The sequence below is a fragment of the Cupressus sempervirens genome, chromosome 5, assembly GCF_028749045.1.
Source record: "Cupressus sempervirens isolate cs-2001-9-10 chromosome 5, ASM2874904v1, whole genome shotgun sequence".
Classification (NCBI taxonomy): Eukaryota; Viridiplantae; Streptophyta; class Pinopsida; order Cupressales; family Cupressaceae; genus Cupressus; species Cupressus sempervirens.
Genome location: NC_143122.1, coordinates 199,834,156 through 199,906,244, shown reverse-complemented (window position 1 = coordinate 199,906,244; position 72,089 = coordinate 199,834,156). Strand labels below are relative to the sequence as shown.

At 33.2% G+C, this 72,089-nt stretch overlaps 1 protein-coding gene across 1 annotated transcript; it reads right to left on the bottom strand.

The window, feature by feature from the left end:
• Window positions 1-15,185: 15,185 nt before the first annotated feature.
• LOC149555090 (protein BPS1, chloroplastic-like) lies at window positions 15,186-60,295 on the bottom strand. The gene is made up of 4 exons (XM_089829181.1): window positions 60,038-60,295; window positions 44,237-44,314; window positions 42,355-42,412; window positions 15,186-16,204 (listed from the first exon to the last, which is right to left on the bottom strand). Exons 1-4 carry the CDS (start codon window positions 60,293-60,295, stop codon window positions 15,186-15,188), a joined length of 1,413 nt encoding a protein of 470 aa, XP_089685307.1.
• Window positions 60,296-72,089: the final 11,794 nt, after the last annotated feature.

The window sequence follows — 72,089 nt, the reverse complement described above, 5'->3', positions numbered from 1 at the left end:
ACTTACTATAAATAGTAAGTATGCCCAAAGTTTCCTCAGAACCCCTCAGAAAGACCTACAACTGAAACTGTCTAGGCCAAATGGCCTCTAAGCCCCTTTAATGTTCTAGTTAGCCTATGGGACTGTGGGGAAATAGGCTAACAACAACATCATGCTATGAATGCTAGAAAGGGGACATTAGAGTCCGCCCTTCCCAAAATTGCTTGTCCTCAAGCAATTTCAGCTCTGGATGCTACAATATCTGCTCATTTTCCCAAGTAGCATCCTCGATAGGTAGGTTCCTCCACTTCACTAGATACTCTCTGATAGTCCTCTTGCGAAGCACCCTCTCCCTGGAGTCAAGTATGGCCTCGGGAACCAAGATAAGCTTTCCCTCATCATCAAGAGGTGGCAATACTACTGAAGGCACCACATTGTGACCCAATGCCTTCTTAAGGCGTGACACATGGAACACATTATGCACTTTACTATCTGCAGGTAACTCCAACTCATAAGTTACTTCGCCCACTCTCCTAATCACTTTGAATGGTCTATAGTAGCGTGGTTTCAATTTCTCTGCTCCACTCTTCTTGAGAGAGGACTGTCTATACGGCTATAACATGAGGTACACCATATCCCCCACCTCAAAAGACCTCTCAACCCTGTGCTGATCGACATATTGCTTCTGCTGATTTTGTGCTTTTTGCAAATTTTTCTTCAAGGATCGCATAATGTCCTGACACTCCTACAAAGTATCCTTGGCCTTAGGCACCCTACTGTCCCCAAATAACAAATCCAAAAAATTAGGAGCATCATACCCGTATAGTGCCATAAAAGGGGACATTTGAATAGACATATGGAAAGAGGTATTATAGCAGTACTCCCCTAGATGTAGCCACTTCACCCAAGCCTTCTACTCTCTTGCAATGTAGTTTTGAAGGTACCCCTCAACCCATTTGTTCACTATCTTTGTCTGCCCATCAGTTTGGGGGTGGTAGCTGGTACTCGGAGTGAGCTCTGTTCCACATAACCTGAACAACTCCTGCCAAAAGTGGCTCATAAATCTGTTTTCTCTGTCATTGACTATGCCCCGTGGTATCCCATGTAGTTTGAATACCTCTCAAAAAAATAGTTCTGCTGTTCGTGCTACTGAATATGTAGACGAAATTGCAAAGAAATGTGCAAATTTTGTCAATCTGTCTACCACAACAAAGATACAATCCCGACCCTATGCCTTGGGGAGGCCTGTGATAAAATCCATGGAAATGCTATCCCACTTCTTCTCTGGTATGGGTAGGGGCTATAGTAAACCACCCGGAAAAGAATGTTCTTGTTTGTTCTGTTGACACACAGGGCATTCCCTCACAAACTGAAGCACCTCTGATTTGAGTCCTTTCCAAGTGAAGTGCTCTCTCACCTGCTGATATGTCTTAAATAATCTGGGATGTCCTGCCATTGGTGAATCATGAAATGCCCTCAAAATCTTCTGCTTCATAGTAGACCTGGGTACTAAATAAATCCTTTCCTTGTAGATGATCAGATCATTTATGACAGTGTATCGACTATCTTGAATAGCTTCCTCAATAATGCTAGATGCCCAACTATCCTTAGCATATTCTGCCAAGATCATCTCTCTCCAATCATCCATGACTATCCCGACAACAAGCAAATGAGGCCTTCTAGATAAAGCATCTGCAACAATAATTTTCTTCCCTTTGAAATAGGCTATGTCAAAATCATAGGCCTGTAATTTGCCCACCCATTTATGTTGCCTGTCATTAAGGTCCTTCTGTCCAAGGAAATGTTTCAAGCTATTATGACCTGTTTTTACTGTGAACCGACTTCCCACTAAGTACTGCCTGAACTTAGCTAGCGCGTGCATGATTGCTAGCATCTCTTTGTCGTAGAAGCTATAGGTTCTCTCCACACCTCTTAATTTTCTACTCTCATATGCAATGGGATGTTTTTCTTGCATAAGAACAACTCCTATGCCCTCGCTTGAGGCATCACACTGTAGCTCAAAGGGCCTGGTGAAATCTGGAATGGCTAAAATAGGACATGTACTCATCAACTCCTTAAACCTTTTAAAACAATCCTGAGCCCTCTCTGACCACTTGAAACTATCTTTCCGTGTCAAATCTATAAGTGGTGCTGCTATCTGTGAAAATCCCTTCACAAATCTGCGGTAGAACCCACAAAGCCTGAGAAATCCCTTGAGTTGTGAAGTGTTCCTCGGTGGCGGCCAATCCAGAATGGCCCTGATCTTGTCTGGGTCAACCCAAACACTTCCTGCACTAATAATATGCCCTAGATAGAGCAACATTGTCATCCGAAACTCACATTTACTCATCTTGGCATATAATGACCCCTTCTCTAGAATACTGAGCATTGTATCAATATGCTTCAAATGTTACTCCCAAGTACGACTGTATATCAGTATATCATCAAAAAATATCAACACAAACTTCCTCAACTGATCTCTGAACACTCTATTCATACAGGACTGGAAAGTGGCCGGGGCATTTTTCAACCCAAAGGGCATGACTAAGAACTCAAAATGTCCATAGTGGCATCTAAAAGCCTACTTCTCCACATCCACCTCTCTAACCCGTATCTGATGGTAGCCAGATCTCAAATCAATCTTGGAGAAGTAGCATGCACCATGCAATTCATCAATAAGCTCATTGATGCGCGGGATAGGGTATCGGTTCTTGATTGTCTTCTTGTTTAGCTCCCTATAATCAATGCACATCCTCATTGTACCATCCTTCTTCTTCACCAATACTACTGAAGAAGCAAAAGGACTTTTGCTTGGCCGTATGTGCCCCATGTCAATCAACTCCTTAATTTCTTTTTCTATTTCATCCTTACATCTCTTCGGATGGCGGTAAGGTGTGATGATAACTGGCTTAGCCCCTTCCTCTAATTCAATAACATGCTCGATTCCCCTATCTGGGGGTCTCCATGGAGGTATCTCACCAAACAACTTAGTATGTTTGGTTATTATTTTTCATACATTAGGTGGATACTCTTTTTTATGTTGCTCTATCATCTCAGGCATTACTCTAAACTCTGTTGCCCACTACACCTGATCATGTCTAAAGAAACTCTGCATCCGCTTGAGTGACACCACTCGAAGTCTCCCATCTGACAAACCTCTGAGCACTATCTTCTTACCATTTTCCTCAAACCTCATTTCCATTTTCTCAAGGTTAAATGTAAACTCTACCAAAGACTTCATCCAGTTCATCCCAAGCACCATATCCTGATCACCAATGTTGACCACAAAGAAATCTCCTGTCATGTCATAATCTCCCAAACGAAGCTACGAGTTGGATATTTTCTTGGTACATTCAATTTTGAAGCCATCGACAACTATCACCTTAAATCCCATATGCTCCTCTGTATGTAGCCCTTTGCGTGTCACAAACTTCTCATCAATGAAGTTATGTGTCGCCCCTGTATCAATGAGTGCCACAACTCTCTGTCCATCCAAGGTTCCCCTAACTCTGAAAGTGATGGCCTCCTGTATACTTGACAACTGAGCTATCATGCTATCATCGCGTGCTTCCTCCTGTGAAGAACTATCATCATCTCCATTTGATTCGGATGACTACTTTGAATCTCCATCTACTGACTCTTTGGCTGAAAAGTACTCCATCTGCTTAGCTTTTTCTTTCAATGGACACTTATGTGACAAATCCCAAGGCTCCTTGCAATGAAAACAAAGCTTCTTCTTCCTGAGATCATTAAGTGTCTCATTGTCCAACCTCTTACTTTCCTCCTTAGTTGGCTGAACCTCTTTATGAAAAGGTTTCCTGTCCTTATCTTTCCTTGAAGGGAAACTCTTTGCCTGGAATTTATTTTTTGAAGATGAAGAGGAATCCATGTCACGAGCTTTCTTAATAGCTTCCTGCAAAGTGGGAGGGTTGAGAGCTTTAATCCACCCTCTCAACGGATCAGCTAACCCATCCATAAATAGAACTAGTATCCTCCGTTCAGATACATCTGTTACTAACACTACAAGTTTTTGTAACTTTGAAATGTATGTTTCCAATGATCCCCACTGTTTAAGCTGAGCTAACTCCTTGAAATGGAGTTCTGGATCCTTCCTATCCAAAGGTTCAATCAGCCTCTCTGTAAACTCCACATATGAGGTAATGTGTGCATGTCCCATAGTGACCATACCATGATGCCACCACTCGTGTGCTAACCCATCCAGATGAATTGATGCGTACTTAATAGCTTCTTCCTTGGGCATAGGGTTCAATTGAAAGTATGTGTCAAGCTTTTGAACCCAAGCTCTTGCTATAGACTTTCCTAAGCCATCATAATATGGTAACTCAAGTCTCCCTACTTTCTTCCGTAGCTCATAGCTCTGGTTCTTGTCATGTCCACGTGGCATATGTTTCATCTGCACATCCATATACTCCCTAAAGCTAATTGCAACAGTAAAATCTGGCCCTCCGGCTTCCCAATCTCTCCTCAACTGGTCTTGTATATCAGTAATCTAGGGCTTTGGTATGAGCTGCTCTGGAGCTCTAGGAGGAAATGTAGGAATCATGGGCTTTGAACTCACTGTCCTAGCTCGCTGGGGTGCATGAATAAAATTGTTCCCAACTTGTTCATCTCCATTATGTGTCCCATCCTGATCATTTCCATTCTGATTGTTACCATTCTAATTATTTCCTCCACCCATGTTAACATTCAACCCCATTTGACGAGCCATCATCTGCATCATAAGATCCAATCTTTGATTCTGTTCCTGTGCCCTTTGTTCTGCTACTCACTGACCCTATACCAAGGTCTCTAATAACTGTAAGAATCTTTCCTCTCTAGGCTCTAGACCGGCATTCCCGCCTCCACCTAATCTTGTATTCCTATCATCTCGATCACCCATATTGCTGTCTTGATCAAAGAATACCTCTGTTGTGTCTGTATGACTGGATTCTATACCCCCCTGTATGGATGAACTAGACTGTTTGCTTTGCAGGTATGAACTCCTACTTTGTCTTGCTCTGGTATTGCGGAAATTATAAGGCCCCTATCGCATGCTCAAACATAAATGCTCTGATTTTAGTGTTTTGACATTTCATCAAACACTTTCCCCCCTATCCGCCAGTTCCAAATTTCCTATAAGACCTCCATAGGATGGCAGGACTTATAGCTCTGATACCACTGAAATATCCTCCCCTGATTTGAAATTTGACTTGTAGAAATTTAACTTAAGGAATATTGTCAAACACTTTGTATGCAAACTCATAAAGCTGATTTCCTCAATAAATTGCTTTCCAATGAGTATATTTAGGAACAACTATGAAGTGACATTAAAATGCATAATACACATCATAACATTTTCACAAACACTTGACACACATTCAACAGTATATGAAAAATCTAGAAACTCTTTCAATCTGCTGATAAAGGGCGATTTTTAAATGTAGATGTGCACTTATAGCTGCCTTAAAGGCTGCAACAACTATTCAGACTTGTATTCAACAATTATTATGCAAAGTATCAAAATTTGACAGAAGAAACCTGGAATTAGTTGCCGTAGTATTTTGCAGATGTAGTCGGCAGCCTTCCAAACTTCTAATCAGCTAAAAAAACAAGTAAACTTGATACCAACACTATTCACGCCGTACTATAGCAAAATATTGTTCATGCCGACTGTAGCAAAATACTATTCATACGGCACTATAGCAATAACTAACTTTAGATCTGTACCTCAAACCCTTGTAAATTTCTTTATGCGAATGCCCCAAATGAAACCCAATGTGTTTCCTGAAGTGAAAACACCCTTGATCCTCCTGACTGTGTCTTCCAACAGTGAAGAGAATGCTAGCAAAGAGGGATTCCATCCTCCAAGCCCGATAATCAGATATCCAGCAACATAACATTAATCTTCATCCAAGCATACAAAAAAAAAGCTCTTCCATTTCTTTTATAGTGTTCTCACAAGAGCTCAATCCTTCGTTTTCTTAATGTGGGATAAAACATAACTCCCTTTATGTACCTTATGTCTCCAATGTGTTATAAAAATAAAGGGAACTCTTTTAATTTAAATATTTCCCACAAACTATAGTCTATGCATTAATAAAGTTAAATATTTAAATTTAACTTTATAAAATGACTTTATCAATGCATAACAAATCTTATCAATGATAAATAAGTTTTCCTGTCGATTTTAAACAATTACCATCGACATACCACTGTGACTAAATGTCCGGCCATGTCCAAGATGACTTTACTATAAATAGTAAGTATGCCCAAAGTTTCCTCAGAACCCCTCAGAAAGACCTACAACTGAAACTGTCTAGGCCAAATGGCCTCTAAGCCCCTTTAATGTCCTAGTTAGCCTACGGGATTGTGGGGAAATAGGCTAATGACAACATCATGCTATGAATGCTAGAAAGGGGACATTACAGTATATAATTATATAGATTCTATTTTTAGTTCAAGGTATGAATAATGTGTTTTTGATTTCTTGTTCTTCAAAGGAAAATAGTTGTGCTGATTCTCCCATGCCTATATTTTCACTAATACTTTGTAATTTATTCCTTCTTGTATTAATCAAGTATTTAGTGGCATTACCACCTTTTTAAAAAAAAAATATCAATAGCAATAAGTTTTGATATATCATTCATAGCCATTTATATTTGTATTTGAGATATATCATTCATAAAAAAAATGTTTATATTATTATTTAAAATGTATCATCTTTAAAAGAAAAATATTGTTTAGGTTGGCTATCTTAATCTCTATTATCACTAATGCCTTTTAATTTCTTTCTTATTTATTAAACAATACTATTAGTGACTTAGTCATTTAAAAACACACACACACACACACACACACACACACACACACACACATCATCATCATCATCAATATTAATAAATTTTGATATATAATTTATTGCTATTTATATTTGTGTTTGAGATAGAGTATTCATTTAAAGGAACAATGATGCTTATAATACTGATGTAGCACTCCGATCTCAATTCATAGAAAACTTAATAACTCATTATAAAACTCAATATAGATTCAAAATTTGAATTTTTCATTACTAAAAACTACTTCTACATGGATCTCTAACTCCATTAAATAACAACTAACTCTCAAAAGAGAAAATAGAGAATTTCTTAAATAGGCAGATTTTGACAACTAGAAAAATATGTTATTTTTGGTAACTTCTAAAAGAACCCTGAAAGAAAATTCAAAGTTTCATATATCTACTCTTTAAACCAAAAAGGTGAATTGCCAACTAATCTCTGAAATTTAGAAAGAAAATTTGAAGTTATTACAAAGCGAAAAAAACAAAAAACACCTAAGATATTTTAAACTGAAATTTAGAGCTCAAGATGGAATTTATAGAGCTTGAAATAAATTGAAATGGCCCCAATAGAGCTAGTTGATTTGGAATCGACCTCGACTATAGATTTTGAAAAAAAAACCCAAAAAAATCTAAGAAAACCCAAACTCGAGTCAAAAGTTATGACTCTCTGAACTCCCTACGTCATTCTCCCCTTGAAAGAAACACTACTCCTACAAGTAACTAGTAGTGAAGTGGTACAACTTGGAAGGATCTAACTGTAGTACTACCCACTCAAATAGCCATGTATTTTTAGTGTCTGGTAAGCCATCCCACTATACTAAATAGCTGTTGTATTGACTGTGCCTTGTGGAAGTAGATTGTTTGTCAAGAATCTAGGCAATGGTATCCCATTTCTTATTTGGAAGGTGATGTTGCCACTCAACTTCCTGTCCATTAGCGACCTCTAGAACGTTTCCATGAAATTTATGCAAATCAGCAATATTAAATACACGAGAGATATCTAAATTGTATTTTAGTTTGTTATATGTGCTAGTAGGTAACCACTCACGACGTAATAAACCATGAATAATTCACCTTCACTGAATATTTGGTGTCTTCTAGTAGCATCTACAAGAATCATGTAGCTTTCATTGCTAAGTTGTAACTTGTGTCAGACATCTTGTTGGAGTTGTTGAAGGTTTTTAGCAAAGGCCATTCCATCATCACTAATATTTTCACCCAATGGTAGAGGCATGAGATCTAGAACACCCTAAAGGATTTCTACCATAAACAATTTGGAAAGGATATTTCCTTGTTGACTTATTAACAAAACAATTATAAGCAAATTTTACTTAGGGTAATGCCAAGTCCCACTATTCTGGCTTCTCACCAACAATGCATTGTAACAGATTCCCCAAACACCAATTGACTACCTTTGTTTGTCCATTGGTTTGAGGGTGGTAGGCACTACTAAACTATAACTTGATTACCAATTTCTTCCATAAAGTTCTCTAGAAATGACTCAAGATTCAAGGACTTGGTATCATAGTCAAAAGTAATGGTTTTGGGTAGACCATGTAAGTGAACAACTTCTGAGAAGAACAATTTGGTGATCCTAGTGGCATCATTATTCTTTTTAAAGGCAATAAAGTGAGCCATTTTGGAAAACTGATCAACAACAGTCATTACCTCACTTAGTGTGTGGAAGACCCAATACAAAATGCATACTCAATTCAGTCCATGGTTCAATGGGAACTAGCAATGACATGTATAAACCAATATTATGTGAATTTTCCTTAGCCATTTGATAGATTTTGCATCTTACCACATACTTAGTAATGTCACTCTTGATCTTCGGCCAATAAAACTTATCTATCACAAATTGTATTGTTTTGTCCTTTCCAAAGTGTCCAACCATCCCTCCACTGTGGAATTCTTGAATAATATTTTCTCATATAGAGCCACCTGATATGCATAGTTGTCTTCCCTTGAAGAGGTAACCATCCAATAGAAAATAATCACCTTTAACATATAGTGTTTTAATAGTATCAAATCCAATGAATTTAGTTGTCATTGTGGTTAGTAGAGAAGTACACTTGCTCAAGGCATCAACAACTTGATTTTGTTTACCAAAATTATGCTTCAAAGCAACGTTGTATCCCTACAAGAAAGAGACCCACTTGGCATGTCGTTTATTCAACTTCTTTCGGGTGTTGATGTATTTTAGAGCAAGGTGATCAATAAATAGCACAAAATCTTGTGGCACTAAGTAGTGTCTCTACTGGCATAATGCTTGAACAATGGCATAGAATTCCAGATCATAGGTAGAGTAATTTTTCCTTGTATCATTGAGTTTTTGACTAAAAAAGGTTATAGGTTTACCTACTTGACTAAGAACAACACCTATTCCAATAGGGGAGGCATCATACTCTACTTCAAAAACTTTGTCAAAATTTGAAAGTGCAAGTATAGGATTTGAAATTACGTTCTCCTTCAAACACTTGAAACTTTTGTTCTAAATTTGTTGTCCAGGCAAAATCCCTTCCCTTTGTGCAATCTATTATAGGTGCTACAATGCTACTAAAATTCCTAATAAAATTTTGATAGAAAGTGTCTAACCCATGGAAACTCCTTACCTCTATTATGTTTTTAGGAGTAGACCATTTGAGTATTGCTCTGACCTTCTTTGGGTCCATTTGGATACCATCTCTAGAGATGACCAATCTAAAAAAGGTTAAGCTAGTCTGTATGAATCTACACTTCTTTTAGTTTGCATAGAGTCTCTCTACTATTAGTACAAACAAGATAACTTTTAGGTTTTGTACATGTTCTTCTTTGTTCTTGCTAAAAATCAATATGTCATCAAAATAAACACCACAAATTTACCAATATAAGGTCATAGTACAACATTCATCAATCACATGAATGTGCTTGGTGCATTAAAAAGTTTGAATCACATAACTATCCATTTGTACAAATAATCCTTTGTTTTGAAAGCTATCTTCCACTCATTTGCTTCTTGAATATGAATCTGGTGATAAACACTTTGAAGATCAATCTTACTAAAGTACTCAACACCTACCAATTCATCCATCATGTGCTCAATACAAGGAATAGGAAATATGTACTTAATGGTAATCTTATTAATTGGTCTACTATTAGTGTACAACCTCCATGTACCATCTTTTTCTGGATTCAACAATGCTAGTATTGTGCATGGGCTAATGCTTTCTCTAACCAAACCCTTTTGCAGGAGTTCTGTGACCTATTTATTTAGCTCTTTATGATGGGTTGGATTCATTCAATAGGTTTCTTGATTAGGTAGGGTGGCTCTAGGGATAAGATCAATGTGGTGTTGATATCCCTCTTTGGTGGTAGACCATCTGGTAATTCATTAGGCACAATATCATAAAAATTCCTCTAATAGCTTCATTGCATCAGATAGTATTGGGTTCTCTTGGTCTTCTTTCCTTTTCACTACTAGGGCATAACAACACCCTATTACCTTCATTTCCTTGGCAACTTCTGTTGTAGATAACATGGCCTTAGTCTTCTTTTCATCCTTAAGTGGTAATCGAACCACTTTTGAGCCATCCTTCCAAAATGTGTATCTGTTCCTCTTGCCATCATGTGTGACCTTCTTGTCTTACTGCCATGGTCTCCCCAATAATATATGACAACCATCCAAAAGGATAACATCACACTATATCTCAACCTTATAAAGCTTTCCTATGGTAAGCCTTACTAAACATCTTTTATCAATAGTGACTTCATTTCCTTTCTTAAACCATGTAATACGATGGGGATGAGGGTGCTTTTTACATCGTAAACCTAGTTTCTCTATCATTTCTCTAGACCCCATATTCTCACAACTACCCCTATCAATAATAACTTGACATACCTTTCCACCTAAAGTGCACCTGGTTTTGAAGATGTTGGTTTGCAGCCATGAATTGTCAAAGTTATTTTCAAGAGTTTCATCGTTCTCTAGGATGATCATTGATCTCCTCATCATGAGATCTTCTCTTACATTTGGTGAGATTTTTTTCTTCTTTTCTTTTGTCTACATCAGGTTCACTCTAGTTTGTCCTCCTTGCATTCTTTCTAGCATGTTATAGTTTGAGCATTCAAAAGCCCTATGTCCTTCCTCTCCACATATAAAGAAAACAGAAGGCCTTCTTTGATTTTCCCATCCTCTTATGCTATGATAGCCTTGTCCTCTTTGAAACCCCTTTCCTCTTTTTGGGTTTTAAGGTTCTTGTCAGGTATCTATTGCTTTATCGAATCTCGAGGATGAGTCTCCCCAACCATAATTGGAACTTCCTCAAAAAGGGTTTGATGTGCCTCTCTGTCCTCCTCTATTCCTTTGGTTATATTGTCTATTTTTTTTTCCTCTTCAGGCTTTAGAGCCAACTGATAGACCTCTTCCATACTATTGACATGGTGCATGCTCAACTCATCTTGGATGGTGAATTTTCAACCATTTATATACCTAGCTGCCATTTTCTCATCACCTTATTGATGTTCTTTATGCATGGACAACTTATAGAATTCATTTATGTATTCTTGCACAGATGACAGGTTTTGCTTCAGATTTTGGAACCTATGAAAGAGAGTTTGAGAATAATCTATAGGCAAGAATTTTTCCCTCAATTTCTTTTCCATCTTACTCCATGTCTTGATCTTGTCCTTGTTTTTCTTCACCTGCTGCTTTTGGAGATCATCCCACCATATCATGGCATTACATTTTAATTTCATGCATGTAAACTTCATTTTCTTTTCCTCTCTCATAGGCTTCTTGTCAAAAAATTTACTCATCTCATTTAACCAATCTATCAATTATTCTACTTTAAGGCTAACAACATAGTTTGAGACTTGAATTTTGATTCTTTCCTTCTAAAGCCCTTAGGACTCTATCTTCATAGCTCACTCATGCTAACTCCTTAGCTTCATCCTCTACAATTCGCTCTGTTTGATCACTACTTCCTCTATTTGTTTCTTCCTCCAATACATTATCATTTCATGTTCTTTGATTATCAACTCTTTCAGTAAGCTCCTCAATCTGCCTTTGCAAGTCTAGAATGATTCTTTGAAATTGGGCAATGCCCTGTCTTCCTTTTCCTCTCCTAGCCATTTTGTCGCTCTGATACCAAATGATGTAGCACTTCGATCTCAATTCATAGAAAACTTAATAACTCATGATAAAACTTAATATAGATTCAAACTTTGAATTTTTCATTACTAAAAATTGCTTCTACATGGATTTCTAACTCCATTAAATAACAACTGACTCTCGAAATGGAAATTGAGAAATTTCTTAATTAGGCAGATTTTGACAACTAGAAAAATATGCCACTTTGTGGTAACTTCTAAAAAACCTATGAAAGAGTATCCGATTTTCCTATATCTACTCTTTAAACCAAAAAGACAAATTGCCAACTAATCTCCAAAAATTTAGAAAGAAAATTTGAAGTTATTACAAAGTAGAAAAAATAAATAACACTTAAGATATTTTAAAACTGAAATTCAGAGGTCAAGATGAAATTTTTGGCTCTCAAAAAATAAATCAAAACTGCCCCAACAGAGCTAGTTGAGTTGAAATCTACCTTAACTATATATTTTGAAAAAAAACCCAACAAAATCTAAGAAAACTTAGATCCCTATCAAAAGTTATGACTCTCTAAACTCACTGCATCAAATATGCTTTAAGAAGGAATTATCTTCAAAAGAAAAATGGTGGTTACATCAATTAGCTCAAGTCTGTATTTTATTATAACTTTATAATTTTCTTCCTTTTTTAATAAAATTTGTCACTAGCTTTGTCACTTTTTCAAATTAAAAATAAAAGTTATCGATATAATCTGTAGTAATTAATATTTATGTTTGAGACAGATTGTTTGTACAAAGAATAAAATTGTTTGTAATATAATTTTTAAAAGAACTATGGAAAGATATTTGATAGATTATTTTACATATAAAAAGTTATAAATTAGCTTAATAAAATAAATTATAACAAAATTGAACTTATACAATTTTATCCAATTATGAATTTTAATTATACGATCCAATGAAAGTTTTGGAAAAATCAGTCTTGATAGCTTCAACAATGCTGTTTGGTAATCAAAATATATTTATTGATTATACTGTTGTTGGGTTTGGAAAGATTTTATTTTATTTTTATTATTGAGTAAAACAATGTTAATGAACACAATTGGAGTGGAAACATTTTAAATTTTTATAAATACAAAGTCATGGGATGGTGGGTGATCAGATTTCAATTATAAATGTCTGTTAAACTCAATCATTGCAACCTAAACGAATTGGCCACTTGATGCTTAAGTGCAATGTTTCACGAGGTCGAAACCATGGCTAAGGCATATCACGAAATTTTAAATAATTGAACAGAATAGGAACGAAATGCATATAAATAAGTGATATCTAATAGAGATTCAGAGACCTAAGATTCGTTTGGTCGAGATTTCTTTTGGGTTTTCCTGCGATGTCCAATCATGATGAGCTTAATTAATCATCAGGAGAAGCAATACAGAAAAATAGCTTAGTATTGCCATGGCATACTAAAGAACGTAAACGAATGATTAGAGATACAGCTTTCAAACAATCTGGGGCTATAGTTTTGTGAATTTAAATGATGCTACTTTGTGATATACATGACTTTATCAACACCAGTAATAAGATTAAATATTTTCCTATTACAACCATATACATCATTGATGATCTTGGGGTAGGTGAGATTAGATATTTACTTAGGAAAAAAGAGGGGTAAAAATTCATTAAGACAGAAAGGATTACACCAAGGAGAGCTCAACAAGGAGCTCTATCCTGAGCAACAAGTCCATCAAATTTTTGCACCATCTCAAAGGGAAGCTGCCCCTTATCCATAATATTCTAGCCTAGAGCATGACCAGAAGTCCATTTAGCCAAACAATCAGCAGCTCTGTTCCATTCATGAAGAACATAAGTAAACCTAATAAACTCAAGAGAGATACAAAAGAGAAGAATCTGATTAACAATAGTGGCCAGCTGCCAACTAACATTCTCAAGCTCCTATGAGGAAAGTAAATTCACCACCGCTGGGAGTCAGACTCATAGATAATCTTGTGCCATGCTCGCAAACAACACTTTCCACAGCATATAAAATGGCCTGAGCCTTCATGAGATTGTTAGTGTAGTCACTCTTATGCACTGAGAAAAAGTATTTAACGTTACAAAAACTACAATGAGCCACTCCCCCAATACCTGGATTCCCCTGAAAAGAACCATCAGTGTTAGTTAATCCTAAAAGAAGATAAAAAGCAACACTATAAAATTTTGGGCTTCAATATTGTGAAATCTAATAATGCTGTATGGCGGCAGATATGCATTTATCAATACTGATACAAAGATCATATTTGAATTAATTTATATATCAAAACAAAATCTCGCATTTTTGTTGTTGCTTCCTGTAATTTCTGTTTTGGCGCACTGTTTATATCAATTTTGGACTTCAATATTGTGAAATCTAATAATGCTGTATGTGGGCAGATATGCATTTATCAATACTGATACAAAGATCATACTTGAATTAATTTATATATCAAAACAAAATCTCGCATTTTTGTTGTTGCTTCCTGTAATTTCTGTTTTGGCGCACTGTTTATATCAATTTTCTATTCTAGCTATTTATCCTTGAAGATTAATAATGCTGCTGCTTCTTTTTTCTGATGAATGTTTTCTTGACAAATTTATTTTTTAAAATGAGTCTACTTACCGCTGTATAAACAAACGTGCCAATATTAATTATTTGTAGATTAAAACGATCTCGAATATTTGAGTGAAAAATCTATAGTCGTTGAACAACGTATCTAATTATTCACATGAAGGAAATATAATTAAAAATGCAAAGTGATGATCTGATATTGACAAGCGTAGCAAAGAGCCAGCTGATTCTAACAATAGCGTGATAGGATAGTGTAATAAAGATTAATGGTATGAGCCATAATAAACTATTTAACAAAGAGGAGGTAAATTAATATGATTAAACCTGACGTCTGATGCGAAACAATAAAGTTGCAGCTAAAATTTAATCAAGTCATAATAAGTGACAGATCTTGAATGAACTTTGAAGATCCCATCCTTGAATCAAAATTTCATGCCTGGCATTTTAGGTCTTGTAGCGAAAGATTAATAATTAGCTATAAATGTATTACTGGGAAAGGGCAAACACTTGAAAATTGCAACCAATGTTGTGCATATTTGTTATTAAAGAAGATCCCCGTAATTTTGATCTGTGAAACTAAATTGATATATAAATGTATATTAGTTTGCAAAACTGCTGGATTTTTACAACCAATATGGCATCTTTAAGTATTCCATGGGAGTAAATAGGTAATCAATGGGAAGAAAGGGTGTTCAAGACAGTGACTCTCGTAGAGATAAGAAACTTGAATAGCTGGTTGATTTTTTCTTCAAACAAGGGTAGAGTTGTTTCCAACTCATGGAGCGCTACAGTTGCAGGAGAGAGATCAATAGACAGGTCCAACTTCGAGTTGGAGTTTAGAACAGTGTTGAGGGTTCCCAGTGCAATATCTGCTCCCTCTAATTCCTGCAACAACCTTGATGATGACGATGACCTCTTTCTCATTTCGACTGCCTCTCTCAGCTTGTGCTGCAATTGTCTAAAATGGGCAGGAACAGGAAGAGATGCCATCCTCATGTGAGATGTCTTGTAGGAAAGAGCAGTGACAACTGCAAAGCAGATCATTATGATGATGGCCTTGGCATGGTTGATTTTGATGGCAGATTCTTCCACTCCTGCTCTATCCTCACGATTGATCTTCTCGGCCGTTCTTCTCAAGTTCGACATGCATTTATCTAGCTGGGACTGTGTCTCATTCTTTTTCTTCAGCCAAGATGCAAGAGATGTGCGAACTCTTTGGAGAGCGTGAACAGAGGGAGGGAAACCGCGAATGGCTATCTGCACACAGGCTTGCTGCTTCCTGATTTCTGCAATGGTTTCCCTCAACACATTGCAAACCTCAAGCAGATGAAGTATGTCATCTAGATGTGCGTTTATCCACTTGCTCTCCATGTCTATCTTTATGTCCGACAGATTGGAAGAACAATTCAAAGCTACCTCCACTGCCTGTCCAAGCCAATCTGTTCCAAAAGAAGAAGAAGAAGAACAAGACTCCTCCAATCTTTCCATCTCATTGACAAGGACATCTGTGAGAATTGGATCAGCCTGCAGCCTAGAGGGCATGCTCTTTGAGCGGTTATGCCTGCACTTGTGGGAGGAGTGCAGGGCCATTGTCACTGTTGCCCCAAGAGAAGAGATACGAGAGATGGAAGCCGTTGTCTCTTCTGTATTTCTCCTAAATGATGATGCTAATGCTTGGCTGACCTCCCTGCCTGGGTATCAACATTATTTATACAACTCAGCATGACTGAGCACCGCGGGAGACAGGAAGAGAGAATCCCGGCCCCAAGCATTAATTTTCTGCAAACTATTAGCTGGTGTCTCCCATTATCACTCTTCGTCTGCTACCCTCACGCGTGCATCCTCCTCTCGATGCGATGTACGTGTAATGATATGTTGCCCTACTTTTAATTCACTTCCCTCCCATTCTCATAAATGCTTTCCACCACTAAAACACAGCCAACTCAACCATTGTAGCTTAGACACAATAATTTTTTTAAAGTATGCCTTAGCTTTTAGCAACAGCTTCACATAAACATGCATCCTTAATAATTATTGATGAATTATGTATCTATGCTAGCTTTTGTTGGTCTTATCAATCGGCTACCAAACATATTTCTCTATTGTTTTTATCAGCGAGTGTGTCGTGGGCTAGCTAACATGAAAGCACGTAAATAAAACAAATCAATAAAAAAATAATACGAAGCTCATGATTGAGGCTACTAGGGCGACAAAGATTATTTCCATTTAAGTTATATAATCATCAGCACAGCTTGAGCAAACTTTGGTCAATAGTGACTAGTACTTTCATCTTTGAAGGGTTCAGGCATTATGCTGATAGTGTTATATATTTCACATAATGTCAATGTATGTCTATTTTTCAAGTTATTTTATTTTGTATTATCACTAATCTCAATGAGAAGATTCTCCATGTTTAAAATGATGAAAACATCTTATATCTCTCACTCATATTGACATTGATGTTTGAGAGAACATAAGTTGTAAATACTCCTAAACTTATATTCATATGTGATCTACAGGTGATCAAGATAGCTGACATACATAAGAAGGTTTACCATACATATATAATGCTAAATTACAGTTGTAATCAAATCCTTGAATGTCTCCAAAACCTTTCCAATAAAACTATTGTGGGTATCCTACAATCATTGGAGTCCATGAAATGACATCCCTTTGAGGTATTCTTTCAAACAATTTGAATGTATTATTTATGCTTCCCCATTTTGCATATATGTCTACAAGAGCATTAACAATTACAATGTTTAACAAAATTCCTCTTCTTTATAATTTGATGAATTTTCATACCATGTTGTAAGGATCCCACTCTGACACACAATGGGAGAATAATGATAAATGTTGTTAATTCAATGTTTATGATTGCTAGTTTTATTTTCTTAAGAATATCTAAAGCCTTTTCAACAAATTTAGTTTGTGCATACCTTGTAATAGAAGCATTCTAGGACACAACATTTGTCAAATAGTTCATATGACTTATATATTCTGGAGATAGTCAACATAGGAGAGAACTTTGACCTACACACATAATGATCAATTGTAGTTGTAATGTGATAAAAGTTTATCATATGACTCAAGTATATACAAAAGTCCTCTTCATAATTTAATAAATTTCCATAGCTTATTGCAAAACTCCCACTTTAGTACATGAAAGGAGAATACTAAAAAGTTTTGTTAAGTGTAGGTTGACACCCGAGCTACTTTCATTTTCTTGTAAATCTTTAAAGCCTTTTCAAAAAATCTATTTTGTGCATATCTATAATCAAGGCATTCTAGGATGCCATTTTTCTTTGTTGTATTTGTTAACCAATTCATATTGCCACTATAACTTCTCCCAATATTCATCTTACCCTTTTTTTTTCTTTTATAAATGTCTATACCATATTTCAAATCCCCTATTTTTGGCATAGGAGTTAAATTTGAAAGAAAATTTTCAAAAAATAGAAAAGAAAATTAAGGCTTATATTCATATGTAATCTACATGTTCTCTAGAAATTTTTTAAGTGATCTATATGGATATAGTTAATTATTTAAATTTGACTTTAGGGTGAAAAAAAATTAATACTTGCAAGGAAATTTAGGGATCTATATGGATACAGTTAATTATTTAAATTTTACTTTAGGGTGAACAAAATTAATACTTGCAAGGAAATTCCTAAAATCCCAATCCTATTGGATTAGATTAAAAATTAAATTAAAGGTTTTAATTATTTCTTATTCTTTAAATTTTATTTACTTTTACAATGCTAAACATTTTAATTTAACAAATGAAGAAAAAATTAGAATGATAAATTTGCATTGCTATCAAATAGTTAAAAGGCTTACAGAATGGTAAGATATCATAATGCATGCTACTAAATAGAGGAGTTGCATTGAGTATCAATAAACTACTTAAGGTCCATGTAATTATGATTAGCTAGAGTATAGCTAAACTATGATGTCCCTTGAATTCTCAAGTCGTTATGATTACTATTAGTTAACTCCCATAGATAAATTATTAGGTGTAAGTATATATGAGTAGTTATTTAAAGGAATATATTTATTAGGAGCATAATGCTCATCATTTGGGTGAATGATTTGAGATAGTTAAGAACTATACTTGACATTGCACATTTTCAATTCCTTTTCCAACTATTTATGTATGTCTCATGAAAACATTGATATATATCCCAAATGTCGATAAAGTTTACCTCAAATTTTGTGCTCTAGCTAATTGTTTATAATTATAATCTCTTCCTCATCAAAATTTGTCCAAATACTATATTTTATTTGGAAAGACATATTCAACATAAAAATGATTAAAATTAATGTTACATATGTTAAATAATATCATTATATTGTTGATAAAAACAAATTGAGTATAGTAAAATATTTGGTAGGGTGATAGTTTTGGAGTTTTTTTAACAATTTTAAAATAAAAAAGAATTGATATATATTCCACGTCAATGTTCATAAAATATATATACTTTCATTTAATACAAGTTCTTGTATTTTCTTTTTTAATAATTTATTAAAAATATTTTATATTTAGATACACATATCTCATAGATATAAATTGATATATTAGTCTATTAGAGACCTTTACCAACATTTTCTACCTGATAATATGTTTAAAATTTTGAAAAGATTTTGTGAATCCATGTTCTATATAAGAAGTTGAAATGTTCATATTAAGTTCATTAGTAGGTTATGTGTTGGGTCATGGTCAACCAAATGATGCCTTTAAATGGCAATGAAAAATAAACAAATCAGGGTTATGTCAACTTGATGTACAATTTTCAACTTGTTATGAACTTTCTATTAAAATTTTTATAGAAAATAATCTCTAGGAAATTGAATTTATTTTCTAGAGTACTATGCCTTATTTGATTTTTTATTTTTTATTTAAAACTTTATGTTTTATTTAAAATTTGAAGAGGATAGAAGAAGAAATATGAATACAAAGAGGAATATATAACGAGAGGAAGAATAAGAGAAGGGGAAACTCAAATAGATAAATGACATAGATGGAGGGAGTGGGATAGGATATATGTATGTATGTATGCACACACACACACATATATCAATATATATCAATATATATACATACATATACACATATATATATATATATATATATATATATATATATATATATATATATGTATGTATGTATATACATATGTATGTATGTATATACATATGTATGTATGTATATACATATGTATGTATGTATATACATATGTATGTATGTATATACATATGTATGTATGTATATACATATGTATGTATGTATATGCATATGTATGTATGTATATACATATGTATATATATATATATATACACTTATATATATACATACATACATACATACATACATATGTGTGTGTCTATATATATATATATATATGCATACATACATACATACATACATACATACATATAGAGGGATAGGGGTAGAGTGATAGGGTAAGAAGAACATATAAAAAAAGATTTATAGATATATGGAAATATAAAAATAGGGATAAAAAGCTAGTAGAATAAAATGAACTAAGGAGATAGAGATAGTAATAATGGACTTAGAGAAAGAGGTAGATTGATAGATATGTAAATGAAAGAGTAGAAGAGGCATAGGTACTTGATATTGTGAATCCAAATGATAGCATGTGCATTCATGGAATAGTAAAGAATCTATTTTGAAAAATTATTTCCTTAAACACCTTTTTTGTGAATCCCTCTAACACCCACCCAATGCCTCCCACACCCATTTTCCTATATTAACACCCACTACCCACACTTAAAATAACCCACTTCCCTCTATTTACACAATATATTTCCCCTTTTTCTACCCATTTTAAATGCCCCAATATTATTGCATACAGATTCCTCTTCTCTAAAGACCTTGGAAAGAGAGAAAGGATGGATATAAAGGAAAAAATATAACAAAAGAACAAAAAATGCTAGTTATTCTATTTAGTAATCAAATGGCGACATGTGTCTATGAGGAGTTGACCAATTCGATATACTTTATTCTTGAAAAAACAATATTTCACTTTGAATGCCCTATTAGATGCACTCATTACATATAATAGTAACATAGTTTTCCCTAATAATGGTTTATGTCCATTTCATAAATAAATGAAGTACAAATTGATGAATAAATAAGAAGCTTGATTTTCTAATGATGGTGATTTATAAAATATGAGATTTAAAAATGCCAAACTATTACATGGAATTATTCATGTTTATAGTAGTTTGAGAGAAAGTGTGGTGCAATTGTAAAATTTAGTATTTCCATTATATGTTTTTTATTAAAGGATGTAGGAAAAGGGTCCTAAACATGAGTAATAGTGTAGAAGTACCATAACTTTTACGCCCTATGTCATTATAGCCAAGCATAAAAAATGACCATCTCTAATACAAATAAGTAGATACCCACTTGAGAGAAAAATAAAGTAAAGTACTTAAGAGTATTAGTGTCTAACTTATCAACTAGAAAACAACTAATAATCCTAAAAGATAACTAACCGTTAGAGTACAAACCATTAGAGAGAACTAGATTAAAAATTAGAGTTTTAAAACTATGTCCCAAAATTACAAGGAAGATCATAGTAACCATATCAAGCCAAAAAAAATTAGCTACATAATGAAAAAACATGAGAAAGAAGGAAAGAAAAGGTCCAAAGACAATAATCTTATATTATGTTCTCCCAGTCTTTGACAAAGTGCTTGAGATCTTTAGTCCAATTACATACATCCTCTATGCACTTCATCTCTACATGTACATTATCCTTCTACATACTAGTTTTTGTCAAATTTCTTAGACATGTAATAGTGTTGAAGATAACTTTGCTCATCATCTCTTTGTGAAAACTACATAAGGTAGAAATGACAATGCTAAGCTTAGTACGAGTGATGCCATTATCAAACTTATTAGTAAGAGATTGATCTTCTAACATTGAGGTCCTTAATTTTTTCTTCTAGATATTTTTTCACCTTTTCAATAAATAAATTTTAAAAAAATCAATAAAAATGTAGTAGGAATGTAATTTGAAGCTAATAAGGTGAAAAGGGGAATTCTCATTTAAGCTATCTAATCATCAGCATAGCTTGAATGTTAGTCAACCATGTTGGAGGACTAAGCTAATTTAGCATTATGATTACCAATCAAACTTGGGTGTGCAATGGGTATGAAAAGGCATGGAATTTTAATATTTACATTAGGACGATATAATCATAATTTTTAGAAACTAAATTTTTTAATCTTTTCAAGTTGAAGATTAATTCTATTTTAATTTATTTTATGCTAACAAATATTTATCATTTAAAAGAGAATAGTTCTTTTTGTTATTTAATTGGACTATATTTGATAGTTAGATAGTTTTCATTATTTAATTGATCTATATTTGATATATTCTTAATACACCTATTTATGAGTTAAGGTAATTTTGATCACACAACTTCATGTCGATATCATATGGATTGTGTTTTCTTATAATCACTTATATTATCTATGTAATTAATGTTTTTCTGTACACTTTTGTATTAAACATCATATTGATTGTTCATATGTGACATAGATAAATCATCATCACCTATTCATTCCCATAATTGAGTGTAGTATCAAGGCATTGTGTGTGCATGACTATCCACTATACATATCTAGACTATTAAATGATTTTTTTAATAAAATTTATTTAATGATTTCTATGTATTATATAAATGTATATTTTTTTATATTCCATATTTTTTTAATCCTTCATATTAAATTTCAAAATTAGGCTTTATGCTATGAAACACCATCATAATTTCAAAGATTTGTGTCATATATAGTGTAAGAAATAAAATGTATGTAAAATCACTTCCTATGCTAATCTTGTAAGAAAGAGGACAATTATGCAAAAAAAAAATTAACTATTATAAAGATTTCAAGATACAAACAATTGTGTAAATGAAACAAAAATAAATAAATAACACAATGATTTATCATAGGTAACCCTTACTAGAGAAGACACTCAAACAATAAGTCCTACATAATATATTATAAAATAAATGGAGATTACAAGACACTTGCACGAAAACTTGTTACAAGAGTATTGTCTGAACTCAATCTTTGAGGAAATTCACAAGCACACAATCTTGCAAATAAAATTGAATGCTCAAACTCCTCCCCAAGCCCTCCTTTTATGGGCTTCTTACAAATTGGAAACCACTTTTGGTTTTATGATTTCATGTGAAAAATCTCCTTGAAACATGTTGCACAAGCATGACTTGTGTTTTCCAACATAGGAATGAACTAGGTTAACAATAATGTCTCACATCCAAATTCTTATCTCCTATTTTGACCCTCATAATAATCATGACAAGTGTCATATAACATCTAATAATGAAAAGTGTCATAAAAATGGAGATTATAATGCACTTGCACAAAAACTCATTACAAGAGTATCACCTCAACTCAATGTTTGAGGAAATTCACAAGCACCTAATCTTGGAAATAAAACTCAATGCTCAAACTCATCCCCAAGTCCTCCTTTTATGGGCTTCTCACAACCTAGAAACCACATTTGGTTTTATAATTCCATGTGGAAAACCTCCTTAGCATGCATTGTTCAAGCATGACTTGCACATAATGTATTATCAAATAAATGGATATTACAACACACTTGCACCAAAACTTCTTACAAGAGTATCACCTCAACTCAATCTTTGAGGAAATTTACAAGCACTCAACTTGCAAATAAAACTCAATTCTCAAAATCTTCCCCAAGGCCTCCTTTTATGGGCTTCTCACAACCTTGAAACTAGTTTTGGTTTTGGAATTCCATGTGGAAAACCTCCTTGACATGTGTTGGACATGCATTACTTATGTTTCCCAACATAGGAATGAACTAGTTTAATGATAATGTCTCAAATCCAAACTCTTATCTCCTATTTTGACCCTTATAATTATCATGACAATTGTCATATAACATATAAAAATTCTAACTTTCCCTCAACCCACCTCTTTTGGTTAATCCCCTTGCCACTGTGACTCCCCAAGCCTGAACTAGCATGAGTTGTGGGTCATAGTAATACTGGGTGGAATAATAAAGTTTCTAGGAGATCCAACAAAAGGCTCAAAATGGAGAAATTTAGGATGCCCCCCACAAAAAAAGGTGACCTTTGAATTCACAAAGATAAAAGAAAAAACCTCGTAGGAAGAGGAAGATAAAAAAGATCCACCCAGGCTTTGGGAGAAAATATATCCTTAGCCCATCCCATATGATAGATATAAAGGAAAAAAGATAACAACAATTTTTTTTTTCCCAATTATTCTATTTAGTAATCGAATGGTGATTAGTGTCTATGGGGAGTTGACCAATTCAATATACATTTTTCTTGACAAAACATAATTAAGTTTTAAGCCTATTAGATGTACTCATTACATGTAACTATAACACAGTTTTCCTAAACAAAGACTTATGTCTATTTAATAGACAATTGAAGTAGAAATTGATGAATAAATTATAAGTATGATTTTCTTATGATGGTGGTTTGTAAAACATGGGATTTAAAAATTTCAAACTGTTGCATGGAACAATTCATGTTTATAGTAGTTTGAGAGAAACTATTTTTTATTAAAGGAGTTAAGAAAACGGTCATGAACCCTAATGACATAGAAATACCTAAACATTTCTACCCTGGGCCATTATAGACAAGTAACACGAATGACCATCTATAACCCAAAAATCTAGAGACCCACTAGAGAAAAAAACTTAAGAAAAAAATAAAGTATACTTAGAGTATGAGAATCTAATATATTGATCAAAACAAAACTAAGAATCCTAAAAGATAACTGAGTGTTATAGTATCAACCATTAGAGAGAACGAGATTAAACATAATAGTTTTAAAACTATGTCCAAAAATTGCTAGCAAGATCACAGTAACCATGTCAAGAAAAAAATATTAACTATCAAACAAAAACCATGAGAAAAAGGAAAACAAAGGACTAGTGACAATAGGTATGTATGATGTTTCCCCAATCTCCAACCAAGTACTTGAGGTCTTTAATCCAATTGTGGGCATACTCTGCACACATACATTGTCCTTCTACATATTAGCCTTTTTCATTTCCACACATACATTGTCCTTCTACATATTAGTCTTTTTTAGTTTTCTTTGAATTATAATAGTGTCAAAGGTGACCTTCCTCATCATCTCTTTATAGACCCTGCATATTATAGAAAAGGCCACACCGAGATCAATAGCAGTGATGGCATTATCAAACTTATTAGAAGTGATTTCAATTTTGACATTGAGGTCCTTAATGTGGACTTCTAGATATTTTAACCTTTTCAATAAATAAAATGTTAAACCATATCAATAAAAAAGAAGTAGGAATCTCATTATTAAGATTAATAAGGTGAGAAAGGGGGTTTCAATTGAAGTTATGTAATCATCAACACAACTTGAATGCCAAGTCAATCATGCTAGAGGACTAAGCTAATTTAACATTATGATTGGTAATTATATTTAGGTGTGTAATGGGTATGAATACACATGTAATTTTAATATTTTCACATTTGGAATTTTAATATCTATATTAGAAGGATAATCATAATTTTGGGAAAGTAAAATTTTTAATCTTTTGAAGTTTTAGATGACTTCTATTTCAATTTGATTTATAATGAGAAATATTTCTCATTTACAAGAGAATAGTGCTTTGTGTTATTTAATCGGTCTTTCTTTGATAGTTAGAGAGTTTGTATTATTTAATTGATCTATCTTTGATATGTTGTCATCACTCCTATTTAATAATTAAGGTGATTTTGATCACACAACTTCATGTCTACATCATATAGATTGTGTTATCTTATAACATATATATTGTCTATGTAATAAATGTTTTTTCTTACACTTTTGCATTAAAAATCATATTTATTGTTCATACATGATATAGATAAACCATCATCACCTATCCATCCCCACAACTGAGTGTAGTATTAGGGTATCATGTGTGCATGACTCTCCACTATACATATCTAGACTATTAAATGATTTTTTAAATTAAAAATATTTCATGATTAATATGTATTATATAAACGTATATTTTTCCTATTCTCCATTTCTTTAATCCTTCATTTATAAATTATAAATTTATTCTTTATACAATGAAAGACCATTACAATTTTCAAATATTTATTTCATATATAGTGGAAGAAAGAAAAGGTATGCAAAATCAATTCCTATGAGGATAATTATGTGAATAACAACTTAACTATTATATAGATTTCAAGTTAGAAACAAGTGCATAAATGAAGAAACAATAAATATATAATAAAATGATTTATAAGGTCCTCTATAAGTCACAATGAACCACAACAAGTACCTTCTTGATAAGTTTATAGGTCCCTACTATAATGGAATTTTACCTTGTAGATAGATATTGGATGTGGTCATCGCTACCCATGAGGTGATACATTCCATGGAGAAGTGTGGGAGCCTAGGTATGACTCTCTTGAAATTCCTAAGGCATGTGATAAGGTAAGGAGGGAATGTTTGTTTACTATTTAGACCAAGTTAGGATTCAAAGAGATTTTTTCAAGAATAATCATGGTTGTAGTTAACATCATCCAGTTCTCAGTCCTATTGAATGGGGCCCCAAGAAGATTCTTTACCTCCTCTCATGGTCTTTGATAAGTACACCCCCTTTCTCCATAATTATGTATCATTTTGGCAAAGGTGTTGGGAAGAAAATTAAAGGCCCTTGCAAGTATTGACAAGTTAAAAGGCATAATACTTGCCTCCTTGAGTCCCCCACAAGTGCTCCAACAATTTGTTAACAACACTTTACTATTTGGCCTGTCTCCTATTCATGAAGCTAGATCTTGGAAGACCCTTAGTAACCATTATGAGAGGGTTTTGAGGCAATGCATAAATTATTAGAAAATCAAATTGTATTTTTTTTAAATTCGAGAATGACTTGAGGAGAAAAGTGATCATAGTTCTATAATGCCAGGAGGTGAGCTTACGTGATACCTATCTTGGCCTCTCTCTTACAATTAAAGAAGTGTCCTCATAGTAATAGAATGGTTTAGTGGAATGCATATTGAGAAACCTTGTGGGGTGGAAAGATAAAATCTCGAGCAGTGCGAGGAAAATTTAGCTTCTCTCAGCCTCCTTATAGGGCATTCCCATGTACTTCCTCTCTCTCTTTAAACTCCTAGGTACATATAAAGTGTTTATTGAAAAAATTCAAAGAATTTATTTGTAGTCAGAAATGGAGGATAAATCCAGAATAAGTTTGGTGAGCTGGGAGAAAGTTTTCCAAACTAAGTCCTTGGGGTTTTTTAACATAAGAAGTATTGGGCATTTGAATAAGGCCCTATTGGCTAAGGTGGGATGGAGATTCATGAACTCCTTGAGTACTTGGTGTAGTATTATTAGGGCTAAGTATCTAAGGGATGAATCATTGCATCGTCATCTTTGGACCAATGCACTGCACCCCACGATAAAAAAATTTGGAACAATTTAGTCCACACCCATAGAATTTTGAAGAAGAGTAATCACTAGATTTTGTAGAATGGTCACAACATTGACTTCTAGGAGGATTAATGGTTCTAACATGGCCCCCTCATGTATACCAGGTTTCAACCTCTAAGCAATTTTTGTACCAAGTAATTTGGTACGCTGGTTTTTAACTTCATCACCTTTGATAGAAAATGGAAAATTCTTTACAATCAAGAAAATCTTGGGATGAGGTTACTTATGGAGCTCTAGGAGAAGTTTTATCATTTTTATATCCCCTCTACCCAGCTAGAAGATTCTTTAATATGGAGACTAACCCCCTTCATGGGCTTTACAATATAATCTCCTTATACTTGATATCTTGAGGGAGGTAAATTCCTTAGGGAGTGGAAGAATGTTTGGCACCCCTAGATCCTACCAAGGATAAATTTATTTTAGTGGATGACTCTATATGGGGAAATCCTCACCATTGATAACCTACAAAGAAGAGGATTCTAGTTGGCCAACTACTGTGTGTTATGTTATAACATAGTGGAATCCATTCAACACCTCCTCATACATTGTCCCTTTTATTTGGAGGTTTGGAGGGAGTTTTTCTCTATATGGGAGATTCCATGGTGCTTCAATAAGAACCTCCATCAGTTTGTTAACAAGGACTGTCCCTCTAATTAGCCATACCTTAAAACTTTTTGAAGGGTCATTCCCCCATATCTGTCATTGGAAATTTGTAACAAATGGAACAACCATATAGTTTAGGAAAAAACTGCTCTTAGCTTGGTGGTAATTCAGCAAGTGACTAGGCTCTTGAAGGAATGTAATGGGATCTAGCATAAGAACCCCTCCCCCCTGCCACCCACTCTTGAACCCACCAAGGGATCAAGAAATGACACAAGTTACTTCTTGGGACTTAAGTATGAAGATGGAAAGATTTGAAAACTCTAAAGTTGCTTCCAAACATAAAATAGTTTAGTAGCCCCTTGACAAGCTTGGATGAAACTCAATTTTGATGGCTCAGACATTGTTGGAAGGACTATGACTGGTGGTGTTATCCAATATAATACTAGTAAGATGGTGGTTGCCTATGCTAGGAACTATGGAGGGAGATCAAATAATGAAATAGAAACTTTTTTCCAACTAAGGGAAATAAGGATAGCAAAAACTAGAAGAATTAATAAACTAGCTATTGAGGGAGATTATATTCTAACAATGAAAGTTATGAAGGGAGAAGGCCAAAATAGCTAGAAGATCAAAGAGAAAAAAAAGGAAATCCACATCTTTTTGGATGAACTCCAAGAAGTGAACATAGATCATATCTATCTCAAAGGTAATAGATTTTTGGATGACCTAGCTAAAATTGGTCATAATGTGGAAGGGATAAAGGAATGGGATGATGTCAGCCAAACCCCACTATCCAGACAAAAAATGGTGGAAAGAGTATGTGCTCTTTGTAATGCAATATGATGAAGCACACTAGGTGGGTGGCATAACCCTTGGATCATAACTATGAAGTCTGGAATATTTGAAAATATTTTGTGATTATTTACATTTGGGGCTTCCTCACCATGAGCATAAATAACTATGGGGAGAGGATGATCTGTATAGATTAGTTCAAAATGATAAACCCACCAAGACAAGAATTTTGAATAGACAATGAAAATTCCCTTGTTCTTTACTCCATGCACAACTAGAAACAATTAATTTTGATGTGAAAGGTATTGTTCCCACATGCTCAAGCTAGAGGGGGATTGGAAATTGTGACTCCTTGAGATTTTATGATGGGAATAAATTTATTTTTCAAGATTATTTTTAGCATTATATCTTTAAAATGCCTTGGTTTCCAAGTTCTTTCTTGCAAAAAGGAGATTCCACTGTAAACTAAGGATTTGGTGATCAAGCTAGGTGAGTACATGGGTGTCAATGATTGCATTGAATAGGATAAGATTGAAGATTGTATTAGGCATAGTGAGGTACTATGGATTTATCAATGAGAAGGTAGACTATTGTCATTTATGGAAGGCATTGAAGAGTATGATGAGCATGTGTCCATTCAATTTGTCAACACTTAGAATAATAGGAAGGTGAACATTAATGGGGTGGTTTCAAAATGATGAAGTTTCTTGTTATGATGGTTGGTGGGTTGTATCTCAAGGGAAGGAGTTGGCATAAACATGCTAGAGTTTTTGATGAAATTAGGTTGAGGAAATCCTTCTTCCCTAAGGAGGAGCATGTTTGCATGCAGGGTGTATTCTAGAGGGAGAACATACCCAAACCTTGGGACATAGTGCACTACTCCATTATGTGCTACATTACACATGATGATTGGTTCTAAGTGCTTTACTATTATCACTTTTCTATTTTAAACCACTTTAAAAACTAAGACTTGATTTCCTTCCAACACCTTATTTTGCATTCTATAGAGGATATTGTGTTTAATGTATAGAGAAAGAGGGAGGAAGGAAGCCCCTTTTATATCTTGCACTAGGCCTTCATGTTTAAAATCATAAGTTCCAACTCATCCTCAACCTACCTCTTCTTGCCAATCCCCTTACCACTATTAGACCTCAAGTACTGATGGATGCTAGCCTAGCATTGAAGTAGGTGGATAAAAAGCCCCTGAGTATTAGGAAAAACATCAGCATTATTAACTCCCATAGTAGTACTAGGTGGAGTAATAACACTACCAGGAGGTTCAATAAAAGGCTTAAAATGGAAAAAATTAAGACCCCCCAAATAGGAGGTGAGTTCTAAGTCCATAGAGAGTAAAAGGAGATGCACCCAAAGGAAGAGAAAAGTTATACACCATGGCTCCGAGACTAAGGATGTGCCAAGCCCTTCCACATTTTGGACACCCTCAAAGCCAATAGTATGTCCCTAGATAAAAGATTGGGGGAGGATATGACCTCCCCTATGAAGGATGGTGCTAAACATGGTGTAAATAAAGGGCATCATAGCCATGGGAAGGAGCAAAGCAAAACTTAGCTAGATAGGCTAGAGAAATCAATGCATGACTTGGCCAACAATCAAGAAGCCCTGTACTAAAAAGTTTGAACCCTTGTTGATTTCTCTACAATGGTCATGCATTCGGAAGCCACCACTCTATACTTTCTATAGGTGAAAAAGGAGGAGAACGAAGTGGGAAAAGAGAGTGAGACCACTTACTCCCTCTATAGCTTCCTGGTAGATGATTGGCTCAAGACTCTGTTGGAGAATTCTATTAAGGAGGAGGTGGAGAAACCAGTTATGGAGGATCCTAATGAAAAGAAGGGCAAGGACCTAGAGGAGAAAGATGGGAACCAACCCCTATGCCTTTATTTATTTATTTTTTTTTTTTATGTTATTATTAACTATGAACTTCATGCCTTATGTGGCATTTTCAGTTAATGTAGATATGAATCCCATTAACAATAACTCTTGTAATTTATGTTGCTAGGTAAATTTTTGTATTGTGTGTATGTTATGGGTTGTTTGGTTGATACTGATATTATGAAGTACCATGTTATGATGTTAATTGTTAATTTATTTTCTGATGTCTAGAAAAGGTATTCATTAGATAGTAGGGGGTAACTACCAATTGTTCTCCAACCTTCTATACTATGGGGTCAACCTCCCTTTTTTTGGCTGCTATTTAATACAAAAATAAAATGATTTACAATGGGAAACCCCTACTAGAGAAAAAACTAACACAATAAGCCTTGCATAATATATTATCAAATAAATGAAGATTACAACACACTTCCACTAAAACTTGTCAAAAGAGTATCACCTTAACTCAATCTTTGAGGAAATTCACAAGCACCCAATCTTGAAAATAAAATACAATGCTTAAACTTCTCCCTCCCCAAGGCCTCCTTTTATGGGCTTATCACAACTTGGAAACTACCTTTAATTTTACAATTCCATGTGGAAAACCTCCTTGACACGTGTTGCACATGCATGAATTGTGTTTCCCAACATAGGAATAAACTAGGTTAAAAATAGTGTTTCAAATCCAAACTCTTATCTCCTTTTTTGACCATCATTATTATCAAGTTTCATATAACATCTAAAAATGACTATCCTATATTATACTATGGATAGGCCCTCTTTTGAAAATTTCTTTTTATTGTTTTCCAAGGGACCAACATGTGAAAATTTTTGCAACTACTTTTGTAACTATCTAGAATTTATATCAAGCTTTAGACACATCTTTTCTCAACATGTAGATTCCAACTTAAATTGAAAGACATTATCATATTACAATTTTTTTGTAAGGTTAAGACTTATCAAGATGTCTTTAAAATGGTATATTGCTACCATGATAATGAGAAACTTCTCTATTTTTTTCACTCCTTAGGTCTTGCATAAAATTATTTAACAACACTACCAAATCATTTATTATCAAATTAAAATTTAATCCATGCATTTCAATCCTAGTAGGGATATATCACAATTCTTTCAAACTACAAGAATTCAATAAACCACTAATTTTCTTGACAAATATGGTCACAACTAAGATAATGAATAATTTATGTAGGCATAACTAAAATATTCATAATTATATTCAAATATATTTGTGAGGCTTTATCTAGGAGCTACTAGGATAATAATTCCTACTCTTTTAGAGTTTCAATAATTATAATACTCATAGATACTAATTGCATGTATAGAGATGTGTGTGTGTGTGTGTACAAATCATTAAAAAAAAAAAGATCAATGACAATATTATTAAATGCACTAATTTTAATAATTTGTTGCAATACATTTATGTTCAAATAATTTATTTATGTTAATAATTTAAGCTATATTTGAATTAAATTTAGATGACTTGATCCAATAAATAAACATTCTTAGCTAAATATGAAACATATTTGAATGTTGTAAATTTGTTGATATGGTAACTATGGCCTATACCACTATTATGAAATTGTAAATAATCTAACATTAGTTAATAACCCACAAGATTAACTAGTGTGACCCTTACATTATTCAATATAATTAATCTTTTTCAAGTCTATGTCTTAATAAGTGTGTCAAAGAAAAATCATAAATTATTATTTACTAGGGGAAATGAGATAATTGTTGCCCATGTCACAATGCCACCATGTTAACCATTACCTTTTCGACCCAATTATTGCATGAAAAAACTTTGAAAACTTGCATACAAACAAGGAAAAACAAATCACCATGAACATGAATAGCCATTTTCTTTTATTTATTTATTAGTTTTCCTGGTTGCTAGTTGGTCCATTTGTACAAAAAGTACTATTTTCTAGGTGAACAACTATTCCTAATGGCTATTTTTGGGCAAACATTTTAGAATGGAACTAGAACTTTTAGACCACCTCACACTCTATGTGTTCTACAAAGATATTTGTAATTGTGGAAAAAACAAAAGGTTAGCTTTAAGTTCTCCACTCACCTACAATAGTTCACCAAATTGTTTTTCAAATTTTGACATACAAATTAGGAATTGTAGTTGTGCAAAGTTATCCTAGGTGACTACTAGGTCATTTCCCCTATCTAAATTTAAATATTGACAGCTAGTTTAATTGTCACATCACAACACAACTAGAGCATTAACATGACATAAAAAAATACACATGGATAATCATATTACTTGATTTTTTGGTGTATGAACTAAATTTCATCAAGAATTTTGAACTAGACCTTCATGACAAATACAATAAGAATTATTTCCCATATCAGTTCCCCAACTCTATCCATTAATGGTTCTAGATGCCAATTGTAGATAATTGCACATACATATTAATAAATGTTACTCTAAAATAATAAATATGCTAGGATTTATTTGAACATAGGTATTAAAGATGTACAGAAAGGAAAAATCCATGTATAAAATGAAATGAATATTTTGTATAATAAGAACATATATCTTTCAAAAGGTCATAAAAAATAGTATTAGTTAATAACACAAATAAATATCACAAATGATCCTAATCATAGACAAACATCATCATTGAAGAGTTGGATATGTTGATCTTCTTTATTTATTTCAACAAAAAAATGAGTTATTTGTTTTGTAGTCTACATATCCTAGGACCCATTTTCGTTTCTATGCTCTTGAAGCACTATACCTATATTTTTCTATCTCTAAGTTTCTATATTGAGCCTATGGCTCTAGAAATTTTTTTGTTTTCTTTGTATTTAATATGTACTTTGGGGTTGTCCCATTAGCTTTTTGGCTACTATCCAATACTTCAAAAAAAAAATATGGTCCTTTCCATTTCTATTGTATATAAATGTAATTTTTTTCTATTTAGTTCAAGGTATGAATCATGTATTTGTGATTTCTATTTATATTTGCATTTGAGATATATCATTCATATAAAAGAATAAAAATGCATATGTATTCTTTAAAATGAATTATCTTCCATTAGCAAATGGTGTTTTGGTTGAGTGTCTCAATCTATATTTTCACTAATACATTTTAATTTCTTCCATATTTATTAAAAAATTATTGTCGGTGACTTAGCCATTTAAAAATATATATATATATTATCAATATCTATAAGTTTTGATATTTAATTAAAAACTATTTATATTTGTTTATGAGATAGATTGTTCATATTAAGGGACAAAGATACTTATAATATGCTTAAGAAGAAATTATCTTTAAAGAAACATGATAGCTAGATCAATTATCTCAAGTCTATATTTTTACTATTACTTTGTAATTTTCTTCTTTTTGTTAATAAAATTTGTTACTAGCTTTATAGCTTCTTTAATTTAAAAATAAAAATTATTAATATAATTTGTAGTTATTAATATTTGTGTTTGAGATAGATTGTTTCTACAAAGAAAAAAACTATTTGTAATATAATTTAAAAAAGAATTATATAAAAATATTTAATTGAAAAAAACAACCTTGATAGCTTGAACAATCGTGTTTAGTAAACAAAATATGCAAACATATTTATTGATTATACTATAGCTGACACTAAAAAGATTTTATTTTATTTTTTATGATTAAGTAAAGCAATGTTAATGAACACAAATGGAGTGGAGACATTTTTATTTTTTATAAATACAAAGTCATGGCATGGTGCGTGATCAGATTTCAATTATAAATGTCTATTAAATAAAATCCTTGCAACCTAACTAATTTGCTACTTGATGCTTAAGTGCAATGTTTGTCTAGGTCTTAGGCATATCATTAAATTATAAATAATTGAATAGAATAGGAAAGGAATGCCCACAAATAAGTAATATCTAATAGCAACTTAAAGACCTAAGATTCTTTTGGTTGACATTTTTTTGGGGTTTTCCTGCAATGCCTAATCATGATGAGCTCAATTAATCATTATAAGAAGCAATATAGAACACTAGAATAATCATTCATATTTCCATGACCTCCTAAAGAAGGTAAACAAATGCTTAAAAAAATAGTCTTCAAACAATTTGGGGTTTAGTTTTGTGAAATCAAATGATGTTACTTTTTGATATAAACTAGTAAGAAGATAAAATATTTCCCTATTACAAACATATAAACCATTAGTGAGCTTGGGGTAGGCATGACTATGCATTTACTTTGCATTAATCCTAAGGGGGACAAGAAGTGACATTTTACAATTTTGGACTTCAATATTGTCGGTCCAACTTTTGAGAGGTAGCTGAAAGGGTCCTTAAAAGGTTGCACTGTGCTATGATTTTTGCTTAGTCCTTTTCTTCTTTTTCTCACATGAGTCTGCCACCTATCACTTCACTCCCTGATGTGAATCTTTTGGATCATTTTCCCATCGACTTCTCCATTACCTGGTATTCTATCCCTCCTCCTAATTGTAAAACATAATTTTACCTGAATACTTTAGTGTTGTCCCATCTAGCCATTGCTGCTCATATTTTACAAACTTGGAACCTTGAACCTACGCCCCACTCTTCCTCTAGGTGCTTTCAGTGGTGGAATGAAAAAATCACCTATACTGTCACATTTCTTTGCATTTATGGGAGACAATTGGCCATGTACCACAAGAGATCCTATGAGGGCACTATCAAAGATCTTTGTATGACCACTAAAGGTCTTGCCATAAATCTGTTTGATATGGATCTCTATGTTTGGCTTGCCAACCTTCACCATTAGAAGCAAGTTGTAGACAATTGTACTACTTGAGGAGCTCAACTCAAAGACCGTCTTTACTAGCTGGAGGTTGGTGATCAAGCTTCCAAGGAATTCTTCAATACGTTGAGGGCACACCACTCTGTAGTGGAGATCAAATATATTCAAGAGTGTCAAAACACACTATGTGAGCTTCCTAATATTCTTCAAGTTTTTGTTCACCACTATGAAATTATTTTTAGAGCCCAAGGTCCCTTGGTGGCCTGGGACCAAGCTTTGCAAGCTTGTTTGGCTGTCACACCTAAAAGACTTGCTCTAGAACAATATGCATTCTATGAGTAGAAGCACACACTAGGGGATGTCAAGGAAGCTATATTCTCCATGGCAGGTGAGAAGGCCCCTAGTTGTGATGACTTCCCTTGTGAATTTTACAAAGAATTTTGGGATGTGATTGGTCTAGAACTACATAAGGTTTATATTGAGGCCTACAATTCTTGTTCTTTTTGTAATATTATTAACAAGGGGAATATCAAGTTCATACCTAAGGTGGGAAACCCTAAAGACATCTGCAATTGGAGGCCTATTAAATTTATGAACATCTCCTATAAGATCATTGCCAAGGCTCTCTCTCTTAAAATCTATCATCTTCTTCCTTAGGTCATTTTCCCTGAACAAACGGGTTTTATCAAGTCTCATTATATCTTGGATAATATAATTTCTATGTGGGAAGGGATGGAATGGGCTTGACATTCAAAGCTACAGGCCATCTTTTTCAAAATTGATTTTGCCAAAGCTTATGATATGATTTTGTGGCCTTTGATTCTTGCAATGCTTCAGGCTCTTGGGTTTGGCCCTACCTTTCTTCAGTCAATCCAAATGCTTTTTCGAGATGCCTCTACATGCATCTCCATTAATGGCTATCAATCTCAAGTGTTTGGGCTTTATTGGTCAATTCACCAAGGAATTTTTCTTGTGCCCTCTTTATATGTGTTGGCAATAGAAGGTTTTGGATATTTACTTGCAAATACCATCTCTCCAAGAAGGGTCTAGGGTATTTCCCTCCTAAATTTTGCTAATTAGCTTGTGAATGGTCATTTTGTAGATGAATCCTTCCTCACTCTCATGGAGGATGAAGAGAATATTGCCTTTGCTTTGCAATGTCTTGACACATTCTATCTTGCTTCAAGGTCTACCATCTAGTGGAAAAAAACCCTTTGTTATAGGTAGTCTTACCTCTTCCATCCTTCTTGGCCTTAGTGATATCAATGGAAATGGGTTCAACATGGGGAAGTTTTTCATTTTCTAGGTATCCCATTTTCCTTCCAAGCCTCAACTATTGAGCTCTAGAATGCGGTTCTTGCTAGAATAGAGAAGAAGTTAGAGCATTGGATCACAAAACCTCTCTCCTTGGTGGAAAAATTCCACATTTACTCCAAAGTGTTGGTTGCCACCCATGTTTATTATTCTTCCTATTGGGATCCTTCAATTTCCTCTTACCACAAACTTGAGTGCCTTTTATGTGACTTCCTCTAGGCGTCTGATGCTTCTCACCAAGGCTTTCATAAAGTTCCTTGGGATTTCTGTTTTCTTTCTAAGAAGTCTAGTGTCCTAGGCTTTCTATCCATCTAGAATCAAGGTACTACTTTATGTGCCAAATGGGTGATTCAAGCTCTTTCTAGCAATGAAGCTTGGAAGATTTTGTTAAGACATTGCATTTCCTCAGGCTTTCTGGTTCACCAGCTAGCCTAGAAGGGGATTGGGTTTCAAACCCTTCTTATTACCTCTAAACCTATCCAAATTTAGGGCACTTTTATTGCCAGGAGTATTTGGAGATCCTGGGATGTAGTTAAGCCTTTGCTTTGCAGGGTTTGCAATGGGTCTAGAGATGGGCTCTCCATGAACCAACATAATCTTTGGTGGTCACCTTTATTTTCTATGCAAGGTGTTCCCCTGGCTAAGGTGCACAGAGCCAATGCTCTATGTTTTTTTTAAACATGGTATAAGGAACCATAAAGATCTTTCTCCAGAGTTACAATGAGCTTATATTCATGGGAGGACACAAGAGTGCAATTCTGACTCACTCATCCAGATCGGTAGACTTTTGATCTTCTAGTTTTTGTGGTGCCTTCACATTTGTTACATAAAGTGGTCATTCAATCTTCTCACCCTTGGTGGAAGGATTGGAAGTGGTATCTACACACCCCAATAACCAACTATAAACCTAGTCTAGGCTACCGATGGCTGGTTCCTCACCTGCCCATGGTTGATGTTCTCAACCAACATTGGCATTCGCAATCTTTGCATCACACCTAGAGTCATGCCATTACTAAACCCGAAATTGCACATTTTACCTATTGTATTCTTTTCTTTGGCTTGCCTTTGGGCCCTTGGCTATGGAACCTAGGAGATCTTGACCCCCGTCACCATTTCTATGGTCAACCAAAGTCTCTTTTGCACATTTTTTGGTTATGTAGATGGGCTTAGTGTTACTAGTGATGGATCCATGTTCTCTTTCACCCCTTCTATGTAGAACCTTTTTCTTAGCATATGGTTCCTCTAGGTGATAATACCCTAATACCGTTCAAATACACCTAGATATGACATGCTTTTAGATTGGAGATCTTATTTGCCATTTGGAAATATTGCAATGCAATCATTTATGCTAAAAACACACTTGACATTAGTGTGGCTATGTATGCTAAAGCATGTATTTATAACAATGTCATGTTGCACATTCAAGTGAAAATAAATAAAGTGGCTTTGGAGGTGGCTCACTTACAAGAGTTTTTGGTTCATTAGGGAAATGCCCCCTATATGGTTGCTCATTTTTTTCTAGACTTGACCTTTGGTGACCGTACTCCTCCTCATAGTTGTCATTGAGAATGTAGTATTTTTGCTCACTATTCACACACACCTCACTCTTAGCTGCACTGCTCTCCTAGTGGTGGTGCTTTTGGTTGGTGCTGCTCTTCTAGACATTTTGGTGGTTAGCACAGCTCTACCTCACCTCCTTGGAGGTCTGGTTTGGGGTGGTCCCCAATGGCTCCTCCTTCTACTCTTGCTACTGGTTGGCCCTCTACTCACATAGACCCCAAGTGGGTGCTTCCCCAGCTAGACTTAGCTATTTCTCCTTGCAGGCCTAAGGGATAGAAAGATGAAGATAATGTTGCTGTTGTTGACAAAGGATGAGCTCCCCTTGAGCCATCTACTCACCCCACCCTCGGGTGGGGCTCTAATGATAAGGATCCTCCTTCCTCGACTGGTCTTGCATTGGCAACATGAGGATTTCATTGTTTACTATTGATTTCTAAAAGTCTTTTTTGATGAATAGTTGATTTCTAGCCTATGGCCTTATGAACTCGCGGGGTGATCTTGTTTCCCCTGACCCCTTTTTTGTGAATATGTAACTTTATTGTATTTTTTTAATATAAGGAAGACACCATTCATAAAAAAAAATCTAGTACTATCAATAATTGAATTAATTTATATATCATGACAAAACATCTCATTTTTGTGGTTGCTTCCTATAATTTCTATTTTGGCACACTATTTTTATCCATTTTCTATTATAGATATTTATCCTTCAAGATTGTATATAATGATGCTGTTTTTTTTTGGTGACTACTTTCTTATCAAATTTCTTTTGTAAAATGAGTCCACTTACCATTGTATAAATAGGCCGTGTCAATATTAGTTCATTTTAGATTAAAATTATCTTGAGTGTTTGAGTGAAAAATCTGTTATTTATCAGAAAATGTATCTAATTATTGACATAAAATAAATATAATTTGAAATTCTAAGTGATGATTTGATATTGACAAGCATAGAAAATAGCCATCTGATTCTAAAAATAGTGTGATAGGATAGTGTAATAAATATTAATGGTATAAGCCATAATAAATTATTTAACAAAGAGGTGGTAAATTAAAAAGGATTACACCTGACGTCTAATGTAAAGGAATAAAGTTGCAACTAAAGTTGAATCAAGTGATAATAAGTGATAGATCTTGAATGAACTTTGAAGACCCCATCCTTGAATGAAAATTTCTTGCCTAGCTTTTTAGGCCTTATAGTGTAAGATCAATAATTAGTTATACATGCATTATTTGGAAAGGACAAACACTTAGAAAATTGTGACCAATGTTATACATATTTGTTATGAAAGGAGATCACTGTAATCTTGATTTATGAAACTAAATTGATGTATACATGTATATTAGTTTTGTCACAAATTGGAAAAGACAATGGTCAGTTGCCCTTGGAGCCAAATGCCTACCTACCTGATTGGCACTCATTAACTCAATAGGTGAGTTTGACTCCTAAAAAGTAAGGGAAAATGTTATTGTGAAAAATAAGGGATGAGGCTCATTATTCATTTAATTGAGAAGATACAGCAGAATAAGAAAAGCAAAGAGTAGAGACAAGAAGAAGATCAACAGATTAGATCAGAGGAGGAATATTTATAATAGAGTTCAAAGGATAGAAGGAATATTTAGTTTCAGTGTTTGCAATAGCACATATTTAATCTCTCTACCATTCTATAAGATCATTTTGTTTGCCCTCTAAAGTAGTGATTTCTCTAGGCATTATTGTATGTAGTCTTTAGTGATGCAAGTTTAAAGATTAGTTTTATCAATTGAAGTATTATGTGTTTTTTTTTTGGTTGAAGCCGAATGCTCCTAGATTTGTAATAGTTTAACCTAGTTGAATAGAAAGAAAGAAAGCATGCATACTAATTGATCCAATTGTGTTGGCTCATTTCTATCTCCTTTCTATTTGTTATTGCATGGTACACAATATTTGAGAAGTTCATATTTACAAGTTTTTTTGTTACCTTCTCTATGCTTTAATGGTGGAAAAGTTCAGAAAAAAAATCTACTATTATCTTACTTAGTTCATCTATTAACTAAGCTCATCCTCTACTCACTCAGACTCCTCTATGATCTCTTAAGGAACTGGGCTCTCCTCTTGTTGATTGATCTCACTCGGCATCCATTATGCCAAGCTCACTCTGCATCCACTATGTCAAACTCCCTTTATTGTTGAGTTCACTCAACTCCTTAGCATGCTTAGCTCACATAGCACCCTGCCTGTCACTCAACAATTTTTGTTGCCAAGCAATTATATCACTCAGCATTTATTGCTATCGAGCAAATTTTGAAGTTGCTAAGTTATAATTTTTCACAAGTTTTGCAAAACTACTAGATTTTTACAACCCATATGACATCTTTAAGAACTACATAGACTATGACTCTCATTGAGATAAGAAAGTTGTATAGTTGGTTGAGTCCTTCATCAAACAAGTGTATATTTTTCTCCAACTCATGGAGTGCTACAGTGACAGGAGAGAGTTCAATAGATAGGTCCAACTTGGAGTTGGATTTTAGAACACTATTGAGGTTTTCTAGTGTAATATATTCTCCCTCTAACTCCTTCAGAAACCTTGATGATGATAATGATGACCTCTTTCTTATCTTGAATATCTCCTTGAGCTTGTGATGTAAACAAGTGAAATAGGTAGGAAGATGAAGAGGAAGATACGACACCCTCATTTGGGATGTTTTGAAGGAAAGAGAAGTGACAAGGGAAGATAAGATCATTATGATGATGGTCTTGGCATGGTTGATGTTGATGGTAGATCCTTCAACTCCTACCCTATCCTCATGGTTGAGCTTCTTGGCCATTCTCCTCTAGTTCAAAGTGTATTTCCCCAATTGGGACTGTGTTGTGAAAACTTTAAAAAATTTTGAAATGGAAATCAAGTGACATAGTGAGTGCTAAGTTTCTTGGCACCTTAAGTAGTTGAGTGATAGATATTCCTTTTCTTTTTCTTTAGCCAAGATGAAAGAGATGTGCTAACTTTTTGCAGGGCATGAAAGAGGGAGTGAGACCATGAATGGCTATCTACACAGAGGATTGCTTCTTGTAGATTTCTACAATGGTTTCTCTTGACACATTGAAAACCTCAACCAAATAAAGAATGTCTTTTAGATGTGCACTAATCCACTTTCTCTCTATGTCTATCTTTATGTCTGAGAGATTAGAGAAACAATTCAAAGCTACATCCACTGCCTATCCAAGACAATCTCCTCCAAAATAGAAGGTAGAAGAACAAGACTCTTCCAATCTTTCTACCTCATTGATAGGCACATTTTGGATTATTGGATCAGCTTACAACGTAGAGTGCATGCTTTTTTAGTGGTTAGGGCTATACTTGTAGGGAGAGTGCCCCCATGATGATATGAGAGATGGAAAGCATTGGAATGCTCATGTTCATTCTCTTTTTTGTTTCTCCTAAATGATGATGCTAATTCTTTCCTAACTTCCTTGATTAAAATACTGATTGATATTATGGATTTAGATTTTCATTGGATACATTTGGATACAAACTGAATTAATCACATTGATATCTAAATAGCTTTATATAGCCTTATTTTCCCTTGAAAAACTACTTATGGAAATAATTTCCCAGCAACTAAATATTGAACTAATTTATTTATTTAATCTAAGCTTAGAAACTAACATATTTTAATGTAATACGTCCAACATTCTCCCCTTATTAAATTAGTCCAACAAGACTAAATGTTGAGAGAAAGTTGTAAAGGTTTTAACCCAACCCTAGAAGCTTTGATGAAGTTATTCGCAAATATTTTTCCTTTGAAAACTTTGATGAAATGCTTTCACCAATCTTCTCTTATTGAAGTAGATTTTCCTTCTATAACTTTAGATTGCGAAAAATTCAAATCCTGAAGTTTCCCTCATTAGTAGATTTCATATCTCAACTTCAGATTGCAAATCATGAAGTTCTCCTCATGATAAGATTATTCCCACCTCCCTTTCATAATGAGACATAGTACCTCCAAAATTTCACATCTCCTTAAGTGTGTCCAATGCCTCCTCTAGTGCCATAAAAACAATCACCACTGATATGTCTATACATGGACACCTTTCCTCTAAAAGTTGACATCTCCTCTGAGTGTCTCTAATGCTACCTTAAGGGCTCAACTAATCTTTTTCAAATCCTACTCCCCTACTCTATGGAAGGACAATCATGTTGCCAAGTCCCCCTCTCCTCTTTAGAGATACACATAGGTGAGTCTCATATAGTAATCATCTCTAAGTGATAAGATAGCTGGAGATGATAAATATCCTCCAACCTCCATTTCCTCCAACCTCCGATTTACTTATTTTTCATTCTTTAATGCACAAATCTTGTATCAATTTTAGGTGGACTATCATGATTATCTTTGCATGTATTGTAAAAAAAAAAAAGTGTGTCTCACCTTCAATTGCAACAATGGCTGTATATTTCTTCAACTTCCCATCAATAAGATCTTTGGCCTGTTGAAAACAATTCATTTTTACATGTCTATTTTGCTGACAATAAAAATAGTTTAGCTCTCTTCTACCAAGAATACTAGATTTCTTTCTAGTAAATAAAGCACAATCCTTAGTAAAATTATGACTCTTATTAGCTCTACTTCCTTCATCAACTAAAGAAGAAATTCTAGTTTCTAGGGTAGGATTCATTTTGTTTGAAGTGAAAACAATATGATCAAAGCTTGAAGGAATTCTACTAAGCAGGATTGCTTTGGCATCATCATCATCAACTTTAGAGTTCAAAGCTGCAAGTTGATTAAGAAGTGAATGAAAAGTACTTATATGTTGAACAATGTTATCACCTTCATTCATCTTCAACCTAAAGAACTTTTATTTTATGGACATTTTTGTGCTAGAAGCCTATGAACCAAACATGACTTTAAGCCGATCCCATATTTCTTTTGAATTCTTTTAAAGATTAATATGGTGCAAATATGCATTTGATAGACCAAGTCCAATCAATGCAAAGGCCCTATGATCTTTAGGCATCCACTTTGTTATTTCATTTGCATCTTGGGGTTTCTAAATAGTTCCATTAACAATGTCCAATAGATCTTTCTCAATCAAAACCAATTGTATAGATTAATTTTCCATGTGTGGAACTTGGGCCCTTCAAATTTGGGAATTGTAGTTAATTTATCCATTGTTTAGCAAACAATATTGTAGAAAAAATAAGTAATTGAAAATTGAGTGATGCATGTGATCTACAAGTGATCCATATTTTATTCCTAATAAAATATAATCACAACATATTCATTGACAATATAACATTAGAATATCTGCACAATAAATCTCAAACATCTCTTCAATAAATTCCACAAAAGTTAGGATCTGGTTATCCAAAATCCATTAATATCACTCTTCTCCCAATCAGCCCACTCTAATACCAAATAAAAGTGCTAAAGTATAGAAATGATTGATATTATAGATTAAGATTTTCATTGGATACAATCAAATACAAACTAAATTAATCATATTGATATCTGAATAACTTTATATAGCTTTATTTTTCCTTAAAAAATTACTTATAAAAATAACTCCCAAGCAACTAATTTATTTATTTAATCAAATCTTAAAAACTAACTTAATTTACTCTAATAATTCCAACACCACAGGAGACAAGAAGGGAGGATCCCAACCCCAAGCATTAATTTTCTGCAAACTATTAGTTGGTGTCTCCCATTCTCATCCTTGTTCTGCAACTTCCACGTGTGTGTCCTCCTCTCGATGTGATGTATGTGTAATGATATGTTGCCCTAGCTAATTCACTTTCCTCCCATTCTCCCACATGCTTTCCACCACTAAAATACAACCAGCTCAGCCATTGTAGCTTACAAACAATCATTTTTTTCCAAAATTGTAATGCAAACATGTAATTACCTACAGTATGCCTCAGCTTAACATCAACGTGCAACCTCAATACTTATTGATGAATTATTTATCTATTCCAGGTTTTGTTGGTCCTATCAATCACTTATCAACGATTTATACAACTCATAATGACTAGGCACCACAGGAGACAGGAAGAGAGGATCCCGACTCAAAGCATTAATTTTCAACAAACTATTAGCTGGTGTCTCCCATTCTCATTCTTGTTCTGTAACTTCCACGTATGTGTCCTCCTCTCGATATGATGTATGTGTAATGATATGTTGCCCTAGCTAATTCACTTTCCTCCCATTCTCCCACATGCTTTCCACCACTAAAATACAACCAGCTCGGCCATTGCAGCTCACAAACAATCATATTTTTCCAAAATTGTAGTGCAAACATGTAATTACCTACAGTATGCCTCAGCTTAACATCAACGTGCAAACTCAATATTTCTATATTGCTCTTGCCAACAAGTATGACGTGGGCTAGCTAACATGAAAACACGTAAATAAAACAAATCAATTTAAAAAAGTATGAAGCTCATGATTGAGGCTAATACGGAGAGAAAGATGATTTCAATTTTAGTTATGCAATCATCAAAATTTTGTCAACAATTATGCATATTATGATTAAAATTTTTAATTACGTACAATCATCAATAAATTTATGTTTTATTTGAAATAGGAAGAGAAGGAGAGAAATAGAAATAGAAATAGAAATAGAAAGAGGAATAGAGCAAGAGACGGGGAAACTCAAATAGATAAATGAGATAGAGGGAGAGAGTAGGATAGGGGATATATATATGTATGTATGTAGAAAGAGAAAGTATAGGATATGGAGATAATGAAAGCAAGATATAAAAGGAGAGTGGACAAATGCATAACTAGAGATGCAAGAGATAAATATATATAAATGGATTTAGAGGGAGACAGAGAAAAATTGATATATACAAATCTATATATAGAGGGATAGGGGTAGAGAGATCAAGTCAGCAGAACATTAGAAAAAAGATTTTAAAAGATATAGGAATATAAAAATAGGAACAAAAAGATAATAGAAAAATAAAACTAAGGAGATAGAGATAGTAATAAGGACTTTGAGAAATAGGTAGATTAAGAGATAGGTAAATGAAAGAGTATAAAAGGTATAGATGCTTGACATTGTGAATCTAAAATGGCATTTGTGTTCATGGAATACTAAAGAATCTATTCTACCAAAATATTTCCTTAAACTCCTTTTTCGCCACTCCCTCTAATAGCCACCCGATGCCACCCCCTCCCCCACCCACACACACACACCCATTATCCTATATAAATCCCCACTATCAACCCTTAAAAGAATCCACTTCCCTCTATTTATGCAATATACTTCCCCCTTTTCTACCCTTTTTAAAATGCTTCAAAATAAATCCATGCAAATTCCCCTTCAGTAAAGACCTTGACAAGAGAGATGATATATATAAAGGAAAATACATAAAAATAAAACAAAAAATTGTGATATGAATATCAGGATTTAACTGTGTGATTTTTGAGTCAAACTCGATGACCCATGTTTCATGAGTAGTGATTCAACATGAATCCGTCTCTCATGAGAATAAATGGAACACTTAGCACTCATTGGATCTAGGTGATGCTCACAGGGGTGAAGCACCGGGACTTCCCGGGAGGTTACCCATCCCAGTACTACTCCAGCCTAAGTGCGCTTAGCGCTCAGGTTGGAGTAGTACTGGGATGGGTGACCTCCCGGGAAGTCCCGGTGCTTCACCCCTGTGAGCATCACCTAGATCCAATGAGTGCTAAGTGTTCCATTTATTCTCATGAGAGACGGATTCATGTTGAATCACTACTCATGAAACATGGGTCATCGAGTTTGACTCAAAAATCACACAGTTAAATCTTGATATTCATATCACAATTTGACTAGCTATGGAAATTATCTCCTACTTATTAAAACAAAAAATGTTAATTATTTTATTTAGTAATCAAATGGTGACATGTGCCTATCAACAGTTGACCAATTCAAAATACCTTTTTCTTGATAAAATAATATTTCACTTTTAATACCCTATTAGATGCACTCATTACATGTTTTAGTAACATAGTTTTCCCCAATAAAGACTTATGTGTATTTAATAGATAAATGAATTAGAAATTGATTAAAAAATTAGAAGCATGATTTTCTTATGATGGTGGTTTGTAAAACATGGGATTTAAAAATGTCAAACTATTGAATGGAACAATTCATTTTTACAGTAGTTTGAAAGAAAGTGTGGCCCATTTGTAATATTTTATATTTCCATTAAATGTTCTTGATTAAAGGAGGCAAGAAAAAGGGTCCTAAACCTGAATAACAAAATAGAAATACTAGAACTTTACTTCCCTTAGCCATTATAGCCAACCAAAAAGTGATCATCTCTAACACAAATAAATAGAGACCTACCAAAGAAAAAAGCTTAAATTAAAAAAAAAGTGAAGTAATTAGAGTATCAGATTCTAACTTATCGATTGAAACACAATTGATAATCCTAAAAGATTATTGAGTCTTAGAGTACCGACAATTAAAGAAAAGTTGATTGAACATAGTAATTTTAGAAGTGTGTACCAACATTACAAGCAAGATCATAGTAACCATGTTAAGCCAAAAATTGTTAACTATGCAACAAAAAACATGAGTTTTCTTTTTCTATTTTCCTAATTATTTTTTGTTCTTGTTTTAGGGACAATGCTTATTTTATTAGTTTAATAAACTTATGTATTAGGTTTGTGTCCTATAACTGCTACAATATGATAATATATTGTTTTTGATTATCTAGGATAGTAATTTCTCTAGTTGTACTCTTTTACTATTGAGATTAGATATTTACTAAAGTTTGTTGTGGTTTTTGATAATTTTTTCTTGAAGGTTTTGATTCCTTTGTTGGACTACGTTTTTCTAACACTTTGCTTAGCTCTAATGGCCCAAGGTGTTGTTATTGTATTGTAACTTATTACTATTATCTAGGTTTAGGGCACTTCCCCTATCTGCATTATAAAATAAATAGCATCTAAAAGTTACCCTATAAATTATGGATTGTGCATTATAATTTATCGGATGTTTATTCATCTTATGTTAAATGTGTTCTATCTACTGATAGGTTTTCATTGCACTTGAATACTAATGTGTCAATATATGTAAAGAAGATAAGAAGTTGTTAAACCATATCTTAAATCCAACAAGGTATGTTCTCCCACTTCCAACAATCCCCATCCCATCATTACTCATCATATCTTATAAAGATTCAAACCTAGTGCCAACAATATGCCTATCAAGACTTTATACAACCAATAAACTTATAGAAGGCACATGGCTTTTTAAACCATCTTGCAAATCTAGTAATGGATGTCAACCCATTGCCAACAAATTGCTCTAGCATGTTGTTATATATATTTATGTTTGAAATAATTTATTGGTACATGAATTATAGATTTTTCTAATTTTCAACTATTAGTGGGATTAAATGATAAGCCAACTATACTTAGTACCATTTTATATCATTGGAGAAAATTTATATTCATTGGTTCATTTTATATATTCAACATCCAAAACTCTCTTGCTAAAATTTCCCTTATTTTTGGTGAATGACATCAAGGATTTCAACTTTGTTTCTTTTTTTAAAAATTAAAGTGGTAAGCCACCATATATATATTTTTAAATGAGAAGATTGGTTGAAGAGGTCAATGGAAAAAGAACCAGCAAGAAAACCTCATATCCTAGCTCATGTACAATAAAGATTAAGATGACATCTAGAAGGCTTAAATATAATAAATTCTTACCTGCCCAAAACTCACCTAGGCCACCTTATAAAATTGGTTACATTTACCCCCTCAAAGCCTCCAAAAAAAATTATATTGCATAAATATATGCAACGACACCAAAGAAGGGAGCCATAATGCCTCAATCGGATATCCAAATATAATAAAAAATATACTCCTGAAAAGAGTTTCCACCCTAATACTAATGATAGTTAGTAGCATGGAGATAATGAGTATGTAATAAAAAGTATCAACATACTAAGTTGGAGACACATGAGTACCCCAACCAACTTTTGGAAAATAAATGTGATTCAATTCATATGACTGAAGGGCCTACCAAAGAAATCTTGAGAGATAAGGGATTAGATACCCCATACACTTTGAAAGGGAAAGATAAATATAGAAAAATCAATGAATGAAGAAAAATCACACAAATATGCAAGTTAAAATGTATGCACTATCCCAACCAATCACATTCACACCTCCCCAAGTTGTTCAACCATTAGAGGGTTACTAATAATCTAAAATAAAGTTTCAAAACATTTGATATAGGGGTAATGTGAATTATAGACTAGCCAACTTGAAATCAATATAACATATCATCTAAGCAGTTGGATGATAGGGACGAATTCTAAAACATATCACCTAGACTAATACCATTCATATTCACCAATCCCTACTCAAATTTGACACTAAGGTTGGAAATTTTATATTAAAAAAACTTTATTTTCTTTTCTAGAATAATGAGAAACCTTCTAGGATGGAATCTTGGAATATTTTTCTATACATTATGAAGAACATATTGGAGATCCCAAGAGACTACCCTAAGTAATGAGATTAAGTTGAGGTGACAATTTGGGAATAAACTTAATTGGATAACTTCATGTTTCCCATATTCAAGGATATTTTTATCCACTCCAATAGAGCATGTTCTTCTGCCAAATTATTAGAACCATTAGGATTTTTTGAATATCAACTAGTTAGAACTTGTCCCTGGTTTTTGCAAAGAATACATCTCAAGCTCGACCTTCCTTGATTCCCCTTAGATGCATTCTCAACATTGATTTTAAAATATGATCTTGAGGGGTGTACCCTTCTTACATATTTTATATTTTCATTATTTGTAAATTTTCCCACCAACCCCCCCATAAAAGTGGCAGAATATATTTATTACCGCATATGAAGTTTGTTTGAATAAAAAGTCGAGAATGTATATCATAAATTATTTTTCATCATCAAACATTCATTTAAATAATTAAAAATTGGATTCTCTATTGTTTCCAATCCTCACATTTTTTACAAGAAGTCCCCAAAACCATGATTGATGGAACAACAATGTAGACTTAAGAAAAAAATGAAATCTTGTGCAAAAGGGGCTAGTCATTTATTTGTTGGGATAGTGATTTAGGAATAGGATGTACCAATTAAAGTCTATCCATTACTCTAGACCAATAATCCTATGGAAACCCACAAGTGAGTAGCAGATTATTTGCTTTCTCTCTGACCAACCCACACATCACAAACATAAAATTCTCTAGTATGAACTATCTATAATGTTTATCGATAATAAGAATAGCATTTTGAAGGGTCAACTAGAAAAATGCCCCTTTCTTTGGGAGAACTAAGTATTGGAGCTACAATTAGTGAGAGGCTGACTGAAAGAATTGTTATATTGTAATTGATGTCAAACCTATTGGTAAGACCAAGTGTAAAACCTATTGGAGAGACATTTGCTAATAGTTTTGAGTGCCATATAATTTGATGGATCGAGATGATTTGATAAAAAGATATCATGAGATGACCTAGTGAAATGTTGAGTTGAGATGTGTAAGTGAGTTTGAACTACAATGGGCATTTGATAAGTTAGTACAAGTAACAAGATAATGTGTTTTTTATTCATTACGAAGAAATATTAGTTGAAGAGAAAAGGAAATTTTTATTGAAAGATTTACTATAAGCTTGATCAACTATAATTATTGCATGGTTAATAGAGTTTAAGTAAAGGATTAAAGAACTTAAGAATTACCAAGTAGGATAGTGTTGGCCGAGTATCCATATAGGCCAAGTGATAGAGATTTCCAAGTGCTAGAAAAGATTGAGTTCAAGAGTGGTGATCGAGTGAAACAATCTAGTGATGACCTTGAGTAATGTAGTGAAGGCTAAGTAAAATAACAAAATAATGATCGAGTTGTAGAAAAAGAACTTAGATGGGAGGAAAATAGCTTTAGTTGAATAATTTAAGACTAGGATGAGGAGGACACACATACCTTCCTTCCCAATGGAGGATAGGATTATATTGGATAAAAAACTAGATGGAGAGTTGAGTGTGAAATCTTCCTACAATTTCCTAGTGGAGGATGGGAAAAATCTAGAGTAGAAGCAAGTCTGGAACCCACATTTTATTCCCAAAATTAATTTCTTCTTATGGTTGGTCATACACAATAGTGTTCTCGCCATAATCTTAAAATTTGTGGTTTCCTAGTGTGTAATAGATGTGTTTTATTCTATAAGGAAAAAGAGTCCATCCCTCACCTCTTTATCAACTGCCCTTACTTTACCCAAGTTTGGATTAGTATTTTGGTGAATATTTCGGTATCATAGGTTTTTCACCATTTGATATCCTAATTTATTCTTAGGTGGTAGTGTCCTCTACAATACCCCTTATTAGAATGATTTGGAAGGCTATTCCCCCATATGCAAGTTAGAACATATAGAAAGAATGAAATAACCACACATTTAAAAATAAAAGCACACCTCCATGGTGGTTCTTTGCAAGTGTGTGGAAAGAATAAGTGAATAGGCCCTAATATGGAAGTGGAAACCTCCCCACCCCCCAACTGACATTGAGAAGGCTTGGTTGAGTGTATGTGGAATTACTCAAATTATAGATAGGATGGATAATTTGAAGAAAATCCAAAGGATGCAAAATAAATGGAAACCACACACCCCCCCTGAACAAGTTGAAGTTAAACTTTGATGGATCTAAGTGGGCAGCATGAGCTAGTGCAAGAGGAATAATTCAAAATTCCCTAGGAGTTGGTATAAGAGGATACTCTAGGAAATGTAGAAATGTCTCAAGAAATAAGATTGATGTTCTTGGACTCCTATGGGGGGTTTATTTAGCTCGGAGTACTATCCAACTCAAAAATATATTATAGTGGGAGATTCTATGATTGTCATTAAAGTGGCCAAAGGGGAGAATGAAATGAGTTGGAATGCAACATTAATTATCAAGGATTCCCAATACATCATGAATAGCCTTAATGATGTCGTAATACAACACATTTACAAGGAAGGAAACCAAGTGGCAGATATCCTGGCAAGATACAAACATGAAATCATTTATGGACAAGTTTGGTGGGATGAGTAAGATATCCCAATGGTGATCAAATTGCTTGTTCATAAAGAGGCATTTAAAAATGATACACATCTTGGCATATGATAAGGGTTGTCTTTTTGAGATGGGTTTAGCTAAGTTTTTAGCTATCCTACCATTCTTTTTAGGGTAGCATGATGGTGATAATTTTAGAGGTGGACCCCATTTTTGGCACTACTTCTAATAAGAAAATGAAAATCATTATTTTTAATGGTTAGGGTAAAATTTATAATACAAACCTTATTTGGGGAGATTTCTCTTGCCACCCAAGATGAGCTTCATAATCTCAAGACAATGAGATTAGGAGATGTGACAAGGATATGGTGATTTGGCCTCTTGATTTTCATTTAATTGTTATGATTTCCAAAATACATTCATTTACATGGGGTCCTTTTAGCTTTAAATGGTACTATGTTTTTATGTAAGGGTTTGGCTCTAGCTTTCACTAAAAATATGATCACTTGAGCTGTGAAAATTGTGGCTTAATGAGGGAGATGAAGAGTTAGTGGTTGACCTAGATGATAATTAGGTTATGGAAGGGTGAAATTTGAGACTAGAACCATCATGAATTGAGAAGATTGTTAGGGAAAAAAAAGTGGTGTGGTGCTATCTAAAAGCCAACAAATTCATAACCTTTATAGAAAGCATAAAAGGCCATGGTGAGGTGATCACCTAGTAATTTTTCAATTCCTAGAAGAAGTGTTGGGTCACCATAGATGGGGCCACTTTTCAGTCCATGGAAGAATTAATAGCCAATGCCACTAGCCTTGTGCTGGAGGGAAGATTGTGGATGAAGTAGCCTAGGGTTAAAAATGAAGTGAGCCTTAAATATTTTATTCTACTCTAATGAATCCCCTATTCATTTTTCGTGGTGGGTTAGCCTATCAGAAGCTCCTTGAGCCAAGAAATATGATTTTCTATATTTTCATGTGATATGTCACCCTTGAAGATAGAATTAAGTTTTTTTTAAAAATTATTATGATTTCCCTATCCTGAATTATTTTCATTAAAAACATTGCATTTGTTTTATGTTTCTCTTGCTCCATTCTATGGAGGACTAATTTTGGTGCATAATGAGAAAACATGGAGAGGGTAAAAATTACACTATCTATCACCAAGCCCTGATGTTCCACTTGTTTAAATTTTATAAAGGCCTCCACCCCCAAATTTGAGAATTAGCCCTCTCCCTATCAAAATTATTATTCAAAGCTCAACTCCTCTTTCTAAACCCACTTGGAGAGAGGACCTCATGGTCATGGCAAGGAAAATTAAGGAAGAAAAAATCAAAACTCTTGATGTTGAGAAAACTAGAACCTTGAGTAAGGGCACTAATTGGGAAAGTAGGTAATTGAGAGATAAAATGCCCCCCATCAACCCTTCCATACCCAAACTAGACACCTCTAGGATGGAATGTGGGCATTTTTCCCAAATAAAAGGCTACCAAAAAAAACTATGACAAATAGTGGGAAGAAGAAATGGAAAGTGAGGAAACAACTAATAATTTGTAGGAAGTAAATTTGTTGCCATCCAATATTTTTAACACTTTCAAAACTTCTACTCTAGATTCTATAAAAAATGAGAATGTCAAGCATAACACGGTTACCTTTTTGGTTAAGATGGGAATGCTAGATACCAAAGCCGAGGCATATTGCATAGGGGGAGAACAAGAGGCTAAGGATGAGCAAGGGGGAGATCAAACTTAGTAGAAAGACACCATGGACAAAAGAAACAACACTAAGAAGGGAAACTAGGTGGTGGGAAACTCAAAAAATAATTGAAGAGTTAGTCAAATGGAATGACGACTTGGAGAAAAAGTTTGATAGGGTGGATAATTTATTGATTCACATGATGTAGTTGGCAACCACCACGCTCTATCTTATGCAAAATAACTAGGACCAAGGGAGTAATGGTAAGGAGGTGGAGATGATCTCCACCTTGTATGGCTTTCTAGTTGATGAGAGACTCTAGTTACTATTAGAAAATTTGAAGAATCATTGCTGGTTCTCCTTTTAAGATGGCTAGATTTTGTATTTTTTATGATGCTCAGTTTTACTCTATGCCTTTAGGCCTTTTTTAGTTTTTATATTGGGACTGATAGTAGGGCCAATATTTAGCTTATAGCCCTTGATTTTGTATAATGATAAGACTCTCAATGCTTGTGGTAGTTTTTTCTTTTTGGGTGTGGGTATGGGTAGTTTTTTGAAATTTTGGAAGGGGGTGAGGTAATCATGTGGTAGCTACTACCATCTGATCTCTTGAAAGTTTCACTTTTTTCTTTGGGTCAACCTCCATCATGGTTGCTTCTTAATTTCAAAGAATGTTTGTTAAAGAATCAAGATTTGTGCCTAATGCAATTGAAATCTTGGAATAAGAAAATTGTGTTGTTGATAAGTATTAAATTTCAAGGATTGTTGAGATGTAATAGAACAACCATTATATTCTATATGTGTGTTCCAAAGGCATCACTCTCCATATTAATAAGCATAAGTCATGAATAGATATGTTCCTTAAAGGAACATATCTATTTGCTAATAAATATAACCATAGTTTAATTATTTTTATATAAATTTATCTCATATAATAATAAACACACACACACACACACACACATCCAACTGAAGCTACCACACATCAACACTCCCTCTTAGCTAGGGAGGATAAACACATGATCATATATTACCTCAATATAAGAATATGATTGATCACAAGATAATAAATATTTTTATATCACATTTGATATCATGAGGATTGGTCTTCTAGAATATGAACGTATTCAATATTCACTAATAAATTAGATACCGTTTTGATATCACACCTGATATCAAGAGTATTGATCTCCCAGAATATCAACATCTCATATCCAACAAGTACTTAGATAAGGTATGATATCACATTTGATTTCATAATTGTTGGTCTCCTAGAATATTAAACAATATTCACTAATTACTCAAAATAAGGTTTCATTTCACATTTGATATCAAGAGTATTGGTCTCCCAAAATGTCAATGATATTCACCAAATACTTGGAGTAATGGTCTTCTACAATGTTGAGATGCAAGACATTCACCATTTGTACTAAATTTATTTAATCCCATAATACAAGTTATTGCAAGATCGTCACTTTACAATAACTTCTATAAATACAAGTGACATCATTTGGAAGTTGTCACTTCTTTATGATTTACATAGGGGGTAGGCCCATTAAAATCATAAGGTCACGATGTATGAATCATGATCCTCTAGATCGTGACAATTTACTGATCACTAGAGAATCCATCTCAACATGGTTTACTCTCTCCTAATCAATAACAATGGAATCATCAAAGGTTTGCTAAACCATATCCTCTATCTTCTCACTCTCTTTCAAGGTAGCCTCTAACAAAATGCGAGTCTCCCTCTAAATCTCAATCTTCCTTTTTTTCTTGCAAGAACAATCTCAGAGGAAAAGACCAATGCACATAGCTTTTATAATATAAATACAAATAAGATAGAGACTACAATGATAAAATACTCAAGAATAATAAATACTCATTTGCACATTAATATCATTTTATTTAAGCTTTCATTCCTGTAGACATAAATATTGCAATTGAAAACAATTGTATATTAATTAATTTAGTGAACTTAACTCTCCAATATAACTATAACCCGAATGTTTACCATCCAAAATCACAAAATATGTTAATAAATCAATAATCTAACATGTATACATACCTTATTTGTAGGGGTCTATGTTATTCGTTTCATATCCTTTGGGAAGTCAATAATTATTGCCCTTAACTTCTCCTTGACGATGTTTCCATTGCAAAATATGTGTAATAGGTAAGTACTTAAGGTCTTGAATTTATGAGTTAAATCAAAGGCCCATCGTTGGATTACATTTATACTCCTTTACCTTGGTGGGCCCGTAATTGAGTTATACTATATTGCTGTGGGCTAACTATACTCAACTAGGGATAGCACCTTGGTCAATATATGTACCATAATATAGTTTATTTTGTATCTTGGGGGCTGAAAACACTACGTATGCAAGTTTTCATATTGTGTACACAACTGATATAGTGGAATCCACACCATCTCTTGTAAATAAGAGGTTTTGATATTTTATTATTCGTTGCCTTCATATTCATTTTCCCATTCTAATGTCTGTTATTATTTCCCTTGACAAGAGCTGACAAATACCTCTAGCACGTGACTACAGGGATAGATAGAGTTACGCTGGAAGTATATTATGTTACGTAGCATCAAACAATAGGAAAGGCGATCTTCAACCTCGTCAAATGCTTTTTCATTATGGGGAAATGTAGTTGTAGGCGGTGGCAAGATGACATCCCTCCACTTTGCAGTTGAGTTTAAATATCAAATTCCTGAAGGAAGTTCATTCAAATTAACATAGTCTGTTAGATTAAAATATTTTAGCGATATCAGATATCCCAAACACAATTCTAAATTGACTGCTCATGAGATAGAGAAGTCACCAACTAGTCTGAGAAATGTTAGTTTTTTTTTCCCCAAATTTGGGTGGCCTTTCGGTTGATTACAACACATTTCAATGGCTACCCAGGTCCAAAAATCTCAACGACGTTTCCATTGAAACAATTTGTTCCAGTATATCATGTTTGTCCCCAGATTTAGATTTAGAGTTGTCCCTGGGAAACTCGACTCCTCTAATTTCATCAAGCCTCTTATCGTCATGAATAATTTCGTGTCATCAAATGATATTCATAATTCTATTAGATTTAATCATACCCATCCCTTCTACACGTTTGATATCATGTACGATCACCTCGTCTATGATTGATATCTTTAATAAGGCCATCTTGTATGATGGATAGGCAGAGGACAAAAAATAAACGCACAGAACAATATGATGTGCTGTCTTGTAATAAACTATGTTATATTTCATTCCACCATCATATCAAATGAGTACATACAATCTTTTATAAGAAAGCATACAATGTTCTAGAGAAATCTACTATTAGCCAAGAAAACGAAACATATACAAACTTCTAGAATAAATATTACAGCCGACTTTTTGAAAAAACCCTAAACCTAAACCTAACAATCTAGAAGCATAGTTTAAAATGAGAGATCTAGAACTCTTGATGAGAAGAAGCAATAAATGAAGTAGTTGGAGTAGGTAAGGGCAGGGAAGATTAAACGGATAGCTGGAAGCCTACATCACCAACGCTCCCCCTTAATCTTCACTACCATGTATGTCTGTAACACCAATACTTTCTCGAAGATATTCAAAGACATTCTTTGCAAGAGGCTTTGTGAAAATGTCTACCAGTTGTTCTTTGGACCTGCAAAACTTAAGACATATGTCGCCATTGTTCACTAATTCACGAATATAATGATATCTTATATCTATATGTTTACTACGTTGATGAAAGACATGATTTTTCGATAAAGCAATTAAAGAATTATTATCACAATATATTCTTGTAGGTTCTTCTTGTGGATGCTTCAAGTCTGAAAGTACTCTTCTCATCCATATTGCTTGATAGGTTGCTGATGTTGCTGCAACATATTCTGCTTCAGCTGATGATAATGTCACAATTGGTTGCTTCTTTGATGCCCAAGAAATAGCTCCTGACCCTAGGTGAAAGATATGTCCTGAAGTGCTTCTTTTATCATCAAAGCTACCTGCCCAATCACTGTCTGTATAGCCAATTAGCTTGTAATGATCTAAATGTGCATATAAGATCCCAAAGTTCTTTGTTCCAGCTATATACCTCAGAATCCTCTTTCCAGCTTTCCAATGAGTTTCTTTTGGTTTATCCATGAATCTTGAAATGAGACTAACTCCATCTATTATATCTTGTCTTGTAGCTATCAAATATAAAAGGTTTCCAACTAATCTTTTGAATAAAGTTGAGTCTACATTAGGACTTTTACCATTCTTGCTAAGTTTTATACCCAACGCAACTGGTGTAGGAGCTGAACTCACATTTGTCATTTTAAATCTTTTCAACAAATCAGTAGCATACTTACTTTGACAAATGAAAATTCCTTGAGCATTTTGATTTACTTGTATCCCAAGAAAATATCTCATGAGTCCCAAATTAGTCATATCAAATTCATTTTTCATGGCTACCTTGAAATTGTTAATTGACATATTACCTGTGAATATCAAATCATCTACATATAAGAAAACTATTAATATTTCTCCTTCATTTTTCACTTTGACATACAAATTTGGTTCATAGCCACACTTACTAAAACCATTATTCACAAAATAAGAGTCTATTATGCTATACCAAGCTTTGGGAGCTTGCTTCAAGCTATATAGTGCCTTCTTCAGCTTGTATACCTTATGTTCTTCTCCCAAAATTTCATATCCTGGTGGTTGTTTTATATACACTTCTTCTTCTAAAATGTCATTCAAGAATGCTGATTTCACGTCCATTTGATAAACTTTCCAATGATTTTGAGCTGCAATGGATAAAATCATTCTAATAGTGTCTAATCTTGCCACAGGTGCAAATGTCTCATTGTAGTCTATACCTGGTTGTTGTGTGAAGCCTTTGGCTACTAGCCTTGCCTTGTGTTTCTCTACTTTTCCATCAGCATTATATTTTGTTTTATATACCCACTTAACTCCAATCACATCATTGCCTTTAGGAAGATCTACTAAGTCCCAAGTATCATTCTTTTCTATTGACTAAATTTCTTCATCCATGGCTGAAATCCATATGTCATCTTTAATAGCTTCTTCAAAATAAATTGGATCAACATGTGCTAAGAGTGCAAAATTAATGCTTAAGTCATCATTTTCAGCCTCTTCTAATTCATCATATATATCTCTAAGACTTCGTGTCTTCCTTGACGTATTTATAGTTCTTGATCTTAATGAAGCAAGTGTTGGATTAGATGATTCACTGCTATTAGTGCTTGCTAGAGTAGTAGTGTTTTGAGTGGTAGGTGCCCTTGTAGGTGTTTTAGGAACATTTTTTTGTGTTGTAGAATGCACATCTTGAGTTTCATTTTCTTCATTTTCTTGTGGAACACTAGCTACAACTGTAGTTGACTTATCCAAGCTACCATCCCATGCTTCTTCTTCTACAAACTCAACATCACGACATATTATTAACTTCTTTGTGATAGGATTGTATAGCCTATATGCCTTGGATTGTTCACTATATCCAACAAATATGCACTTCTCTCCTCTATCATCTAATTTTTGTCTCACTTCTTGAGGTACCAATGAGTATGCCACACAACCAAACACTCTCAAATGTGCTATATTGTGCTTCCTTCTGCTCCAAGCTTCTTCAGGTGTTTTATTTATTACTACTTTTGTTGGACATCTATTTAGTATGTATGCTGAACATGCAACTGCTTCAGCCCAATACTCATTTGGCAAGTGCTTTTCCTTTAACATACTTCTTGTCATCTCCATAATTGTTCTATTTTTTCTTTCTATTACTCCATTTTGTTGTGGAGTGTACCTTGCTGTAAATTGTTTTCATATGCCATTTTCTTTGCAAAAATTCAGAAAATCATTTGATATGTATTCTCCACCTTGATCAGTTCTTAATGTTTTAATAGAGTATCCACTTTCTTTCTCAACTTTTTCCTTGAATTCTTTAAAGACTGCAAATACATCTGATTTATACTTCACAAAATAAACCCAAACTTTTTTGCTGAAATCATCAATAAATGTCAAGAAATAAATTTTTCCACTTAAGGATGGTGTTTGTATTGGTCCAAAAAGATCTGAATGGACTATCTCAAGTGGATGTTTTGCTCTATAAGACTTTCCAACTGAAATTTTTTCTCTATGTTGCTTTGCCAAAATACAACTCTGACATGTTGTCTTAAGTGGCTCTATTGATGGCAACCCATAGACCATTTGTTTCTTATATAAGCATTGTAACCCTTTAAAGTTTAAATGACCAAACCTCAAATGCCATAGCCAAGATTCATTTTTGTGGAAAGCTTTGAATGCATATTCAGCTACTTTTGCAATTCATTTGGCTCTAAGAATAATTCACTTTGGATTTTAAGTGGGAACATTCTATTTTGAGTCATTTCAACTTTTGCAATCAGCCTATTGCTTGGTCTTTTATCTAGAATCACACATTCACCATTTTCAAAATGTATTCTATATCCCTTTTGTACTAGTTGTCCAATGCTTATGAGATTTTGTTGCAATCCGGGAACATAATATACATCAAGAATTTCCTTTTCTTCACCTTTCTTAGTTCTTATGCTAATTGACCCTTTTCCCATGATTGAGATTTGATGATCATTCCCCAACTGAACCTCTGATTTTACTGATTCATCTATTGTTGAGAATATCTCCTTAGACCCACTCATATGGTTACTACAACCACTATCTAAGAACCATACTTCTTTAGAACTCTCTTGTGCAACATTGCATGTTATCAAGATGGTGTTTTGCTCACTAGTGTTGGGCTAACTTTCATTTGTAAAATGTGCCTTTTTCCTATTCATGTCATATTGTCTTTTTCTACACTCGGATGCAAAATGCCCAAATTTATTACAATAATGACATTGGATGTTAGATTTGTCATACATTTCTCCTTGATGATGGTTGCTCCCCCTTCCTCTTGTTGATGTGAAATTGGTTTGTGAGCTTGATGCTAGCCTTCTACTCTCAAACTATGGATTTTCTCTTCCTCCTCTTGGTGTAAAACATCCTCTGCCTCTACTGTGATCTAATCTTCCTCTTGTTCTTCCAAATGAAAGTTGAGTTTTGAAAGCATTCTCCAATGATGAAGTTCCCGAATGATTCAACCTTTGTTCATGTGATAAGAGAGAACCCATTAACTCATCTATTGATAGCAAGGAGAGATCCTTAGATTCTTCAATGGCTACAACTCTTGAATCAAACTTATTTGGTAGACTTCTAAGTATTTTCTCTACAACTTGTTGATCCCCAAGGGTTTCTCCATATGATCTAATCTGATTTACTATCACCATTGGTTGAGTGAAAAATGAATCTATTGAATCTGAATTTTTCATTTGCAAATTTTCAAAATCTCTTCTAAGATTTTGTAACTTTGAATTTTTTACCTTTCTTGTGCCCTGGTATGTTGATTGCAAGTTGTCCCATGCTTGCTTTGAGCTTGTGGCAGCAGCTACCTTTGGAAATATTGCTTCCTCCACTGCCTGTTGAATAAAGAATAGTGCCTTAGCATCCTTTTTCTGATTTTCCTTTAATAAATCTTTTTCAGCTTGTGAAAGAGCTTGATATGCCTGCTGGTCTGCTGGTTCAGGGAACCCACTTTCAACTAAATCCAAAACATCCTGAGAATGAAAAAGTGTTTTCATTTTGATGCTCTAATAATCATAATTTTTTCCATTAAAAGTAGGAATTTGTTGCTGTAAAATACTTCCACTAGTTCCTACCATGATTTAAGAGTAAAACTTTCTGACTTGTAACCACTACAAACCCTTTCTCTTCCTTCCTCACATAGAAACTATGATATTCTCCTTAGATCTTTTTGCTCTCATTTTCCCTTCACCCACAATGACATCTGCCCATTAAAATAATGCCCATAATTTCTACAGCTCTGATACCAATCTGATGGATAGGCAGAGGACAAAAAATGAATGCACAGAACAATACCATGTGCTGCCTTGCAATAAACTATGTTATATTTTATTTCACTATCACATCAAATGAGTACATACAATCTTTTATAAGAAAGCATACAATGTTCTAGAGAAATCTACTATTAGCCAAGAAAATGAAACATCTACAAACTTCTAGAATAAATATTACAACCGACTCTTTGAAAAAACCCTAAACCTAAATCCAACAATCTAGAAGCATAGTTTAAAATGAGAGATCTAGAACTCTCGATGAGAAGAAGCAATAAATGAAGTAGTTAGAGTAGGTAAGGGTAGGGAAGATTAAACAAACAGCTGGAAGCCTACATCACCAACATTGTAGAGAAGTATGACTTTAGTTTCTCCAACAAAGCTCTCAACATCATGATGCTTCCAATTTTAAAGAAGAAAAAAAATGTCTAACTAGCACTAGTACCATTCAAGGGTGCAAGGAGTATGCCTATACTCTTATCTATGTCAAATGATGTCACTATGTATATGTCAAATGATGTCACTATTGTGCTAACGTAGAAAGTTTTATCATAACATTTTGTGTGCACAAAAAAATATTGACAATATAATTTTTATATTTATTATTTTCTTTTCCTCGGTACCTATAGAATACACCTGTTAGACTTTTCCTTTGTTGAGGTTCATCATGTCAAATAATAATTTATCTTATTTAAAAGTTTTGTTAGTAACTTTACACCCTTTTTTCATCCATAAATGAACCTTATATGCTCTTGGTTAGAATGCCATGTACTTTGATTATTCTCATTAAAAAGTTTGATAGTATCAAAACTATCAAAATTGTAGATTTGGCATACTTGGCAGACTTTAAATGGTGCACATGAATGTTAGTTTGAGTGATCATGGAGGCTGCATATATCTCACAATGGTTTGTCAAAGTAATGTCTTTTGCCATTTTTTCATAGTATTCTTCAAAATTCATGTCATCTTTTTGAAAAAGGAAAGGCTCAAAGTTTGAGTGATGTTCCACAATGTTCTCCACTGCTATACAATAATACTTTGAGTGTTGGTCATGGTCACCTTCAAGTTCATTTGCTAGGGCATTTGCACCATTTTCATTCGTAATGCATTTTGTTGACCCTTGATTTCTTCTTGGTTATCCTCCTCATATTTTGCTTCGTCCAACACGATGCTTATTGAGATTGCTTGTCTTCTTTGATGAGCATTTTCGACTAAGAGATGCTTCTGGTAAAAGAGTTCTGTAACATATAATTCAGATATATAATGAGATGTAAAATTTAAATTTAGATATGTATTACCATAAGCATTTTATTTCAAAAGAGCATCATGTTATCTTCAACTATTATGTAACTATCTAAACCTCTACATAAATTATCGAATTCATTCATGTGTGATCCCAATTTTTTTGAAGATGAACATTTGTAGAATTCATTTGAGCCCAATTTCAAAACTCTATCGTGTTCATTTCAGCTAAATGAGGCATTGCCACATTCATTATTTTTTTCACAAGCTTTCAAACATAATATATGTTAATATTTAGAAGATAATTAGATTATAAAATCTTTCTAAAAGGAATTTATATTTCAACATCAATATAATAATGTATTAATACATCTAAATATACAATTTCTATAAAAAAAAGTTTAGACATCTTGTATGCAAAAATCAATTTAGGTAAATATAAATTTTTTTAAAAAAATTGTTTTAAATCTTATTTTTAAACATACAAAATATTACTTTCATATATATTACACAATACAAATATACAACAAATTATTTTGATAATTTTTTTTTTGAATCTCCACGTACTATAATCAAACAAATGAAACATACCATTTATAAAGGATCCTTGTCACAAATACTTTTCATGTTTGATTACCAAACTAAGTAGAAACATAAGAATATTTAGATTTTTATTATTTTGTTAGAACTTTTCTCCATTTTATAATCCAATGTTATGCAAAAATCCTTTTTGAAATTAAAGAAATCACAATTCTTTTATGGAGATTCAAAATAGTATTTGGCTTTTGTGTTGAGTAATCAAATTAAATTTACACAACTAAAGCCTTTAAATAATATGACCCTCTATTAATTTAAATAAATTAGCTAAATCTATGAAGATATATGCATGTTATTATAAATCTACATTTAACTAAAATATTATTTCACATTATTGTTTTATAAAATACAATTAAAATTTGGCAATACATACTTGAAGTTGATCTTATTGTTTGGTAAGGTATTAGAAACTTTCTTTATAAATGTCCAATTGACAAAAATAAGATGTAGAAATATAATATATTAGAAGAAATATTAAATCAAATGTTATATGCATTGAAATTTTTCTATTATGTATTTTGAGTTGATAATGATTAAATGCGAAAAAGACAATGTGTTTGAAATATTCTTTATGAATCTTAAGTTTTCCATTGATAGACTAAAATTGAGTTCATGAGGACTCAAAATTCTAGTAATTTTTTAAAATAGATTTAGCAATGAAGTGATATAATAAATTTATAAATACAATTTGTAACGGTCAAATAATTTATCCTTTGTACAATCATATCCACCTACAATGAGATACCAAACATATAGCTTGAACACCGCTAGTCCTCACATATTGTAATCCACATCCTTTCAACATTAAGAAATTACATACTATATTTGGAGCCCTTTAAGTATATAAAGATTTCCATCATATTTATAGAGAATCGCTATGAGAAAAGCTTAGGCAGAATATGAAAACAACTTAAATGCTTGGATTTGTGCGAGTTTATGAGGGGTTTATAAGTATAGAAAAAGGAAAAGAAAGGTGCTTAGTTAAAGTTTCGTAGGCACGAAAAAAAAGTATATGTATTGAGTTGTACCGTGTTTATAGTAGCTAAACTGTTCTCAATTCAGGTACGCATCAAAATGTTTAGAGCTGACAAATATAACATATACTACGCATATAAATATAGTTACAAAGCAGACAAGAAACATAGAATTAACCTAATTGTTGTTTCCTATTTGCTACGATTAATGTGTCTTAAATGCATCCAAATCAAACACATCCAAATCAAAGACATCACTTAATATTTTGTTATCCCCACCCACATATTTACTAGCTGCTTTCTTATTTCACGATGTAAGACAAGCTGGGTTGTCTGAACAATCTGGCCAATATTTCTCAAGGAGTGATGCCTATGGGCATAAAAATGCTTCTTGCACTGATGCTTCAAGCTCACTACACACTGAATTGATAAGATGTTGACTCATATTCTCTTCCAAAACCTCCTCTCCTTGTAGTGAAGATTCTAGAATTTACTCAAGCTCTTTGTGTGAAAAACTCTATTGCCTCAATGGAAGTGTAAATATGTAGTGATGACCGGCCATATTTGGTATAACAATTGAAACAATAAATCTATGACGAATAAGTTATTATAGATCTGTAGAAGCCAAATCAAAGACAAATTTGATGTTTCATAATTATGTTGGCTCCCCTATAACCTTTCAAATTATGAAATTTCTTTTATTGTTAAAATTTCATAGATGTCCTTTTCTGATACCATGTTAAATTTTAGGGATCACTATAGATGTAATAGTATTATCATTATATTCTATAATTGTGTTCAAAAGACAACTCTCCTCATATTAATAAGCATAAATAATTAATAGAGATGTCCCTTAAAGGGACATGTCTATATGTCCCTTAATAATATATATATATATATATATATATAATTTTATCTAGCTGAAGCTACCACACATTAACAATAAGAATTATTAAGCTATATTATATAGTATAAGGAAAGGATTAGTTGAGCGATAAAACTCTAAGATTTGAGGAGATGCTTCTTGGAGTGTTGAGAAGGGGAGAAGAGCAAGAAGGTGGACATATTCATTGAATATTTTGTATCTGATAGTAAACTCTAAGATCTACGATTCTAACCAAGTGGCAATAGATCAAATCTACCTATTAAAGGAGGTATCTAATAATTTTTATAGAGTTGTTGGACTAGAAATCAAGAAGATAAGTTGTGAACAAAGTTGCATGGAGAAGTGAAAATATTTTAAGGTCAAGGATTACTTGAAGAGTTCCCAAGTAGATTTGAGATTATGAGAATGATGAAGTCCAATCAATGAACTAGAGTGGACATGGACAATGATCTAAATATACAAAGTGATTTGTGTGTTATTAGACCAAAACTTTACTATTACCTTCTAATCATTGTGGCAGTAGTTAAAATCCTTTTTATAAGGTTGATCTAACCATCATTTTTAAATCCTTTAATCAAGGTGACATTCTAATAGAATGTTCTAAAGTCCTCTAACAAGACCGCTATTAAAAAAATTATCTAATCCTTTAATAGGGCCACACAGGTCTAATAGTGTGTTTTGTAATTTTTAATAGGGTTGGCTCCTATTAGAGCTCATTTCATAAGAGTGAAAAGTTGTAGCATCTTATGGGTTTCAATGTTAAGGTTTGGTGTCAAAACATTGTGTGGATGCTTGTTCTATGTTTTGCTACTTACTAATTTTAAGATTAAGTTTATTGTTGATTGTGATAATATTTTACCAGTCAACAAAAATAGAACATAGAGCTAAATGAAATGAATAAGTTTGATAATAGTGAATAGTTTTAATCAGTGAATTATTGGGTTATGTTTATTGAAGTTTCAAGTATTTGATTTGTACATCTAGACTTAGAGATATTTGATTCACCCTACCTCCCCTCTTAGTTATTCCAAATATTCTAATAATTGGTATCAGAGCTCTTGGTTCTTGTGTGAAAGTTTGAAGGACTTAAAGATAAATATCAAGATGTACAAGAGAGTGATAACCAAGATAAGCAAGGATAAATTTTTAAGCGTGGAAAAGGCTGATGAAATTGTATCTATCAAGTATTGAAGATTATACACATTATAGTCAATAAAATGAGTACATTGAATTTCCTAGACCAATGTCTATTAAGAAGATGAAAGAAAAGTGGGAACATATAAACAAATGATGATTAAGCTTGCATCTTCCCTAAGAGATTCTAAATTTGATGAAGTAAAAAAATATGTGAATGCAAAGAAATTATGGAATAAGTTGGTGTTAATTTATGGAGGAGAAAAAAATGTGATAAGAGCTAAGGCAAAAAGTCTAAGAGGAAAGTTTGATGACATGAGAATGAATGAAGGTGAGAATATAGTACAACATGTTGCAAGAATTAAAGAAGTTGTGAATTCTATCAGAAGTGCTAGAGGTGAAATATCTATAGTGATCAACAAGGTGCTAAGAACTTTACTCCCTATTTATGCTATTACAATGTACTACAATACAAGTGTTGAGATGCACACCTAGTAATGATTTGATGTTGGATAGTCTTGTTCCTAGACTTTTAGTTTATTAGTTGGCTAATTTTAATAATTACTCCCTTACTAATGTTGAAATTTCTCTCAAAGTAAAATTGACTCTTGATGATTATAGAAAGGAGAAGAAAATGAAAGATGTGAATTACAACAATGACTCAGATGAATAACTTGGTAAATTTTAGGCATTACTAGACAAGATGCTACCTAGAGAGAAAGGTAAATACAAAGATAAATTTCCTATTATCTATTTTACATATAGTATAATTGGTCATATTGTTGCAATATATCTTCACAAAGAGGATAAGGATGAGAGGAAGGACAATAGGTACTTAAATAGGAGAGATAATAGAGATGACAGAGGTAACAAAGGCTACAAAAGGGAAGGTAAGAAACCTTATGACATTGCCAAAGAAAGTTCTAGTAGAGGCACTAATGAAAATGATGAAGAAGTTGTATATGTTTGCATGAAGGATGATTCTTATGAAGATGAATTTTTTTTAAAGACTACTCTAATTTAACATGTAAGTAAAAATGATAGATGGATAATTGATAGTAGATGTTCACATCATATAACTGGTAATACAAGTAAGTTTGAAAGGTCGATTCAATAAAATAGTAATAGTGTTAAGTTTGGAAATGATGCACCTTGTTATGTGAAAGGTAAAGGATCAATTATTTTGAATGATAAAATTAGATGTAATAATGTATATTGGGTTGATGGTTTGAAATATGACCTCTTGAGTGTAGTATAGTTGATTAGTTTTGGCTATAGGGTTGAATTTTTAAATGAGAAGGGAATGATCTATGATGCTACTGGTGAACTTATTAGAAGTGGAGAGAAAGTAAGAGGTAATTTTTTTCTATCTAGACCTATTTGAAAATACATGATTATTTCTACAATATGAAGACATTTGGTTATAGAACAAGAGGTTGTGTTGTGTAAATTTTTACAATTTGTTTGAAATCCAAAAAAAAAAGAAAAGTAAGAGGATTATCAAGATTGAGTAATCTAGATAAGATGATCTGCAAAATATACCAATTGGGGAAAACACTAAGTCTAGTTTCAAGAGAAAATATTTTGGAATTAATTCATACCAATTTATGTGGTCCTATTGGAGATCAAAGCTATTGTAGAGATAAGTACTTTATCTTATTTGTTGATGACTTTTCTAGAATGATGGTTGTATTGTTTCTTAAAGGAAGATTTTATACTCTTGGAATGTTTAAATTGTATTTGGATAGAGTTGAGAAAGAAAAAGGTAAGAGCCTAAAGTTATTTACATCAAATAGAGGTGGAGAGTTCATATCTAGAAAGTTTAACATATTTTGTAATGATTTAAGAATCAAAAGGCAAATGTATGCACCTAGAACTCCATAATAGAATGGTATATCTAAGAGAAGAAATAGATCCATAATGGATTGTGTAGAGACATTAATGATGGAAAAGAATGTTTCATCAAAGTATTAGAGAGAAGATGTTATTACTATAGTCTACACACTAAACTGAGTGCAAGTCAAGAAAGGTACAAACAAAACACCTTTTGAACTATGGTATGGAAATGCACATAATGTAAATTATTTTTACTTTTTTGGAAGAAAATGTTATATTCTAAAAGATTCAATGAATGGAAATATTGATGATAAAAGTGATAAAGCTATATTCCTAGGTTACTCCACAAAGAGCAAGACATACAAAAGTTTGAATTCTCACACTAACAAGGTTGTGGAAAGTGCAAATGTGGCACTTGATGAGTTTGTAGAGATGAATGAGGTGGAATATAATAAGGAACCTAAAGAATACATAAATTTTGTATATGTCCATTAAAGAGAACGTAACACCATTTCTAAACTTGAGGGACCAACTAAAGGAAAATGTGAACACTACTAAGTCATAGTAGAAAGGTCCCATCAAGCAATAGTAACTTGCTACGAGTCAAATTGTAGAAATGAAGCAAAAGGAAGAGAACATTGACCATCAAAATGATGAGCTTTTGATAGAGACAAAAATATAGCAATAAGAACCTAAAGTGATTGAACATGTTCAACTAGGTGAAGGGTATGTATAGGATCAAGGTGTGTCAAAAAGTGGCGATCTGAGAAATATGTAGTTCTGAAATGCCTCAAAGAATTTAAAAATCTATTCCAATTTTTTTCCCACCCATTTTGATACTAAACAAAAAAAATTAAAACCTTTATAAGGCCTACTATATATTTTGATACCCACAATATATGGCCAACTTAAAAAATGTCCTAAAAATATGTTTTTGGCATGTTTGTGTTTGTTTTTTACTTCAAACATGTAGCTAATGACTTCTTTTCACCAAAATTTGATGAAATGAAAAGGGTTTCTTAAGAATGTTCTTATCTTTCGATAAATGTAGGTTTTTTCAAATTATGAGTTTAGTAAGTAATTATTACTAATTTTCTAATAAAGTTATGTATAAAGTGTTGATTGACATACTACTTGAAAAGAACCTATAACTTTCAAATGGTACAACATTTTTAAAATCCAAAAGATGTATCACATTCTATGGTTCTACTACTATAAGGGGAAAAAAATATACGTTTTGCAAAGTTTTGAATTAATTAAAGTGGTCAGACACGTGAGTTTTATTATTCCAAAAATACTAAAGTAGAAAATTAATAATTAATTTTTTTTTAGAATAAAAATACCAAAAAATATGTGTCACATCTGGGCATGAGTCTACTTCTTCTATCTATAATATTATTTGAAAATATTATCATTTTATTTTGGTTAATGTGGTTAGACATGCGTCAAATTCTTATTTTTGTCTTGAAAATTTTGTACTATTGCTTTAAAATTCAAAATTTTGTACTATTGCTTTAAAATTCAAAATTTTGACCAATAAATTTTTAAAATTAAAAAAAAAAAAAAAAAAAAAAAAAAAAAAAAAATTAGATAAGGCCTAGTAGTTTAGAAACTAAATTCAATTTTCTAGAGATTCTTTTCTCTCAACTTTTTGATATAAAGTTTTCTAACAAGTAGAAAATTGTATATCAAGTTCACATAACTATGATTTGTTGTTTTTTTATTGCCACTTAAGATCATAGTTTGGTTGATCGTAATCCTACACATACCTTGCACCTAGTGAACATTAGCAAGAAAAAAGAAGAAAATAACCTATCCTAGAGAAGTATGTTAGAAGAAATCATGCACTAGACCAAATCATTGGAGACAAAGATTTGAGAGTTATGATCATAAAAAGATATAGGAGTGATACACGCTTATTGTGTGAGCATGAGCCTAAATCAGTGTAGGGTGCAATTGAGAATAACGTTTAGATTGCAGCCATGAATGAAGAGATTGAGAAAATTGAAAAGAATAAGACATGGACACTAGTACCTAGGCAAAAGGAAATGAATGTGAGTGGAATAGAGTGGGTATTCATGAAAAATATTAATGAGAAGGGTGAATTCAGAAGGATTAAGGCAAGACTAGTTTGTAAAGGATACACACAAGAAGAAGGAGTTGGCTATGGAGAAACTTTGGTCCACTTGAAAGGTGGGAAGGATTAAGGAATTTTCTTGTATATTATTCTTACAAAGGTGTTAAGGTTTATCAAATGGATGTGATGTTTGCATTTCTATATGGTATACTTGAAGAGGAAGTCTAGTTTGAGCAACCTAAATGTTTTGTTGAGCCCAGCAATAAAAACCGTGTTATAAAAATTGCATAAAGCTTTTTTATAGTTTGAAACAAGCTTCTAGAGCATGGTATAAGAGATTCCATGCATACTTTGTGAAAATTGGTTTTGCAAGAACAAATGACAACATTAATCTATACTTCAAAAATGAATTTGAGAGCCAAATATTGCTAGTTACAATTTATGTAGATGATATCATATTTGGAGGAAAAGATGAACTCTATAAATCGTTTTCTTATGAGTGAAGAAAGAGTTTGAAATTTCTATGTTTGTAGAGATCAATTTCTTTTTAGCTTGCACCTATATTAGATGAAGAAAAGTATCTACATTACACAATCAAAATATATCAAGTAGATACTGAAAGCTTTTGGTATGGAAGACTCAAGACCAATTGGGACTCCTATGGCTACTAGAACTAAAATTTCAAATCATGGTCATTCTAAAGAAGTAAAGTAGATATTGTATAGATCAATGATTAAAAAAAAATACTATGTATTTCATAGAAACCCAAACATTGCATTACTAGTTGGAATAGTTACAATATTTTTAGTAATCCTCATGAGAATCACATGATGGATATGAAAAGGATACTAAGATATTTGAAAGGAATAGAGGACTATGACTTGTAGTGTAGCAAGAATGATATATTTGAGTTGAAATTTTATACTAATGTTGATTGGGCTGGAAATTTTTATGACAAAAAATGAACTAGTGGGGGTGCTTTATTTCTTGGAAGGAGTCTGATTTCATGGACAAGCAAGAAGAAGAACTACATTTTTCAATCCATAGAAAAAGTTGAATATGTTGTTGTAGTAGTAAATTGTTCTAAAATTATTATGATCAAGAAATGGTTGAAAGGTATGGAGGATGAGATTATTGATCCTGTAGTGTAATATTTGACAATAGAAGTGATGCATACTAAGACAAAACATATTGAGATCAAGTATAATTACTTGAGAGAGTTGGTACAAGACAAAGAAGTGAGGCTTGAACATGTGAAAACTAAGGAACACATAACTGACATATTCACTAAGGAATTACCTAGCGAAGCACATGAGTGCCTGAGAAAAACTTTAGGGTTCATTCCCCTCTCTAAAGGTAACTAAGGAGAAATATCACATTACATCAAATGTTATTATCAGAATTTCATACATGCATTGATGAAAAAGATCACACTTTAGGATATGTATAAAGGTTAGAAATAATGTGAAGAAATGATAATGAAAATGAACCTAGTGATAGAGGGATAAAATATATAAATAGGAATGATGATATCAATAGGGAGAAGATTTATGGTAGTGTAACTAATGTTGTAATGTTGACTAAGATGTCTTTGGCATTGTTGTGAAAGAGGGAGATGAAGGCTGTAGTCAATGACCATCATAAGGCATAGAAGGACATTAATATCATAAACCATAAAGAGAGTTGAAGACTATTATTATTACACCACTGAACTAGATGAGAATCAAAATAAAACTAAGAAGATCTACCTATTGAACTTAGAGGTATCAATGGAATGAAACTAAACACTCTGTGTGTTATTTACTATTTTGGATTTCATTGTAACTTGAAGATATTGCATATCTTGAAGAAGGTGGAAAGATTTTTCCATCAATCCCAAAGAGAGGGATTATTGGAGCTACAATTGTTGAGAGACTGATTGGAAAAATTGTTATATTTCCATTGATATGAAACCTATTGGCAAGACTAAGTGTCAAACTTGATAGAGAGACATTCACTAACAATGTAGAGTGACATATCATTTTATTGATGAAGAGGTTTTGAAAAGAAGAGATATCATGAGATGACCTAGTGAAAGGTTAAGTTTAGATTTGTAAGTGAGATGGAATCACAATGGGCACTTGATAAATTAGTACTTGACAAGATCATAATGTGGTATTTATTCATTAAGAAGAAATATTAGTTGAATAGAATATGAGATTTATATTCTAATACTTATCATAAGATTGACCAAGTATCAATGTTGCATAGTTAATGAAAGAGTTGAAGAAAAATATTAAAGAACATAAGCATTTTTTAGTAGAATAGTGTTTGTCAAGTATCTATATTAGGTAAGTGACAGATATTTCCTATTGTAAGAAATGGTGAAGTTGAACAACGGTGAGAAAAAAAGATAATTTAGTGATAACAAATTAATCTAGTGAAGACCAAGTAGAAGAACATAGTGATGACCAAGTATCAACAAAATAATAGTTTATGAAAGAATCAAGATTTGTCTTTGACATAGTTGAAATCTTGTAATAAGAAAAATGTGTTGATGGTAAGGATTGATTAGTTGTATTATTTAATGCAAGGAAAGGATTAGTTTCATGATCAAAGAATAAGTTTTCATGAGATGTTTCTATAAATATTGAGAAGAATAAAAGAACAAGGTGGAATAATTCATTGAATTTTTTAGACCTGATCATAAACCATAAGATATATGATTCTGATTAAGAGAAAAAAGAATAAAGCTACCTTTTGAAGAAGGTATCTAATATATTTAGAGGGTTGGAC

What these genes read in the sequence shown, in the direction of transcription:
- LOC149555090 (XM_089829181.1), bottom strand. Translation starts at nt 60,295, where the DNA reads ATGAAAACACTTTTTCATTCTCAGGATGTTTTGGATTTAGTTGAAAGT. An exon ending in ATGTTAAGCTGAGGCATACT is followed by an intron (nt 42,413 to 44,236) that starts GTAGGTAATTAC and finishes TGTTTTCAACAG; the next exon opens with GCCAAAGATCTTATTGATGG. An exon ending in AGCCATTGTTGCAATTGAAG is followed by an intron (nt 16,205 to 42,354) that starts GTGAGACACACT and finishes GTTGATACCCAG; the next exon opens with GCAGGGAGGTCAGCCAAGCA.